This window comes from Gossypium arboreum, chromosome 10 (assembly GCF_025698485.1).
Source record: "Gossypium arboreum isolate Shixiya-1 chromosome 10, ASM2569848v2, whole genome shotgun sequence".
NCBI classification, from domain to species: Eukaryota; Viridiplantae; Streptophyta; class Magnoliopsida; order Malvales; family Malvaceae; genus Gossypium; species Gossypium arboreum.
Window position 1 is genome coordinate 128,892,708 of NC_069079.1, and position 72,089 is coordinate 128,964,796.

Below are 72,089 nucleotides of genomic sequence, written 5' to 3' on the forward strand. Positions count from 1 at the left end.
ATTCATAAATTTTTGTGGCGTTTTTACAAAAAACACCATTATAGCTCAACTTTTGCGGCGTTTTACTCAAAAACGCCACTATTTCTTAATTTTAATTTTTTTTTCATTTTAACATATTTTTTTTCTATTTTTTCTTTCAAAATTTTTATGTTGAGATTATCATTTTTTGAATTTTTTTATTTTGAATATTAAACTTTTTAACTGAAATATGGACTAAAATTTTAAATATTAAATTTTATGTTTTTATTTTTAAGTTAATCATAGACATTTTAAAAATAAATACATCAATATATTTTTATATTGAATAAATATAAATATTTATGTATGCAATATAAATATAAAATGATGTTATATCAATAATTGTGTTAATAATTTACAAGAACTAGATCAAATTAAAATTCATATATACAATTGCACCTTGATCCCCATATTTATCCCTAAACACTAAAAATTAAACCCTAAACCATACACCCTACACTATAAACCCTAAACTATAATGATAATTAATTCAATATTTTAAAATTAATATTAACATTATTAATACAATTCTTGATATAGCATCATTTTATATTTATATATTGCAAACACAAATAACTATATCACTTTTTAACATATTTTATTTGAGACATTCTATTTAATCTAAATATATTTAAACAAAAAAAGATAAAAATACACAATAGCATTATTATTTATACAAAGTTACATAACTTTAATAAAACAATTTCTCTATTGGAACACTCTAGTTATAATGTCCACTCTGTAAGATATTTCTATGTTATATAAACTTGGAAATTATACATAGTTCAACAAATGCTAATTAATATTTAAGCTTGCCACAATCAAAATCACCTTTTCTTAATAGCACATCCCAGGTAAGAATCTGGAAAGGAACTTATCTCTTAAGAAGTTAAGAATTGTCCCATTGTAAACTTCAACCCTAACCCTTAAACCCTAAATCATAATCCCTAAACCCATAATTCATCATAAACCTTCAAATACTAGTTAACTCCTAAATCTTAAACCCTAAACCATATATCTTAAACCATAGTTAACTCATAAACCTACTTAAACCCTAAACCATATATCTTAAACCATAAACCTTAAACTATAATGATAATTAATTCAATATTTTAAATTCAATACTATCTCTTTTACGATTATATAAGAAAATATTTAATATATTGTATAACCATAAATTTTAATAATTATTATTTTAGGGGTTATAGATTCGTGTTTATGATTTTTTTGGGGTTTAGGGGTTATATGACTTTTAGCAGCGTTTTACTAAAAGCACCGCTAATGCTCTGGTTTTTAGCGGCGTTTTACCTAAAGCGCCGCTAATGCTCTATTTTTAGCGGTGTTTTTTTACTAAATGCCGCTATTGCTCTATATTTTAAAATTTTTGCGGTGTTTTTTGATCAAACGCAGCTAAAAACGCCGTTAAAGCCCTATTTTCCTGTAGTGCTTTGTGCCTTTTGGTCCTTTCATCAGCATGTTGCCTGATCTGATCCACTTTTGGGTTGGCTCTGAGTGGTGCTGGTTCAATATCTGAGTTCACCACCTCCCATAGATCGAATGCCTGGAGGTAGGTCCTCATCTTGACCACCCAAATTTGATATCCTTCTCCATTGAAGACTGGAGGTGCAGCTGGGGAGAAGCCTAATGAAGCCATCATTTTGTGGTTTAACTATAACAGGTCCACTAAGACAAAAGCTCTAGATACCAATTGTTGGTGTTTGACACACTTTATCCGGATGAAATATGAACTTTAGTCTGGATCTTAAACAACAGCGTAATATATCCGGATGAAGAATGAAGAAAACTTGAGAATCAGGACTGGAGTTTTTAAGCAAAACAGAAATAGAATTGAAAAGCAAACAAAATAAGCAAAGGAAATGGAGAGGATATTGAATGAAAAAGATGATAATTGTTTCATTAATTGAACATTGGCAATCTGCCATTACATATATCAAAAATGAGATGATCATTACAAGTCAAAATGCTACCTAAACATTTACCTAACACCACTTAAAAACATTGAAAATTGTTAAACTAGCTTGCACAAGTTGCTTTGCTGAATTTTCAGTCAATCAACATCTAAAATACATCAAAAGATTTACCAACTAAGTTCTAAAAGAACTAAGTTACAAACTATGAACTTAAGGTAACCAAAATGAGTTGAAATCGGACAGCATCAGTAAGCTTTTGCTTCTATCTATTGGTCTCAAGCTGCATTGCCACCTTTTCTGGTTTAAGGTGCATACTTCACCCTGTAATAATACAACAGTTTTGATCTCTTTTCTTTACAGCTGCATGCATGGCTCGGGCTGCTTCTTGACACTTCGGATTCTTCACATGCTGCATGCAGGCTAACTTCAACAAGAAGCCATCCAAGTTCATAACCAACTTATTGAGAATGACATCAATTTGAGCCGACCAAATGATCATAATGATGTAGCACGCAAGATAAGCCCCCATTTCAATGCCAACCAAGCAAAAATGTACACGAACAAGTTCCTCAAAGCTAACGATAAGAAATTATTGATGAACTAAAAGAATGCCAACTTCTTCAATATTGACTAGGTTTAACATGCTGAATATTTCGAGCAAAATTGGAAGATCTCAAAGATCAACTTTAAAAAAGAAATATTAGGAAAAGTTGCAGCTCAAGTTCATGCAATTGAATTTCAAAAAAGAGTATTGCTTCATGCTCACTTTTTTTTTTGGTAGCAACTTGATCCTCATATTTTAATCATATTATAGGAAGGATATAATATTTGGAAATAAAAATCAATGTTTTTTTTTCTCAAAAACATTACAAGGGAAAGATGGGTATGCAATTCATAAAAGAAGAAACCATAATCCTGTGAAAGTAAATAGCAAAATAGTGAATAATAAATTTTTATTTTTATTTTCTAAATATTCTGTCAATCCTTTGATAAAAAAACTAATGTTGCATTATAAAATCTAAGGAATCTAAAAGGAAGCACTTATAAGGGTAATGTTTCATTGTATATAAGCATTTTAAATATATTAAACTAGTCCAATGGAAGGACGGCATTGTTTTGGTTTGACATTTGGTGTGGGCGTCAACCATTAATACGAATCTTTCTAAGACTTTTTCGTATTGAAGATATAAGGATAGCGCGGTTGTAACACCCCGAATTTGGGCCTATAAGTATTGGGCCTTGAGTGGGGGTCCGTAAGGAGGTTGTATATAGGGATTTAATTGTGCAATGAAATGAAACAATTAAATGTTTGCTTTAGTGGTTAATGGCTTTGAGAAGTGTTGGAGAAATCTAGGGTTTAAACTTGGGCTTTAGCAAAAATTTTGGTATTAAGTGAAAAAAAAACCTGGATGCTTGGATGAGGGCCTTTTAAATTATTGTGGTAAATAAATGACACAAGGAAGCATGTAGTCTAGTGGTTGTGGCGTCATTAAGGTTGTATGGGAGCCTGGGTTCAAGCCTTGACTCTTGCAATTTATTTTGGTTTTTTTAGGGAACCTGGACTTTGGCCTTTAGACCTTATAATTAATTGGGGATAAAATATGACACAAAAAGCCTTGTGGCTTAGTGGCAAGTAGCGTGTGGAGCATCTAAGGGGAGGCATGGGTTCGAATCCCATGGCAAGCAAGGAGCATTTATTTTGCTAACAGGGGGCGGCAAAAGTTGGTGTTGAATTTAAACTCTGATGTTGGAGGGATCCAACATCGGGAAGCTAACATAAGAGTGGATGCGAAGCTGGCTTTAAACAGAGAGAACCATGAGGAGAGTAAAGGTACCTTTCTTGGCTGATCCCTTTCGCTGTATGGCGTGCTCGTTTGGGTTGGGCGTCGGTTAAGAGTGCTCGGAGCGTGGATTAACTCCAGTCGCCAATCAGGTGTGTATTTCTCGCTACTCTAGCTGTAGGATGGCTACTTCGGGTCGCGATGGGCCGAAAGGGGTCATGTGGGCCCAATGGGCCTATGGGCCCAATTGAATAAGTTGTTTGATTGTGTAGTAAATATTAGACTAGGCTAGGTGAATCTCATATCTGTGGCTAGATTTAGGCTAAAAGGGCCACACGAGCGTGTGGGCCCATTTGGGCCGAGAATAGGCTTTAGGCCCATTCGTATTGTTATCCCTGTTTAGAATACTTTAGTTTACCAAATTATTAAAATGCCCTCAAATTGTAAAATTACCAAAGTACCCTCGATTTATAGAATTACCATTTTACTCTCGACTTACAAAATTACCATTTTACCCTCGATTTATAGAATTACCGTTTTATCCTCGATTTATAGAATTACTGTGTAACCCTTGATTTATAGAATTACTGTTTTACCCTCGATTTACAAAATTACTAAAATACCCTTGGTTTACAAAATTACCAAAATACCCTCGATCAATAAAATTAGCAAAATACCTTATTCTGTATAATTGCTAAAATACCCCTAGTTTGTAATATTACCAAAATACCCCTAATTTGTAAAATTACCAGAATACCACTGGTTTGTGAAATTACCGAAATACCCTAAATTTGTAAAATTACCAAAATACCCCTGATTTAGAAAGTTACAGAAATACCCTTGACTTTCTAAAAATTATGGAAATACCATTGGTTTACAAAATTACTGAAATACCCTTGGATTGTAGATTTACCAAAGCACCCTTGTAGGATGAAATGACTAAAATACCCCTATTAGGTAAAAAGACCGTAAAGCCCCTGTAGGGTAAAGTGACCGTAATACCCCTGTATGGTAAAATGACGAATATGCCCTTATGTTCCGTATGACTGATGTGTTTAGAATTTACATATATTGATATTGGATTAGTTAAGTTTGAGTGACAGGTGGTGGTTATTGTAGGCGATTGATTTTGGAAACGTTTCAACTTCAACCCGTAACAAGTGTGTACTAACCCTCGTAATAGCTTAGATTAATATTTGCTGAGAAGCCGAAATGCTAAAATACCGGTATTTCGGGAACTTGTAATGTTGCGTTTGGGTATAAATGCGATAAATACGATATGATCGGTGTTTGGATCGATGGAACAGGTAAGAACTCAGTTTTGTGCACGATGGTAAGTTGGGCCTCAATGGGCTAGAATCGAGCCCAATGGGCTTCGGGCCCATTTGGGTAAAACTGATAGAAAATGGAATCTGGAAAAGTTGCATGTTAACACGGTTAGTACTGTTGTAAAATTTGGATTATGTGGGCTTAATGGGCTAAATCGGCATTCATAGGGCCCATTAGAGGTTTTGGGCCCAAAAGCTCGAGTTTGATAAAGTGGGTTAAAGATCATTGTTTAAACACTCGAAAATATTGATAATTGTTGATGAAAATGAAAAACCCTGATATTTGGTAAAATTATAAAATTACCCTTATAATGTGAAAAATGACTATTTTGCCTTTGTGGGCAAGTGACTGACTTGGACTGTGTGGTTGACGGATTTGATTGTGAATATATGTTGGTGATATGAATGACTTGACTGTGATTGTTTAATTCAAATATGGGCATGACATTCTGCATACAAGACATGTTGCATGGGTTGGGTTTTATAAATGGAGGAAGTGCTAAAAGGGTTATGCCCCAGTTTTCCGAAAAGGGCTTTACCCCAGTTTACCAAAAAGGGCTTTGCCTCAGTTTATCAAAAAAGGGCTTTGCCCCAGTTATTAAAAGAGGCTAGGCCTCCAGTTATATGATAAAGCAGCTATGTTGCCAGTGGTGTGTTGGTTGGGTGGGTTGAGTCATTCCCCACATGGTGTGTTGGTTGGTGCGGGTGGAGAGTAGCGGATGGTGGGTTGAGTAGTCTCCCCAAATGGGCTTGCATACATTCATTGGTATTTCATTTGATATTGAAATGGGCTTGCATACATTCATTGATATTTCATGTGTTATTGAAATGGGCCTATGGGCCATACCGTTTACGAAAAGGCTTCGGCCCAATGATTTGATTTATGAAAAGGCTTCGGCCCAGTAACCGTTAAATGAAAGGCTTTGGCCAGTATATGTCGAGACTGAATAGGGCTTTGGCCCCATACTGATACTGTGTTTTCACTGTTTGTTTGTTATTGGGATTACACACTGAGTTTTCGTAAACTCACCCCGTTTCTAACTGTGCAGGTAATCCCTAAGCTTAGATGGTTTGGAGCTGCAAGGGACTCGGAGATGGCCACACTACTATTTCTGTTTCTTTTAATTGCAATAAGTAGCCAATTTATTTCTTTATAAGTTTTATCTTATTAATATTATTATTTGGTTTTGGGTTGTAATAGGGCCATTTTAATTATTTTTCTGGGATTATTTTATTTTATACCCTATATTTTTCTGATAACAATATGAGTTAGACCTAGGGCGCATTTCCAAAATGATAATTTTTTTCAAAATAGCGCATCGATACAATTAATCAGTTTATCAAAAATATCGACTTAAATGAATTGCAACTCGTTCTTTTTTCAAAACTAACCTAGCATCAAAGTGTGGCAATGGTTGTGGGCATGTCTAGGATTGGATCCAATCAAGAGCTTGGTACTTAAGCGACCTTCATGGCTCACCTCCTCCTTTTGGATACCTACCGGTGCATGCTTTCTATTCACTTTATTAACTTAGCAAAGACTATCTTTTTAAACACTAAGAAGGACGTTGAAAGAGGCATGGGTTTTCTTAAAAACTTCAATGTGACACATCGGATCCGGCCATAACGTCTGGGCCGGGTTTGGGGTGTTACAGCGGTAGCTGACTGTTTGGGATTTTTTGGGAGGTATAGAGATGAATGGAATGATTTCTTTATAAGAAAATTGTTGGGGAGGGAGGACTTGATGTTTAGAGAATTGAAAGATATGGAGAGAGATACGGTTTTTGTTCCATATATGAAGGATAAATTGTGTTGGGTTAATGATAAAAGTGGAGAGTTCTTGGTGAAAAAATGTTCAGAATTACTAATAATAGATGGTGGGGTGGAAATTAATCTTGCATGTGACAGATTATGGAACCTTAAGGTCCCTCATAGAGTGCGTAGCTTCTTGTGGATGTTAGTTATCGACAGAATTCCCTCTAAGAAATTTCTGGTTAAAAGAGGGGTGAATTTACAAATTTTTCGGTAAGCTGTCTATGGTGCGAAAAAGAGCCGAAGAGTGCTTCCCATTTGTTCTTCAAATGCTGATATATTGAAGGTTTTTGGTTTAAAATTTTCACTTGCTGGGAGGTGGTTTGGGAAAAAGTGGATAATTTTGAGGAATTCTTCGGGTTATGTAACAAAGTTAAATTGGCTGAAAATAGGAAGAGCTTCTGGTTGATATCGATATCGGCAGCTTGTTGGACGATTTGGATTGCAAGAAATGGGCTGGTATTTGATAGTGTTGAAGCTGATCTCCATGCAGCTGGTATGAAGCAAGTGTAGCTGGAAGTTGGCCATGCAAGCTTGTGACAAGCATGCAGCAACTTTGGTTTCTTATTGCTGTTGGATTTGAACTAATGTTTTGTTATTTTGTAATCTAGTTTGTCTCTTCAACTTAGTTGGTAATATTTTGATGTAATCCATTGATTGATTGACTGGAATTTCAGCAATACAACATGGACAATTAATTTAGCTATTTTCAATGTAATAGAGTGGGTTTAGGTATGTGATTTAGTAGTCATTTTGACTTGTACACTTCATCTTTAGTTTTTATATATGTAATGGCAATTTGCTAATAATTATGGATGAATGAAATACACATCACTTTCATCAATACTCTCAACTATTTCCATTGCTTCTTCTTCTGTTTCTCTTTTCTTCTTTTCTTTTGCTCGATTCCTTCTTGTTTGTTCAGCAAGTATCGTGACTTGCTGCTAAAGCTAAAGCTGGACCAACTGCTTGCTTGCTCATTAACACCAACAATTGGTATCTAGAGCCTTTGTCTTGGAAGACCTGTGGTGTACAAACCATAACTCAAATGGCTTCTTCAAGTTTTTTCTTACAGCTCCACCAGTCTTTAGTGGAGAAGGTTTCCATATTTGGCTGGTCAATATGAGAACATACCTTCAGACGTTCGATCTGTGGGAAGTGGTGAACTCGGATGCTGAGCCAGCTCCACTGAGGGCCAATCCCACTGTAGCTTAGATGAGGCAACATGCAGATGAGAGGACCAAGAGGCACAAGGCCATGTCCTGCATTCAAAATTGTGTTTTTGATGTGATCTTCACCAGGATCATGACCTGTGAGACCCCGAAGTAGGCTTGGGATAAGCTTAAGGAGGAGTTCCAAGGCACTGAGAGGACTAGCCAGCAGTAACTTCTAAATTTGAGAAGGGATTTTGAGAATTTGAAAATGAAAGAAGAGGAAACTGTCAAGAAATACTCTGACAGGATAATGACTGTTGTAAACAGTATAAGGCTCTTTGGTGAGCAGTTTGATGAAGTGAGGATAGTTGAGAAGGTTCTCTCTACTTTACCAGAGAGATATGAAGCAAAGATATCCTCCTTAGAGGACTCGAGGGACTTGGCAAGGATCTCCCTGACTGAGCTTATCAATGCTCTCTATGCTCAAGAGCAAAGAAGAGCCAGCAGGATAGAGGAGCATCAGGAGGGTGCATTTCAGGCCAAAGTCAAGCCTAACTCGAGTTGTAGACACTCAATTTTGCCCGGGCCCAGAAATAAGTCCAAAAATAAAAATAATAACCCCCAAAAAAAAAATGAAGTCCAAGTTCAGTCCAGAATTACAAATATAATTTGGCTCAATCGGAATGGCCCATTACTTGAAAAGATTTAAGGTCCATCTACAAGTTTGACTGATATGGAAATATAATCTTCAATGATATGCAATCTTAGATGTGATATGCAATCTTAGATATGATGCAATCTTAGATATGATTGCAATCTTAGATATAATACAATCTTAGATATGATATACAATCTTAGAAGATATGATTTTGTAATCTTGGAGATTTAACTTGTAGATATCCTTTAATCTTAACCGTTGATGTAATTGATCTGTACCGTTGGATTTGGGGAGGCTCAACTATAAATAGAGGCCTCTCCCCTCATTGTAAAACAACTTGACTACACTTGAGTTTTGGGAAGCAATAAGAATTCTTGAGAGCATTCACTCAAATTTCTCTCCCTCTTGCGTTCTTATTTTCTACAGTTTGTTCTTATTTATTCTTTATTCATCTTCGTTTTCAATCTTTTTATTTAATCCCTATCTCCTTAATTTTTTTTAATTCTCTTTTATATTTTATTTTTTAATAATTTTAGTATTTATATCAAATTATTTTTTTATTAAATTCTATATTATTTATTGTTTTAAAAAATATATTTCATTTAATTGAAAAAGTTTTTTCTTAAATAAGGCAATGTTTGGTGTTTAGAAATTCAGAAAATAGTGCCCTAACATGCTGGGTTGCAATTTTTTTTCATTTGACTAAATAACCAAATATCCTTTTAATAAATTTTCAAAATCATGAGATAATTTTAGTTACGAGGATTTAAAACATCGTGTCCTAACATGCTGGATGTGATGTTTGTATACTTTCGGAACAAAGGAATCTCAAGTTTCAACTTTAAATTGTTCAAGTTTCAAAATCTTTTCACATTTTCTGACATTAAGACAAAAAATTATTCAATTTGGTACCGATTTTGGGCGTTACGAGGGTGCTAATCCTTCCTCGTACGTAACCGACTCTCGAACCTATTTTTCTCATAATTTCGTAGACCAAAATTAATGTTTTAAAATAAAACATTTTATAAGGTGATCCAATCACACCTAAAAAAATTGGTGGCAACTCCAGTTTTCATTTTTCAAAAGTCGATCCCCATTTTTCAAACACCCCCTTTAAAAAATGGTTTCGACATGAGTAATGCTGCCTACAAAGGCAAGAAGAATTGGAGGGATAAGTCCAAAACAGATGCTCCAAGAAAATGGGATAGACCGTGCAGGCATTGCAAGAAGCCTGGTCATCCAGAGGCAAAATGCTGGTTCAAGCCAGATGCCATATGTCAACTTTGCAAGAAAAGAGGCCATGTTGAAAGGGTTTGCAAAGAAAAAGACAAACCTGAATAGAATCAACCACAACACAAGGCTGCTGAGGCTCGTGTAGCTGAACAAGGCAGTGATAGTGAAAAACAAGTGTTTTCAGTCTCATGTTTAGCTGCAAAAGGGAAGGTTACAAAAGGGTGGCTCCTTGACAGTGGCTGCACCAACCACATGTCACCAGATGCATCTATCTTCAAATCTCTAGATAGAAGCTGTAAGACTAGAGTAAAAATTGGAAATGGACACTGCATTCAGGTAGAGGGCAAAGGTAATGTGATGATATGCACTCCATCAGGTAAAAAACTCATCCCAAATGTATTGTTTGTACCTGAAATCGATAGAAATTTGTTGAGCATAGCTCAGTTGCTTGAGAAAGGATATACAGTGGTCTTTAAAGGAAATGAGTGCCAGATTGGTGACCAAAAAGGGTCCATACTCATGACAGTAGCCATGACTGACAAGAGTTTTGTTGTGGACTGGAATAAGGGCCTAGATAGTGCCTATGCTGCTTCCATAGAAGAATCCAAGCTTTGGCATCAAAGGCTTGGTCATGCCAACTTTAAATCAATGGCTCGAATGTTCAACAAGGATATGGCTGAAAATTTCATCAAATCAGTCCTAAATGAAGATGTTTGTGAAGTTTGTTAGTTGGGAAAGCAAGCCAGGCTTCCATTTCCTACAAGCACAGCTTGGAGAGCCTCAGAGAAGCTTCAATTAGTGCACACAGATGTGTGTGGCCCTATGAAGACCTAGTCACTTAATGGCAACAGGTACTTTATTCTTTTCATTGATGATAGTACTAGATACTGCTGGATTTACTTCTTAAAGAACAAGTCTGAAGTAGTTCAAGCCTTCCTAAAGTTCAAAACAACAGCTGAGACAGAGACTGGCTGTAAACTAAAGTCTATAAGATCAGACAATGGGACTGAATATATTTCAGCTCAGTTCCAAGCCATTTGTGCAAGACCTGGCATCAAACATCAATTAACAAATGTGTATACACCTCAACAAAATGGGGTAAGTGAAAGAAAAAATAGAAGCCTACTAGATATGGCCAGATGCATGATATTTGAGAAGAATTTGCCTAAAAACTTATGGGCTGAGGCAGTTAACACTGCTATTTATGTTCAAAACAGACTTCCAACCAAAGCCTTAGAGCAAAGGACTCCATTTGAGGCCTGGTCTGGATTCAAGCCATTACTGGCTCATTTAAGAATCTTTGGTTGTTTATGCTATTCACAAGTACCAGCTGTTAAAAGAAGTAAGTTAGACAAAAGAGAACAAGTAGGCATCTTGGTAGGCTATAGCTCAGAGAAAAAGGGCTATAAGATCTTGAATCCTTCAACGAACAAGGTATTTGCATGTAGAGATGTTGTGTTCAATGAAAGAGCAAGCTAGAATTGGGACAAGAATGAACCTGAGGCTATCTCTGAAGAACTTGTGGTTGATCAGACTGAGCCAGAACAAAATGGTCCAGATATGGACTTTGATGATGTACCAATCAGAGGTACCAGATCTTTGGCTGAAATCTATGAGAGGGCACATGTAGCCTTAGTAGAGCCAACCTGTTTTGAAGAGGCTGAAATGCATGAAGGCTGGAAACAGGAAATGGCAGATAAAATTGCCATGATCGAGAAGAACCAGACTTGGGAGCTGGTTGAGAAGCTTGCTAACAGGAAGATTATTGGAGTAAAATGGGTCTACAAGGCAAAGTAGAATGCTGATGGAAGTTTGAATAAACTGAAGGCTAGGCTGGTGGTAAAAGGATTCAGTCAAAAATATGGACTGGATTACTTTGAAACATATGCTTCTGTTGCCAGACTAGATACGATCAGGCTGATTGTTGGGTTTGCAGCTCAAATGAACTGGAATATACATCAGCTTGATGTAAAATCATCTTTTCTAAATGGAATCCTTGAAGAAGAGATTTATGTCGAGCAACCAGAGGGATTTAAAGTACCTGGCAAGGAAGACTTGGTTTACAAACTAAGAAAGGCCTTATATGGCCTAAAACAAGCCCCCAGAGCATGGTATGCTCAAATTGACTCTTATCTGCTCAGTTTGAAGTTCGAAAGAAGTGCTAGTGAGCCAACGTTGTATGTCAAGAAAAATAAAACTGAAACTCAGCTTGTGGTGTCATTGTATGTTGATGACTTATTGGTGACAGGAGCAGATGAAGTTGATTTGGCAGAATTTAAGACAAAGATGAAGCAAATGTTTGAAATGACTGACCTGGGCTGATGACATACTTCCTCGGAATGGAAGTAAGCCAGAAACAAGAAAGAATCTTCTTGAAACAGAAATCATTTGCCTTGAAGGTGTTGACAAAGTTTTCAATGCTGAATTGCAAGCCAACTCCTACACCTATTGTAGCTGGGTTAAAATTATCGAGCCAAGAGGGTCATGAAGAAGGTTGTGAAACTACCTATAGAAGCTTGATTGGTTGTCTCTTATACTTGACTGCAACGAGACCAGACATCATGTTTGCAGTAAGTTTACTTTCTAGATTTATGCACTGCTGCAATGTATAACATTTTCAAGCTACAAAACGAGTACTGAGATACATTAAAGGTACTCTAAGTCATGGTCTCTTGTTTAGCAAGGCTAAAGAACTGAAATTGAAAGGCTACACAGATAATGATTGGGCTGGTTCTAAAGACGATATGAAAAGTACATCGGGGTATGCCTTCATATTGGGGTCAGCAATGGTCTGTTGGAGTTTGAAAAAAGCAGCCTTTAGTGGCTCAATCGATAGTTGAGGTTGAATATGTAGCTGCTGCTAGTGCAAGAAATCAAGCCATTTAGCTAAGGAAAATCTTAGCTAATTTGAACCTATTTCAAGAAGAAGCAACAGAGATACTTTGTGACAACAAGTCTGCTATTGCAATTGCAAAGAACCCTGTCTTCCATGGTAGAACTAAGCACTTTGACATAAAGTTGCATGTGATAAGGGAGATGGAGCAAGCTTTTGAAATAAAGCTGGTTCATTGCAATTCGGAGGATCAAATCACTAACATTTTGACCAAGGGTCTTGGTACATCAAAATTTAACAAGTTAAGAAAGCTTATGGAAGTTTGCAGCATGGAGCTCAAGAAGGAGTGTTGAAGCTGATCTCCATACAGCTGGTATGAAGCAAGTGTAGCTGGAAGTTGGCCATGCAAGCTCGTGACAAGCATGCAGCAACTTTGATTTCTTGTTGCTGTTAGATTTGAACTAATGTTTTGTTATTTTGTAATCTAGTTTGACTCTTCAACTTAGTTGGTAATATTTTGATGTAATCCATTGATTGATTGACTGAAATTTCAGGAATACAACATGGACAATTAATTTAGCTATTTTAAATGTAATAGAGTGGGGTTAGGTATGTGATTTGGTAGTCATTTTGACTTGTACACTTCGTCTTCAGTTTTTATATATGTAATGGAACTTTGCTAATGATTATGGATGAATGAAATACACATCACTTTCATCAATACTCTCAACTATTTCCATTGCTTCTTCTTCTGTTTCTCTTTTCTTCTTTTCTTTTGCTCGATTCCTTCTTGTTTGTTTAGCAAGTATCGTGACTTGCTGCTAAAGCTAAAGCTTGATCAGCTGCTTGCTTGCTCATTAACACCAACAGATAGTAAGAGGGTGTCTATGGAAAATTTGGTTTTTCAAACTAAGATGAGAGCTCTGTTGTAGATCAGGTCGGTGTATTATGAAGTCAAATTGCAGGAAAGCTTTTGGTGGTTTAGTCCGAATAGGTATTGTTTTGATAATTGTAAATCCAAATCTGCAGCCGCATTTTGGAGACCTCCTCCTCTTGGATGGTTAAAGTTTAATGTGTACAAGGTGGCAAAAGAAGGTAAAGCGGGATGTGGTGGGGTATTGCAAGATAAGAAGGGTGTTGCAAGAGTTTTATTTCCGGGTTCAGTGACAGCTTATGATGTGGATGTGGCCAAGGCCAATGTGGTAAAGGTAGCTCTGGATGTTTTCGTAACTATGAATTGGAAAATTTATGATTCCTTATTTATTGAAATTGGTTCTTTGGTGCTGTTATCTTGGTGTGTTAACAAGGCAATGAGACCTTGGTCTCTTCAAGCAATGTTTGCTGACATCAATAGAGACTTGTTAAAGGATGGAAAAGTAGTATTCTCGGTGGCTGATAGAAAATGCAATGAAATGGCTCTGCTTCATTGGCTATTGCTGTCGTTAACAGGGAGAATATGTTTAAAGGTTGGTGGTGAGATTTTAGTATTGTTGTCTTTTGTTGCTTTAATGTTGGTTTACGATTTTTAAGCTGCTGAAATTCTGAATTCTGTTTGCTGTTCTATTTGTCTTTTGACAACAGCATAGTTCGATTGTTGCAGAAAAAAAAATCAGGACTTTCAATTCCACATTCACTATCAACAAAACAAAGAGTAACAAATCGTATGAATTTGTAGTCATCTGTATCAAACTCGAAAGCACCGCAGTCAAAAATAACATGGGCACAGGTAAGGCCTGGGTAAGTAGCACATTGGACTGAGGATGGAGGAAGGATTTTAAATTCTCTAGTTGATGGGTTCCGAATGGTAACCTCCGTATCATCTATGCAAGAGATATGTAAACAAAATAATCCGTAACGAGCACCAAAACATAGGGGTATCGTGCATAAAAAAAGGAAAGTGAATGTTTTGTTTTACTAAAAAGCTTTCATCTTTTTCTACTGAAAGTTGAGAGAAATAAGTAAGATTGGCGTTGCCATCAAATCATTTGATAACGGGATTAAGGCTATTTTTTTTAAGGTTGTTGTCATAATGCTTGGAAATGAAAGGAGGAGTTTGAAAAGAAGAGCACCAATACTTACAAACGCAGCTGAAACGAATAAGGGACTTAACTGGAAGCTTAGACAGTATTTCCGTCAGCAAAGCTTCTGGCACTTCAAATCTTGGCATCTGCATCTTCCTTTTTTCTCTCTCTAATTTGCGTGTAAAAAATAATATTTACTTTTCGCTCTCTAACCACCATCCAATAAACTTGGAAAAAACAAGGCAAATTAGTATTTTAGGCAAATCAGTTTCATATGATATATATAATTCATAGCAAAATCTGTAAACAAACAAGGTAAGTTAGTTTATATGGCATTGTTCCATGCTTGAAATGAAATCTAAGTGCCGACTTTTAAAAAATTCAAAAATTTTAAATGAATTCCTGAGATTTTTTAGCAATCTCTAGCTTCAAATCAATTATGTTTGAATATTTAATTTTGACTTATATATTATTTGGTACAAGAATTTGACACTTTTTTCTAAGGTGATATCTATGTTATTTTTGGTCTACTCTAGTACACCTATATTTGACAAAAAGTTATATCTATTCGTATCCAAAGATAACACTATTAGCTTTTAGTGTTTAATTTAGGTTTGAAAGTTGATTTGATGAAAGTTAATTGCTAATATTGTAACACCCCAAACCCGGCCTAGACGTTATGGCCGGATCTGACGTGCCACATTGGAGTTGAAAACCCACGTTCCGTTTTAGTGTTTCAAAAACATATATTTTGTTGAGTTAACCAAGTGTATGGAAGCTGGGCACCAGGTAGGTATCCAAGACAGAGGAGGTGAGCCATGAAGGCTGCTTAAGTACCAAGCTCTTTGATTGGATCCAATCCTAGACATGCCCACAACCATAGCCACACTTTGTTATATCGAGTTTAAATTTGTTTAAGTGAACGTCTTTGATAAATCAATTAATCGTGGCGTTGAGATATTTTTAAAAACAATTATCGTTTTGAAAACACGTCCTAAGTCTAGCCCAATTGAATAATTATCAACCAATTTTAAAGTTATTAAGAATAAAATAATCTCGAGAAGAAATAAAAGAAAAGTTAAAAATGGCCTTATTACAACCCAAAAATAAATAATAATTAAAGGAAGTTAAATGAAAACCAACGCTTATTTAAAGGTCCAAAAGCGATCACCGTGGCTACTCTGAATCCCCTCCGGCCCAAGTCCCCATATTAAGGCTCACCTGCAAGGTTAAGGAAAGGGGGTGAGTTTGGAAACTCAGTGTGCAACAAGCCCCTTTCAGAGCCCAAAACAATAACAGCCTGTTGGGTCTAAGCCCAAATCCAATCTCAAACATGTACTGGGCCATAGCCCTTTTTCATATTTCATATTTCATAACACTGGGCCGAAGCCTTTTCATATTTCATATTACTGGGCCAAAGCCTTTACTGTAAACGGTATGGCCCATAGGCCCATTTCAATATCACATGAAATACCAATGAATGTATGCAAACCCATTTGGGGAGACTACTCAACCCACCATCCGCTACTCTCCACCCGTACCAACCAGCACACCATGTGGGGATTAACTCGACCCACCCCACCATAACTCTCCACTGGCAGCATAGCTACTTTATCATATAACTGAGGCCTTGCCTCTTTTTAATAATCGGGCAAAAGCCCTTTAATAACTGGGGCGTAAGCCCTTTTGATCACTGGGGCATAAGCCCTTTAATAACTGGGGCATAAGCCCTTTTGATAACTGGGGCATAAGCCCTTTAATAACTGGGGCATTAGCCCTTTTGCACTTCCTCCATCCATATAAAAACCCAACCCAGTGCATTTATGAACATCTCATGTGCATATCATACATATCATGTGCATATCATACATGTCATGTGCATATCATTCATATCATGTTTATCAAAATCCCATACATTAAGTTCATATATAAACCCTAGGGGTATAATGGTCATTTTTACCTAGGGGCAAAATGGTCATTTTCATATTATAAGGGTAATATCGTAATTTTACCAAAAATTAGGGATTGTTCCATGTTCATCATCGATTACTAACTATTCATTTGTGTAAACCGCGCTTCTAGCCCACTTTTAACTAAACCGAAGTTATTGGGCCTAAAACCCTAATGGGCCCTACTTAGCCGATTTTTTCATCTAGGCCCATTTAGCCTATATCCATAATAGTGTTAATAGTCTTAACGGGCAATTTAATGATTTTCGTTTTCTACCAATTTTACCCAAATGGGCCCGAAAGCCTATTGGGCCCTATTGCGACCCTCGAGGCCCAACTTACCGTGAATGCCAAAATCACGTTCTTACCGCTTCCAATGTTCCCGATCATAATCTCATCGATTCTAACTAACTAGTGAGCGTCATTGCTCACAAGTCCTCGAAATGCCGAATTTCGGATTTCGGCTTTTCGGTATTCATCGCTTTAAACTATGAAAAGGGTTCGTTACACACCTGATTTGCGATATTCCTTGACGAGATCTCCTATGCGATTTCTCCTATAATCAACCACTTATAGGTTAGACCATGTTATTATTAAACCAAATCGAAAACAACCTATTATCATCACTTACACATTCGGCCACCATCCACAATGGCCATTGGGTTCATACCTTTGCCGAAGTTGATGACTAGATTTAGTCACTCCGATGATCCAAGCTTTTCACACACTCCTCGATCGGTAGCCTTTAATCCTCACTAGCACTAACAAACCAAATAACACCAAAAACCCTTTTAGCCTTAGTCGACGAGAGGGTTTTCACTTTTCTTAAACCACAAGATACAAATGGAAAGAAGGTTCGAATACTTACCAAGATATCTACTCGTTGAAGAACGTTCCAAATACCTTCCTACCCCATATCCGTTGTGAATCCAACTTAAACGTGCGTAGAAAATAGATCTAAATATTAATTCCCGAATCACTAAAATATGAAGCTTTCGGCTTTTCAGCAAATATTAATCTAAGCAATTACGAGGGTTAGTACACACCTGTTACGGGTTGAAGTTGAAACGTTTCCAAAGTCAATCGCATACGATAACCACCACCTGTCACTCAAACTTAACTAATCCAATATCAATATATGTAAATCCTAAGCACATCAGTCATACGGAACATAAGGGCATATTCGTCATTTTACCATACAGGGTATTACGGTCACTTTACCCTCTGTGGGCTTTACGGTCTTTTTACCTTTTAGGGTATTTTAGTCATTTCATCCTACAAGGGTGTTTTGGTAAATCAACAAACCAAAGGTATTTCAAGAATTTTGTAAACCAATGGTATTTCTATAATTTTAGAAAGTCAAGGGTATTTCTATAACTCTGTAAATCAGGGGTATTTTGGTAATTTTACAAATTGAGGGTATTTCGGTAATTTCACAAACCAATGGTATTTTGGTAATTTTACAAACTAGGGGTATTTTGGTAATTTTACAAACTAAGGGTATTTTAGTAATTTTGTAAATCGAGGGTAAAACAGTAATTCTATAAATCAAGGGTAAAATAGTAATTCTATAAATCAAGGGTAAAACAAGAATTCAAGAATCGAGGGTAAAACGGTAATTCTGTAAGTCGAGGGTAAAATGATAATTATGTAAATCGAGGGTAAAACGGTAATTATGTAAATTAGGGGTAAAACGATAATTTTGTAAGTCGAGGGTAAAACGATAATTATGTAAATCAGGGGTAAAACGGTAATTATGTAAATTAGGGTAAAACTAGTAATTTCAGAATCGGGGTACTTTGGTAATTTTACAAGTCGAAGGTATTTCGGTAAATTTACAAATCGAGGGTATTTCAGTATTTTTACAAACTAAGGGTATTTCGGTAATTTTAGTAAACTAAAGTATTCTAAACAGGGATAACAATACGAATGGGCCTAAAGCCTATTCTCGTAGAAATGGGCCCACACGCATGTGGCCCTTTTAGCCCAAATCTAGCCACAAATATGAGATTCACCTAGCCTAGCCCAATATTTACTACACAATCAAATAACTTATCCAATTGGGCTGTAGACCCATTAGGCCCACATGACCCCTTTCTACCCATCGCGTCCCGAAGTAGCCATCCTACAGCTAGAGTAGTAAGAAATACACACCTGATAGGAGACTGGAGTTAATCCACACTTCGGGCACCCTTAGCCGACGCCCAACCCAAACGAGCATGCCATACAATGAAAGGGATCACCAAGAAAGGTACATTTACTCTTCTCATGGTTCCTCTATTTAAAGCCGACTTCACAACCACTCTTATATTAGCTTCGATGTGGGATCCTCCAACATTAGAGTTTAAATTCAACACCAACTCTTGCCGTCCCTCGTTAGCAAAATAAATGCTCTTTGCTTGCCATGGGATTCAACCTATGCCTCCCTCAAATGCTCCACACGCTACTTGCCACTAAGCCACAAGGCTTTTTGTGTTATATTTTATCCCCAATTAATTATAAGGTCTAAAGGCCAAAGTCCGTGTTCCTTTAAAAACCCAAAATAAATTGCAAGAGCCAAGGCTTGAATCCAGGCTCCCATACAACCTTAATGACGCCACAACCACTAGACTACAAGCTTCTTTGTGTCATTTATTTAACACAATAATTTAAAACCCTCATCCAAGCATCCGTGTTTTTTTTTCACTTAATACAAAATTTTGCTAAAGCCCAAGTTTGAACCCAAGATTTCTCTAACACTTCTCAGAGCCATTAACCACTAAAGCAAACATTTAATTGTGTCCTTTCATTGCACAATTAAACACCTATATAAAACCTCCTTACAAACCCACACTCAAGGCCCAATACTTCTAGGCCCAAATTCAGGGTGTTACAAATATCATTATATTAGAAATTTTATTTATTTTGTTAATAGAATAAATTTAGTGGTGAATTTATTTAATTTGCATTTAATTTGTGAAATATAGTCTGATTAATGTGATTTAATTTTCTTTTTAGGGTTTATCTGATGAACGTTAATTGCAATATTTTTGGTTAATTATCCATTTTCATAAAATCTATTGAAAAATATGAATCTGGCTATTGAGTGTCAGGGAATCGCCTACTTCCCTAGCACTGAAGTTGTTTAATGACAGTTTCCATATTTGAGTATTGACAATTTATTGAACGATTTGAATGAGATTTACTAATTATTTGGAAGACATCTAGCCCAGCAATAAATATCATATTACTTGGGAAACTCATATTGAAGATTGGATCGAATCAATTCACCTGAGTCAATCCCTTACACCATGGATATTTCGATTGGATTGAAACTTTATGCGATTAGCTTACAATAGTCCACTTTTGTTTTATTTTTCATTATTATATTGTAAGCATATTATTGTAGTAGTGTTTTAATGGGATTGTTATAGATCTTCTATGTAAGAAAGTCTCAAGCATAAATTTATTTAATGAAGAGACTTGTATAAGTTATGATACTGAGAGTTTTTAGCACATATTGTGTTCAAGTGAGGAACTTTTCTTAGAGTGCAATTTGTTACAAAAACTGTATGTATAGTGGTTTTACTTGTTGAGTTCACAAGGGTGAACTCAGTGGTGAGAGTATTGATCTTCGAGATTTGAAAATGAAGAGAATTACCATAGGGTGTGTGATAGGTTAGATTCACTTGTTGTAACTGTTGAAGAGAATGGATATTTTTCATTAAGCTAAGCTCCGTAGACGAAGGGAAATTGAATTACATAAATAATTCTTGTGTGTTCATTTTGTTTTTCTATTTCTAGATTTAATGCCAGAGAAGTGTCTACTTTCTTGCCACTTCTTCCAAGCACTTAGTTTAATCACTGGCAATGATTTAATAATTTCAATTGGTATTAGAGCTTGAGACTTAAGGTTCTTCTATATTTCGTCCTCTTATGTTCAAAGATGGAAACTATGCTTACTAGAAAGCACAAGTGAAGGCATACATTAAGCTCATTGATGCAAAAGCATGACGCGTTGTGTTGACAGGTTGGAACCCCCAAAGATTGACGCTTAAAATGAAAGAGTATCCAAGCTTGAAGTTCAGTGGACCACTAAAGAAGAAAAATTGACCAATGCTGATAATAAAGCTTTATATGCCATCTTTTGTGTTTATATCTTTCATGTTTTGCATACATAGCAAAATTTTGACAAGCAAATATTAGCTCATTGATTGTCTAAGTTCAAGCTGATGATAAGTTACATTATAAGAACATTTACATTCCAAGAAAGATGACTTACTTCAGTAGATAATTTAAACGAGTTTGTAATCTTGTAAAAGAATCAAAATAGGCATTTGATTCAAATACATAAAAGGATTATCATGTCGTCTACAATTCTAATTAGGGAGATGGCTAGTCTTGACTATTAGAGTAGTTGATCAATGAGTAGAGACATAGATGTACTAATTGGAAGAATGATACATTGGATTGGACCTAAGCTAAATTAGTTCTAAATCCGTTTTTGAATTAATTCACTTATGATATTCATGGTGTGACTTATCTAAATCCTAATTTAACCACTAACCCTACGTATATAACTCATGTGCTTTGATATAAGTGGAGGCTTATGTTCTAAAGATGATCGAACCGATAACTGATATGTTGGGTACATGACTTGTATATGGCATGACTTACTAGCAACAGTGAAATTCATAGCTCGATTAAAGAGTTAATTATATCCTCTCATTGACATTGTGTGGATTGATAAATATGGAAAGTGGCGATGAGTAGACTTGTTCATGGGTCGGGCCACCCAACCCGGCCCGAAGGCCCGCCCGAAAAGTGGGAGGGTTTAACAATAAAAATATAAGCCTAAAAAATGGACTTGGGCAAAAACATATGGCCTATTTAGAAAATAGGTCGGGCATCGGGTAAGGCTTTTTTTCCCAAACTTGGCCTGGTCCAGCCCGAATATGCAAAAAAATTGCTATTTTTTACTGTTTTCTTGCTATTTTCTTGTTATTTTTTTCACTATTTTGCTACAATTTCACTACTATGTTACTACTATTTTGTTGTTTTTATTCGGATAACGCTTGTTTTATTGTTAATTTTGTTACTATTTTAGATGCATTTGCTTGTTAAGTTGCACCTATCTTAGTGTTAAGTATACATATTTTTTGATTTATTTTAATATTTTTTGTATTTTTAATGTATTATATATATTTAAAAATTATATAAAAATAATATAAAAAATTTACCACCAGCGGGCTCGGCCCGGGATTAACATTTTTTTCGGGTCAGGCTTGGGAAAATTTTTAGGCCTATGTCGGGCCTAACTAGAGCATAGCAATGGGCCTAAAATTTTGGTTGGACTCAACTCGAACCCGACCCAACCCATGAACACTTCTAGCCACAAGTTTCTTATTCTCGAACAAGCAATTTATCACCCATGCCCACTCCTTTGTCACTACTTCAAGAACATAACTTATTTCTTAGCAACTGTTTCATTTTAACAATTGGTATAAAAGTCTATCACTTAGCATAGCTGGTGGAGATCCTTGGTGTTGCTAGATTCGAGCTCCGGGAAGTCCTTTTACATCTTGTACTCCTACGCTAGAGGTTGGCAATTATGCTTACTCGAAAACACATATGAAATCTAATTGCTAACTTTAAAATTTTTCAAAAATTTCAAATGAATACTTGAGAATTTTAGCAATCTCTATCTTCAAATAAATCGTGTTTGAATATTTAATTTTCACTTGATATATCACTTGGAACCAGAATTTGACACTTTTTTCCGACGTGTACCTATGTTATTTTTGGTCTAATCTGGTACATCTATATTTAACAAAAGTTTTATATTTTGGTACTCAAAAATAACAATGTTAACTTTTAGTATTTAATTCTGGTTTAATAAAAAATTACTATTATTATTTTTAAATATTTTGTGATGTATATGCAACTAGAAGTCTTGCAGAAATTGAAGGGCAATTGTTAGAATAATTAATTGATAAGAAACTAATTGTTGCATTATCAAATGTAAAAGGAAGCACTTATAAAGGTAATGTTTACTTGTATATGAGCATTTTAAATATATTAAACTAATTTCAATAAAACTTATCATCAAATGGATTTTTCAATTAACTACATCAGTCAATCCTTTGATAAAAAAAGCAAGAGTGCTTGGAAAGTTGTAAAATCATTATGATAATTATGTATATAAAATAGGAAAGATTACAGTCAGTATTTATTTGATGCATCTTTAATTAGTTGACGTATTATATGACTCTTATGCTCTTGTATTCCATTGATTGGAATCAGGCTCTCAACATAAAAAAAGAGAGACGTACTCTCGATGATGATCCAGGTAAGTATTGATTCCAAGCACCTTAAGTTCTTGGGTGGAGGGATCAAACAAGACTACTTCATAATTTGTGTTTAAAAGAAACATTTCACCATTTTTCCAAAACCCTAATTGTCTGACAACTCCAGGAATAGGTTCAATACTGAATTGTTTAGTCCATACTTCTCCATTCATAACCCATAAATCAAAAGATGTGTCAGTTCTTTCCACTGTGTAAGCAATAACACCAAGAGATCCATTAAACACCAATACCTCGAGGATATCATTTTGTGGGTAAAACCCGACAAATTCTGGGATAGGTGAAACCCAAAACTTCTCATTAGCCATGTCAAATGAAAGAATCAATTTTTTTTCATAAGGAGTGTTCCCTATAGTTGTTTGCCAAAAAAAATTCCAAGTAATTATTACTCAAATATATATCAAATGGTCTATAATTAGGAGATGGAATTTCCTTCCAAGAATCGCATTTAAGAGAATACAACTCAACTTGGGACATACCATTACCACTTGGAGTTTCACATTCACTATCAACAAAAGAAAGAGTAACAAATCGTATGAATTTGTAGCCATCAGTTTTAGAATCAAACTCGAAAGCACCGCAGTCAAAATTAACAAAGTCACAAGTAAGGCCTGAGTAAGTAGGGCGTTGGACTGAAGATGGAGGAAGGATTTTAAATTCTCTAGTTGATGGGTTCCAAATGGCAACCTCAAACTCAATCGAGCAAGAACTATGTAAACAAAATGGAATTCTGTGAACATTGTGTTCTGGTCAAGCAGAAGAGGGTAAAATTTGGTCCAGCAATTCACAATACGAAAGGAATTCTGGACTACGTTCACAGTGATGTGTGGGGACCTACCAAAGTGGCTTCTTTGGGAGGTATGTACTATTTTGTTAATTTTGTTGATGATTATTCAAGAAAAGTATGGGTGTATCTAATGAAAAGAAAAAGTGAAGTTTTGGATGCATTTCTGAAATGGAAGAAGATGGTGGAGACTCAGATTGGTCGAAAGGTCAAACGACTTCGATCAGATAATGGTACTGAGTACAAAAATGATCCATTTCTACAAGTATGTCAAGATGAGAGCATTATGCGACACTTCACTGTTCGGGATACACCACAGCAGAATGGGGTGGCTGAACGCATGAATCGGACTATACTGGAGAAAGTTCGGTGTATGTTGTCCAATACTGGATTGGGCAAGGAATTTTGGGCTGAGGCAGTCACATATGCGTGCCATCTAATTAACCGTTTGCCATCAGCTGCAATAAATGGAAAAACTCCTATGGAGATTTGGACCGTAAATCACTCTCGATTATGATTCTTTACATGTATTTGGTTCCACCGCATATTATCATGTAAAGAATCTAAGTTAGACCCAAGAGCAAAGAAAGCATTATTCTTGGGTATAACGATGGAGTAAAAGGATACCGTCTCGGTGTCTGATACAAGGAAGATTGTTTTCGTAGAGATGTGACTTTTGATGAATCAACCATGTTGAAGTACAAGGATTCACAAAAGGATGACAAAACCAGTAGTACTTTGCAGCAGGTGGAGCTTGAAAAGGTTAATGATGATCCAGCTAATATTGAATGGACAAATGATGAAGAGGTTCCTACCCAAGAACCTCTACAGCAACAAGATTCAATTGCATATAGGAGGCCAAGAAGAGAGATTCGTAAGCCTGCTCGCTTTGATGATATAGTGGCCTATGCACTTCCAATTGCAGATGATGATGTTCCTTCTACTTACACAGAAGCAATAAGTAACCTTGATAGTGTAAAGTGGAAGCAAGCAATGAATGAAGAAATGCAGTCGCTTCATAAAAATAGGACCTGGGAGTTGGTGACACTACCCAAGGGAAAGAAGGCAATTGGATGCAAATGGGCATATGCAAAGAAGGAAGGATTTCCTAGTAAAATTGAAATTCGATACAAGGCTAGATTGGTAGCAAAGGGTTATGCTCAGAAAGAAGGAATAGACTACAGTGAAGTGTTTTCTCCAGTTGTGAAGCATTCGTCTATTCGGATTTTGCTAGCCTTGGTTGCGCAGTATGATCTTGAACTAGTTCAGCTTGATGTGAAGACCGCGTTTTACACGATGATTTGGAAGAGGAAATCTATATGACTCACCAGATGGATTCAAGGTTGCTGGAAAAGAAAATTGATTTGCAAACCGACAAAGTCGCTTTATGGATTGAAGCAATCTCCGAGGCGATGGTACAAGCGATTTGATCGATTCAGAAAGGGAAAGGTACACAAGAAGTAAATTTGATCATTGCGTGTATTTTCGAAGCTACAAGAAGGAACTTTCATATACTTGCTCTTATATGTTGATGATATGCTAATAGCATCTAAGAGCAAAGTTGAGATTGAAAGATTGAAGACTCAACTGAATCTCGAGTTTGAGATGAAAGATCTAGGAGAAGCTAAAAAGATTCTTGGCATGGAAATATGGAGAGATAGAGCTCATGATAAAGTTAGCTTGTCTCAGAAGCAGTATTTGAAGAAGGTACTACAGCAGTTTGGCATGAACGAGCAAACAAAACCTGTTAGTACCCCGTTGGCTTCTCATTTCAAGCTTTCTACACAACTATCTCCTTCGACGAATATGGAACGAGAATACATGTTGCAAGTTCTGTATTCTAATGTAGTGGGTAGCTTGATGTATGCAATGGTGTGTACAAGACCCGACATTTCACAGGCAATTAGTATAGTGAGCAGGTATATGCATAATCCTGGAAAAGGACATTGGCAAGCTGTGAAATGGATTCTAGGGTATATTTAGAAGACCGTAGATGTTAGATTACTGGTCAAGTAGGATAATACACTTGGTAAAAGTGTTATTGGGTACGTTGATTCTGACTATGCCGGTGATTTGGACAAGCGAAGATCAACCACCAGTTATGTGTTTACACTTGCTGGAGGACCAATAAGTTGGAAGTCTACATTACGATCTACGATTGCGTTGTCAACCACGTAGCCGAGTACATGGTCATAACAGAGGTCGTAAAGGAGGCTATTTGGTTACAAGGTATGGCTAAAACCTTGGGGTTGGTTCAGAGCATATTAACGTGTATTGTGATAGTCAAAGTGCTATTCATTTAGCAAAGAATCAAGTCTATCATGCACGTACAAAAAGCATATCGACGTCGATTCCATTTTGTGCGGGAAATTATTGAAGAGGGAAAATTTGTCTTCAAGATGATCAAGACTACGATAATCCCGCAGATATGATGACCAAGGTGGTAACAGCAACCAAGTTCGAACATTGTTTGAACTTGATCAATATCCTGAAAGTTTAACAGTTGAAGAAGGCACTATCAAGTATTGCCGTCAAATGTAGAATGAATTGTGTGAAGATAAGATTATCCTAATCAAATCTTCAAGGTAGAGATTATTAGAATATACCCCATACCTTGCCCATACCTTTCCCATACCTACCCATACCTTGGAAAGGTCAAAGTTATGGGCACCAAATATTTATTTAGTGTTGGGCATGGGATAATAGCAATTTTTGGTCCCTAAGTGAATAGGGACTTTGCAAGGTGGCCCTTGAACCTCAACTATAAATAGGCCAACCATTGCTCATTCTCATCATCCCACATTTGCCATTCTCTACTTAAGGCATTGTTCTCTCTCCCTATTTGTAAAGTTTCACTTGTGTTTTGGAGTGAAATATATTTGGTAGTGCCCGAGGACGTAAGCAAGATTTGCTGAACCTCGTTAAAATTCTGGTGTTCTTTACTATTTATTGTTCATATTTTGTGAGTGTGATTATAGTGATTTATTGTGCTATTAAATTACGATAGAGGGATATTCTGGCTAGGAAAGACTTGGTACTTAAGTGATCCTCGTGATCCACCTCTCTTTCCTGGGAATTGAACTTACTGTGATTTTTTAGTCCAATAATTTTACTCTTTCACACGCTTCCGCACAACAGTATGAAACCGCATATCTTTGGAATGAGAGATTTTCGATCACCAATTTGAGCTATTTAAAAATTTTTTATAAATTTCGGAATATTTTCTTTTAAAACTTTTTAAAGACAGCATCAAATCAATTTCGTACCAGTTTTTGGGCGTAATGAGGGTGCTAACCCTTCCTCATGCGTAACCGACTCCCGAACCCGTTTTTTTATTTTTACCTAAACCAAATTTATTTTCCATTCAATAAAGCATTTTAATAGGTGGTCCAATCACACCTAAATCAAAAGATTAGTGGCGACTCCACACTCGTTTTTTAAAAGTCGATTCCCATTGTTTTCAAAATAAAAAGGGTTTCGACAACTATCATCTTTTGCACATGAAATATCTAAAAAACATGCTTTTGAGCTACGAAAAAAAGTTTAATGTTAGGAGATCGAGAGTGAAAAACTAAAATTGAATCAGGTGCAACTTTCAGAAGAGAACAATGTGTTATGTTTTAAAAATAAAAAAATTGACTGAAGAAGTTTCATATGCAAAAGAATTGACATTTGTAACTACTGTTGAGTTTAAGAATTTAGTTGGTGAGATAATCAGACTTTCAGCTCAAAATGCCAAGTTGGAAAAGGAATTATTGGTAGCGAGAAGATCTATTATTCAAATCATAAATGATGTTAATCGATGTGTAGTGACAACACAAGACCTCGGAGTAGGGGGTGGTAATTTGGCCACTCCCATGACTTTTCTAGAGTTGTTGGTGATGTTTTTGAATTGTGGAATTTTGATTTAGATGTACTAAAGATGGAATTGCATGTCAGGAAGCAATTAGAGGCAGCTCTTGAAGCTGTACTAGTCGAGAAGGAATTCATAAAAAGCAAATATTGAAGAAACTATTTTATTTTAGATCAGAGGATCAGATGTTAGATATTTTTACAAAAGAAATTTATGTTAGTTGATTTATGTTTCTTAGGCATCTGCAGCACTTAAGTCAGGAGAGAATGTTTGTGTCTCAAGAGTTGTAAAGTTTGTTATTAATAAGACTAAGTCCTAGGGAGAATTGTTAGCTTCTTAGTAGTAGTAGGAGTTTAAATTTTGGTTGAGGTTGTTACTTAAGGCATGTATATAAGAGCTGCTTGGTTAATGAATTCAATCATACCTTTCATTCCTATTTTTCTTTGCTTCTGTTAGTTCTCTGCAAAAGCCAATAACAACATATCCAAATTTATGTTATGGTGATAAACCAAAACACTTGAAATTTGAAAGTATCAGTTTTACAAAAAAGTTACGTAAATCAGATCAGTGGCACACCAAAATCAGGAAAAATACAAAGGATGATTTTGATGGACTAAGATATAAGATATTATAAGATAATTTTTGAAAATATGATATCAAATATCAGCAGTATTGTTTATTGAAGCAATATTAAAGTTCAAAGCTACTTTCTTTAAGAACAAGATCACTTATATTGTATCAAATGCTAAAGTTCAAGGAATAAATCCAACAAAACGATAAGAAACTAATTGTTGCATTATCAAATGTAATGTTTCGTTGTATTTAAGCATTTTAAATACATTAAACTAATTTCAATAAAAATTATCATCAAAAGGGTTTTTCAATTGACTACCTCAGTCAATCCTTTGATAAAGAAAGCAAGAGAGCTTGAAAAGTTGAAAACGATAACATCTCAAACATATAATCCAAACAATAACAGAAATATTAAGAATTCACAAGTGACTATAGTCTACATAAAGTGCATATCAAGAGAAAAATGCTCATTAGGTCTTACACATTTATGTTCAAGTTTCCTATCCATCATCATATTTAGTATCTACTTGATATATATTGTTATTTATATTTAATATTTATTTGATGCATTTCCAACTAGTTGACGTATTATATGATCTTTATGCTCTTGTATTCCATTGATTGGAACCAGGCTCTCCACATAAAAAAAGAGGGAGACGTACTCGCGATGATGATCCAGGTAAGTGTTGATCCCAAGCACCTTAAGCTCTTAGGTGGAGGGATCAAACAAGACTACTTCATAATTTGTGTTTAAAAGAAACAATTCATCATTTTTCCAAAACCCCAATGGGTTGACAACTCCAGGAATAGATTCAATACTGAATTGTTTAGTCCATACTCCTCCATTAATAACCCATAAATCAAAAGACTTGTCAATTCCTTCCACCGGGTAAACAAGAACACCAACTGATCCATTAAACACCAATACTTCAATATTGGTTTTTAAGAAAAACCCGACAAATTCAAGGATAGGTGAAACCGAAAACTTCTCATTAGCCATGTCCAATGAAAGAATCATTACTTTTTCATAAGGAGAGTTCCCTATTATTATTTTCCAAGAGCAAATTCCATCTAAGCAATTATTACTCAAATCTGAATCAAATGGTCTATAATTAGGAGATGGAATTTCCTTCCAAGAATTACATTTAAGAGAATACAACTCAACTTGGGACACATCATCAGGACTTTCAATTCCACATTCACTATTAACAAAACAAAGAGTAACAAATCGTATGAATTTGTAGTCATCAGTTTTAAAATCAAACTCGAAAGCACCACAGTCAAACATAACAAGGTCACAGGTAAGGCCTGGGTAAGTAGGTCGTTGGACTGAGGATGGAGGAAGGATTTTAAATTCTCTAGTTGATGGGTTCCAAATGGCAACCTCTTCACCATTCATGCAAGAACTATGTAAACAAAATAATCCATGACGAGCACTCCAAACAAAAGGGGAATCGTGCATGAAAAAAGGAAGGCTAATGTTTTGTTTTACTAAAAAGTTTTCATCTTTTTCTACTGAAAGTTGAGAGAAATAAGCGAGATTAGAGTTGCCATCAAATCGTTTGAGAACGGGATTAAGGTTATTGCTTTTAAGGTTGTTGTGATAATGCTTGGAAATGAAACGAGGAGTTTGAAAAGAAGAACACCAATACTTACAAATGCAGTTGAAACAAATAAGGGACTGAACAGGAAGCTTAGACAGGATTTCCGTCACCAAAGCTTCTGGTACTGCAAATCCTGGCATCTGCATCTACATCTTCCTTTTTTTTTCTTTTTCTCTAATTTGCGTGTAAAAGATAATATTTACTCTTCGCTCTCTAACCACCATCCAATAAACTTGGAAATAAACAAGGAAAATTAGAATTTTAGGAAAATCAGTTTCATATGATATATATAATTCATAGCAAAATTTGTAAACAAATAAGGTAAGTTAGTTTATATGGCATAGTTCACTACAAAATTTAGGGGTTTTGGGACGATTAAAAACATAATTAGGGATTTGGAGACAATTTAAATTGTCCCCATTTTGCCTTTTTGTAATGTGAGTAGATATGCTTTCAACTTGGACCATGGTGCTTAACACAGTTCCATGCTTGAAATGAAATCTAAGTGCCGACTTTAAAAAAATTCAAAAATTTTAAATGAACTTTTGAGATTGTTTTAGCAATCATTAGCTTCAAATCAATTATGTTTGAATACTTAATTTTGACTTATATATCATTAGGTACAAGAATTTGACACTTTTTTCTAGGGTGATATCTATGTTATTTTGGTTTACTCTAGTACACCTATATTTAACAAAAAGTTATATTTATTCATATCCAAAGATAACATTATTAACTTTTAATGTTTAATTTAAGTTTGGAAGATAATTTGATGAAAGTTACTTGCTAATATTATTATATTAGAATTTTTTTATTTTGTTAATAGAATAAATTTAGTGGTGAATTTATTTAATTTGAATTTAATTTATCAAATATAGTATGATGAATGTGATTTAATTTTCCTTTTAGGGTTTATCTAATGAGCGTTAATTGCTAATATTATTGGTTAATTATCAATTTTCATCAAATCTATTAAAAAAATGAATCTGGCCATTGAGTGTCAGGAACCGCCCACTTCCCTAGCACTCAAGTTGTTTAATGACAATTTCCATATTTGAGTATGGACAATTTATTGAACGATTTGAATGAGATGTATTGATTATTTGGAAGACATCTAGCCCAACAATGAATATCATATTACTTGGGAAACTCATATTGAAGATTGGATCGAATCAATTCACCCGAGTCAATCCTTTGCACCATGGACATTTGGATTGGATTGAAACTTTATGTGATTAGCTTACAAGAGTCCACTTTTGTTTTATTTATTATTATTATATTGTAAACATATTATTCTAGTAGTGTTTTGATGGGATTTTTATAGATCTTCTAAGTAAGAAAGTCTCGAGCATAAATTTATTTGAGGAAGAGACTTGTATAAGTTATGATACTGAGAGATTTTAACACATATTGTGTTCAAGTGGGGAACTTTTCTTAGAGTGCAATTTGTTACTAAAACTGTATGTATAGTGGTTTTACTTGCTGAGTTCATAGGGGCGAACTCAGTGGTGAGAGTATTGATCTTTAAGGTTTGAAAATGAAGAGAATTACCATAGGGTGTGTGATAGGTTAGATTCACTTGTTGTAACTGTTGAAGAGAGTGGATATTTTTCATTAAGCTAAGCTCCGTAGACAAAGGCAAATTGAATTGCATAAACAATCCTTATGTGTTCATTTTGTTTTTCTATATCCAGATTTAATGCCAAAGAAGTGCTAACTTTCTTATCACTTCTTTTAAGCACTTAGTTTAATCACCGGCAATGGTTTAATAATTTCAATTGGTATTAGAGCTTGTGAATTAAGGTTCTTCTATATCTCATCCTACTATGTTCAAAGATGGAAGCTATGCTTACTAGAAAGCACATGTGAAGGCACACTAAGTTCATTAATGAAAAAAGCATGACGCACTATGTTGACATGTTGGAACCTCCAAAGATTGACACTTAAAATGAAAGAGTATTCAAGCTTGAAGTTCAATCGACCATTAAGGAAGAAAAATTGACCAATGCTAATAACAAAACTCTATATGCCTTCTTTTGTGTTTATATCTTTCATGTTTTGCATAAATAGTGAAATTTTACATTAGCTCATTGATTGTCTAAGTTCAAGCTGATGATAAATGGCATTGTAAGAACGTTTACTTTGCTAGAAAGGTAACTTACTTCAGTAGATAATCTAAACAAGTTTGTAATCTTGTAAAAGAATCATAGTGAGCATTTGATTCAAATACATAGAAGGATTATCATGTCGTCTACAATTCTAATTAAAGAGATTTCTAGGCTTGGCTATTAGAGTAGTTGATCAATGAGTAGAGACATAGATGTTCTAATTGGAAGAATGATACATTGGGCTGGACCTAAGTTGAATTAGTTCTGAATCCATTTTTGAATTAATTCACTTGTGACGTTCATGGTGTGACTTACCTAAATCCTAATTCAATTACTAACCATGAGTATATAACTCATGTGCTTTGATATAAGTGGAGGCTTATATTCCAAAAATGACTGAGCCGATAACTTTTATGTTGGGTACATGACTTATGTATGGCATGACTTTACTAGCAACAATGAAATTCATATTTTGATTAAAGAATTAATGATATCATCTCATTGGCATTATGTCGATTAATAAATATGGAAAGTGGCCACAAGTAGACCTGTTTATGGTGGCCTATCCGAAAGGCCTGCCCGAAAAGTGGAAGGGTTTAAGGTAAAAATATAGGTCAGAAAAATGGGCTTGGGAAAAAAATAAGGCCCGTTTAAAAAATGGGTCGAGCCTCAGCGAAGCCTTTTTTCCCAAACCTAGCATGGGTCAACTGAATATGCAAAAAAAAACTGTTATTTTTTACTGTTTTCTTGTTTTTTTTCACTATTTTGCTACCATTTCACTATTACATTGCTACTATTTTGTTGTTATTGTTTAGATAATACTTGATTTATTGTTAATTTTGTTACTATTTTAGAGGCATTTATTGTTACTTTTGTTACTATTAAGTTGCACTTATCTTAGTGTTATTTAAGTATACATATTTTTTAAATTTGTTGGGAAATGTTTGTTTTAATATTTTTAGTATTTTTGATGTATTATATATTTCCTAAACATTTATATAAAATAATATAAAAAATTAATACGAGCAGGTTGGGCTCGAGTTTTAGCATTTTTATCCGAGCTGGGGTTGGGAAAAATTTTGGTTGAACCCGAGCATAGCAACGGGCCTAAAATTTTGGTTGGGCCCAACTCGAACCCAACCTGACCCATGATCACCTCTAGCCACAAGTTTCTTGTTTTCGAACGAGCAATTTATCATAATCATTAATTGACAGTGATCATATTAATCATTAAGAAGACACAATTGTGACAATGAGATAAAATAGGATTGTATTGAGTGGACGAATTTAATTCAGAGAAATCAAGGATATTATTAGCAATCAACTATACTTTGGAAAGTCAAAGATTACAAAGATATGGGTATCAAAATGTTGGCACTAGAAATCTGAGATTTAAGGCACCAAAAGTGGGATTGAGATTTGGCATGAGATATTTGCAAGATTTTTGGTCCCTAATTGTATATTGACTTTGCAAGTTGACCCCTAAACCTCAACTATAAATAGGCCTAACCATTTCTCATTTGAATCATCCCACATTTGTTATTCTCTACCTAAGGCATTGTTCTCTCTCCCTATTTGTAAATTTTCACTTGTATTTTTGAGTGAAATATATTTGGTAAAGTCCGAGAACGTAGGAAAAATTTGCTGAACCTCGTTAAAATTTTGGTGTTCTTTGTTGTTTATTTTGTATATTTTGTGAGTGTGATTGTAGTGATTTATTGTGCTATTAAATTACGATATAAGGATATTTTGGCTAGGAAAGACCTGGTACTTAAGCGATCTTTGTGATCCACCTCTCTTTCCTAGGAATTGAACTTAGTGTGATTTTTTAGTACAATAATTTTACTCTTTTACATGCTTCCGCACAACAATTGGTATCGGAGCTAGATTCGTACTTGGGGAATACGACTATTTACAGTACTGTTCACGTATACAATAGTTGAGATTGAGGAGAAAAATGACAGTGGCATTGCCATCAGCAAAGACTATTGTGACCAATGCAAAATTTGAAGTAGAGAAATTTGGTGGTACGATAATTTTGGTATGTGGCAATGTGAATCTTGGGTGTCTTATGTCAGCAAGAGCTGGATATAGCCCTTGAAGAAAAACCTGACAAGATGGATGACAAGGAGTGGGCCAAGATCAATAGACAAGCGTGTGGTATAATCCGCCTATGTTTGGCCAAAGAGCAGAAGTACTCTGTCATGAGGGAGACATCAGCAAAGAAGTTGTGGGATACATTGGAGGAAAATTTTCTAACGAAAAGTCTTGAAAATAGTTTTTATATGAAAAAGAAGCTTTGTCGCTTCACGTATGCACCCGGTATGTCGATGAATGACCATGTGAACTCATTTAATAAAATTTTAGCAGAATTGCTAAATTTGGATGAGAAATATGAAGATGAAGACAAGGCATTATTTTTGTTGAATTCTCTCCTAATGAATATGATCATCTTACCACCATATTGTTTCATGGGAAGGATACGATCACATTTGATGCAGTCTGCAGTGCATTGTATAGATTTGAGACTCGAAAGAAAGATAAAAGAGATCACAGAGAGACAACTACAGAAGTCTTAACAGTAAGAGGTCGTTCGCACAGCAACAAACTTGGTAGAAGGAGTAAGTCCAAAGGGAGACCTGCCAAACATGAATGTGCTTTTTGTCGTGAGAAAGGGCACTGGAAAAAGAATTGCCCTAAGTTAAAAAAGGGCAAGGCTATTTCTAATGCATGTGTAGTGGAGCATGATGAGGAGTCAAACTTTAGCTTGGTTGGTATGGCAATGGCATGTTGTACAGATGAGTCGATTTTGGATTCGGGATGTAATTACCATATGTGTCCTAATAGGGACTGGTTTTCTAGTCTTAAAGAACTAAAAGGTGGAGTTGTTTTTATGGATAATGACAGTGCTTGTAAGACAATGGGAGTAGGTACAATCTAATTGAAGAATCACGATGGCTCAATCCAAGTCTTGACAGATGTTCGCTACGTACCTAGCTTGAAGAAAAATCTCATCTCCTATAATCTAAAGGGCTCACAATCACTTTGAGAGATGGACTACTAAAGGTAGTAGCTGAGGTATTGAAGGTGATGAAAGGCACAAGAAGGAATAACCTATACTATTTAAATAGAAGTACAGTTATTGGATCAACATCAACAGTTTCTATGAAAGATGCAGATTCAGAGGCTACTAGGTTATGGCATATGCGATTGGGACATGCTGGTGAAAAAGCTTTGTAGAATTTGGTAAAGCAAGGCTTGTTGAAAGGTGCAAATTCTTGCAAATTGGAATTCTATGAACATTGTGTTCTGGGCAAGCAGACAAGGGTAAAATTTTGCTCAGCAATTCACAATACAAAAGAAATTCTGGATTACGTTCACAGTGATGTGTGAAGGCCTACCAAGGTGGCTTCTTTGGGAGGTATGCATTATTTTGTTACTTTTGTTGATGATTATTCAGGAAAAGTATGAGTGTATCTAATGAAAAGAAAAAAATGAAGTATTGAATGCATTTCTAAAATGGAAGAAGATGCTGGAAACTCAGACTGGTCTAAATGTCAAACGACTTCGATCAGATAATGGTACGAAGTACAAGAATGATCCATTTCTACAAGTACGTCAAGATAAGGGCATTGTGTGACACTTCACTGTTCGGGATACACCACAGCAGAATGGGGTGGCAGAACATATGAATCAGACTATACTAGAGAAAGTTCGATGTATGTTGTCCAATGCTAGATTGGGCATGGAATTTTGGGCTGAGGTAGTTACATATGCGTTCCATCTAATTAACCATTTGCCATCAGCTGCAATAAATGGAAAAACTCCTATAGAGATGTGGACTGGTAAACCTACTACTAATTGTGATTCTTTACATGTTTTTGGTTCCACTGCATATTATCATGTAAAAGAAACTAAGTTAGACCCAGGAGCAAAAAAAACATTATTCTTGGGTATAACTGGTGGAGTAAAAGGATACCGTCTCTGGTGTGACGAGATGTGATTTTTGATGAATCAATCAACCATGATAAAGAACAATGATTCACAAAAGGATGACGAAACCAGTAGTACTCTGCAGTAGGTAAAGCTTGAAAAGGTTAATGATGATCCAGCTAATATTGGAAGGACAAATAATGAAGAAGTTCCAACCCAAGAACTTCTACAACAACAAGTTTCAATTCCATATAAGAGGCTAAGAAGAAAGATTCGTAAGCCTGCTCGCTTTGATGATATGGTGGCCCATGCACTTTTAATTGCAGATGATGATGTTCCTTCTACTTACACAGAAATAAGAAGTAACTCTGATGGTGTAAAGTGGAAGCAAGCTATGAATGAAGCAATGCAGTCTCTTCATAAAAATAAGACTTGGGAGTTGGTGACACTGCCCAAAGGAAAGAAGGCAAATTGGATGCAAATGGGTATATGCAAAGAAGGAATGATTTCCTAGTAAAAACGAAATTCGATACAAGGCTAGATTGGAAGCAAAGGGTTACGCTCAGAAAGAAGGAATAGACTACAATGAAGTGTTTTCCCCAGTTGTGAAGCATTCGTCTATTTGGATTTTGCTAGCTTTGGTTGCGCAATATGATCTTGAACTAGTTCAGCTCGATGTGAAGACTGCATTTTTACACGGTGATTTGGAAGAGGAAATCTATATGACTTAGCCAGATGGATTCAAGGTTGCTGATAAAGAAAATTGGGTTTGCAAACTGACAAAGTTATTTTATGGATTGAAACAATCTCCGAGGTAGTGGTACAAGCGATTTGATTAGTTCATGAAAGGGCAAAGGTACATAAGAAGTAAATTTGATCATTGCGTGTATTTTCAGAAGCTACAAGAAGGAATTTTCATATACTTGCTTTTATATGTTGATGATATGTTGATAGCATCTAAGAGCAAAGTTGAAATTGAGAGATTGAAGACTCAACTCAACCTTGAGTTTGAGATGAAAGATCTAAGTGAAGCTAAGAAGATTCTTGGCATGGAAATATGTAGAGAAAGAGCTCATGGCAGAGTTAGCTTGTCTCAGAAGCAATATTTGAATAAGGTACTTGATGTGTCATTGAAAGCACCAAAAATATCCTATTCCCTGTAAAATAGTAAAAATAACAGTAAAGGGGAAGTAGGGTCGAATCCTCAGGGACCGGATTGTACGAATGCTCGTTTCTTGAAATCCTGGACATTTCTTAGCCAAGAAAACTTGCGTTCCTGAAAAATAAAAAAAAGAATTAAGAATATGGAAAAATAAAAATAGAATTTAAAGTGAATTGAAATTGCAAAATTAAATAAATTACAGAAATTAAAAAGAGGAATATAAAAATAAATAGAGTTGGGAAAAGAGAAAGTTTCTTATGTGACGAGATTCCAACCTCCGGTTGTCTCGTTCTGCTTTGGGTTCAATCTTTGGCTTTTAAGTAACCATTTTCAAGCAAGATAAGCTAGTTATACTGGAAAAGGACGCCTACGACCACCAGCTCCAAGGATTTGGACTTATAATTTGGCGGAGCCTGACTCTAGCAAATAATTGCTTTTGTGGGACTATCTTCTGCTAGATCACCTCTTCCCAATGACGAATACCACGCCGTTTTGTCTCTTGGATTCGCCAACCTCTGACGCAGAAAGCCAACGAACCGGCTGTACAACCTTTCCAAAACGTACAAAGCGGTCGTTCCTTGCACAAGTTGAAAATGTCACCTATTAAGGGACATGGATAGAAGCGTTAGCCCCGTAATGCAGAGAAGCGATGAATACCCTGTTGAGAATGCTAAGCGTGGATTCTAAGCCTCAAGAACCTTTTTTGGGGAATTTTAACAACCTTCGACTAGATTAGTTTAGTGGCTCATGATTTTTGGGAAAGAAATAAATATAATATAAATAGGATTTTTATTGAAGAAAATATAGAGAGAACAAAAAGATAGAGTTTTTGGAGAGGGAGTGTTTACAGAAAAAAAAAGTCAAATATGTGCCACTCCATCCCCTATTTATAGCACTAGAAAACCGAGTCTATTCCTAATGAAATTCTAAAAGATAAATAATAAATAATTAAAGATAAATAAAGATAAATGAAAATAAATCCTAAAATTAAATCTAAATAAAATCCTTAATAATTATCCTAATATAATTGAAATAAAAATAGAGTCTTGTGCTATAAAATCTCTTCTTTTGCATTTCAGTCCTTGGGTCTTCCATGTTTGCATTTTTGGCACCACTTCTCTCCCTCTTTGCATGTTGGCCTATTATATCTTCAAATTGACACTTTTTACCCTTAAACTTCCTCTTTCCTCCAATTTAGTCCCTAAAAGATAAAAAACCATAAATAGCCCAAATTAGTTGCATCATACTCAAAATAAATATATAATTAGCACATAAAAATATGACGTTCTAGAGTATTATCAGTACTACAGCTGCTTGGCATGAACGAGCAGACAAAACCTGTTAGTACCCCGTTGGCTTCTTATTTCAAGCTTTCTGCACAACTATCTCCTTCGACGAATACGGAACAAGAATACATGTTGCAAGTTCCGTATTCTAATGCAGTGGGTAGCTTGATGTATGCAATGGTGTGTACAAGACCCGACATTTCACGAGCAATTAGTATAGTGGCGGTATATGCATAATCACGGAAAAGGACATTGGCAAGTCGTGAAATGGATTCTAGGGTATATTCAGAAGACCGTAGATGTTAGATTACTGGTCAAGCAGGATAATACACTTGGTAAAAGTGTTATTGGGTACGTTGATTCTGACTATACCGGTGATTTGGACAAACGAAGATCAACCGCCGGTTATGTGTTTACACTTGCTGGAGGACCAATAAGTTGGAATTTTAGACTGTAGTCTACAGTTGCATTGTCAACCACAGAAGTCAAATACATGGATGTAATAGAGGCTGAAAAGGAAGCTATTTGGTTACAAGGTATGGTTAAAACCTTGGATTGGTTCAGGAGCATATTAACGTGTATTGTGATAGTCAAAATGCTATTCATTTAGCAAAGAATCAAGTCTATCATACACGTATAAAGCATATCGACGTACAATTCCATTTTGTGTGGGAAATTATTGATGAGGGGAAAATTCATCTTCAAAAGATTAAGGCTGCAGATAATCTCGCAGATATGATGACCAAGGTGTAAGAACAACCAAGTTCAAACATTGTTTGAACTTGATCAATATCCTGCAAGTTTAACAGTTGAAGAAGGCATTATCAAGTATTGTTAACAAAATCAAAAAGAACTGAGTGAAGATAAGATTATCCTAATCAAATCTCCAAGATTATTGATAATCATCCATTCTTTGTAAAGTCAAAGATTACAAAGATATGGATATCAAAATGTTGGCACTAGAAATCTGAGGTTTAAGGCACCGAAAGTGGGATTGAGATTTGGCGTGAGATATTTGCAAGATTTTTGGTCCCTAATTGTATAGTGACTTTGCAAGTTGATCCCTGAACCTCAACTATAAATAGGCCTAACCATTTCTCATTTGAATCTGTAACACCCCCTACCCGTATCCATGCCGGAATAGGTACGAGGCATTACCGGAGTTTACTGAACATTTTCAGATAATTCTAAGTCATTTATTATTCATATTTTGAAAATAATCATAACGTCTCTCTATTGGGCCCTCGAAGCCCCAAACATACATTAAAAACCAACCGAAATTAAATAGAGATCATAAAAAAATTTCGCAAAATCTTAAATTTTATTTTCATCTAAGTACTTACCATTTCAATGCTTCTTATAATTAAACATGTTACCATTCAATCAATAGCTTGACACTTGTCTAAACGTCAAACAACATCATTGTTAGTATACTTGCACATATTTAATATAAATTCAATATTGATATACTTATTTTCTCGACATGTCACACTTGAGTTTAATAATTGTCTTTACTTACATAATTTCCTTGTATCAACATATCAAAGATAATCATATATGTACATGTCATGAAACATATGATTCTCTTATCGTTTCTTCATAAGTATATATCAATCATTTCATTATATCAATATTTCATGCTTCATCATTTTCATATATTTTATGTATATTTATTCCTAGTAAAGTTTATATCAAACTTAACATAAATTATATTCCATGTACTTATTCTTATTTCGTTTATCTATCTTCATAATTATTTCATACAACTCTTTTATACTTATATTTTCATATGACCAGTTTTTGTAAACATTTCACACAACTATTTTATATAACCATTAGTCATCTGATACATATTACCTGAATATCAATTGTTCAATAGATGTCATCGCGTCTCCCATCCACGGTCTTATTTATCTTTGACACGATGCCATAGTGTCTTTCAACTATGGTCTTACTCATTTTCTATCATATTGCCATGGTATCTTTCAACCATGGTCTTGTTCATTTCATATCACGTTGCCATGGTATCTTTCAACCATGGTCTTATTCATTTCCCGTCATGTTGCCATGGTATCTTTCAACCATGGTCTTACACATTTCATATCAGGTTGCCATGGTATCTTTCAACTATGGTCTTACACATTTCATATTAGAGAGCACACTCCTACGAACCTCATCCTTACAGTGGGATTACCAGTCCGGGCTAAATCCCTTGTAATATAAACTCATAGAGTATTATCGGGATTACCAGTCCAGGCTAAATTTAGACCCTAATTTGGATTACCCGTCCGAGCTAAATCTATTTTCCACATATTCTTCAGGAGGGCTATATCAGGATAGGATCACCCGTCCGGGCTAGATCCTTTTTACCGTCAATTCCTTTTCAGAGATCCATCAAATTTTCCTTTCATTCAATCGGGATTTCTTCCCCTTTTTTATCAAATATGTTAATGTTTCATCAATTTTCATACAATGAACATTCAAATAATATTCACATAAATAACATACATTACAAGCATTTAAGAATATGATTCAAGTTATACGAACTTACCTAGCGAAATTGCAAAAATATCAAGATTCAGGGACATTTTGGTAATTTACCATTTTCCCAATTTTCACCCAATCTTAAATTGAAAATTTCATTCAATTTATTAATTTAGATAATAAAATAATTCATTCCCTTCAATTTGGTCATTTTGACATTTTTACAAAATTTTCCCTGAAGTTTTACTTTTATTCAATTTAGTCCTTAAGCCTAAAACATGCAAATTAGCCATGCTAGCTGAATATTCATAAATATTTTCCTCCTCCTCCTCTCCATTCCACATCCTTAAAGTATATAACACACTTGTAAGTAATATCATCTGTAATTTTATTATTTACTTTTTATGAATATTCAAGCTGTCCATCTGTGTCATAGTCACTAAATTATTTATATCTACAGCTATAGAACTCCAAATTAATATCTGATAATTTTTCCTGAAACTAGACTCATATATATTCTTACCATAAAATTTTCAAAATTTTTGATTTATCCAATAAGTTCAGTTTATTCTTTAAAATTACCCCTATTCTGCTGTCTGAAAGTTCTGACCCTTCTTCACTAAAAAATATTTATCTCCTTGTATAGAATTGAAATGATATTCCCGTTTATTTTTTTTGAAACTAGACTCATTCATGATTATAAACATATAAATTTAGGCCCATAATTATTTTTATCCAATTTTTATGATTTTCCAAATTCAGAACAGGGGAACCCGAATTCATTCTAAACTTATCTCACAAAATTCATTATATCTCATGATTTACAAATTCATTGTTTACACCGTTTCTTCTATGAGAAACTATATTCAATAAGCTTTAATTTCATATTTTTTCATCTTCTAATTCAATTTCTAAAATTTATGGTGATTTTTCAAAGTTAGTCTACTGCTGCTGTCCAATATTATTTTAGTGCAAGCTGTTTATTACCATTCTTCCCCCGAACTTTAATAAATAACAATTTCGTCCCTACTCAATTAGCCTCTCAATTGAGCTGATTTTTCTCAATTAACACTTTATTATATCACTTTAAACTACTTTAAAACTTTTAGAAATCATAATTTCAGCATTAGACTTTACTTCCAAATATTTTCACAATTAGGTCCTAAAATCAATTTCCATTAATTTTACTTGATAAAATTATCATATATCAAAATTAAAGCTTCAATTCTATGTTTATTCATCATATGTTTCCATCACTCATCCATAATAACTTTAAAAATTAGCCCTTCAACATAAAACTTATGAATTACTTTACAATTCAATCCTTATTTCATTTCTAACTTGAAATTTCTATCAATTAAACCCTTATTTCACCATTTTACTAAACATGAACATTATCTAGAAATCTAATAACTTTCAAAATATCAACTTAATTTCATCAAAGTCTTGTTCCAAAGCTTCTAAAACATCAAAATTTAGTAAAAAGGGCTAAATTGACTTACCTATTAAACTTCCAAGCTTCATACCTTGGATTTTCCCTTTTCTCCTTTCTTTTTTCTTTTTCTTTCTTTCCTTCCCTGCTCTCTGTTTTGTTTGCTTTGTTTCTTTCCTTTCTATTCTCTCTCTCTTTTTTCCCTTTTCATATATATATATATATATATATATATATATATATACACATGTATTTATACTTAAATAGTAAGTATTATTTATTTATTCATGTGTATATTATTAGTACATTTGTATTCATTTATGACCATATATTTGTCATTATTTAATATATTTATCATATAAAATATTATCATCTAATTATTTAATTAATAAATATCTTTTATAAAATAATAAATATCTATTTAATATCTAATACATGTTTTACAAATGTATGTATTTTTACACTTGTATATTTTATTTACTATAAATTTGTCTTTGTACTAATTTATTTATCATATAAATATTTTATAATATAATTATAATAAATTAATTTAATATCATTTATTACTAATAAATATATATATTTTATAATTTGAAACCTAAGTAAAAATATTAGATTTTTACTTTATATGCCGCCTCATTTATGCTAAATGGCATAATTGCCATTTTGGTACTTTTATTTTCTTTTAATTTGTAATTAAACTTTCACACTTTATTCAATTTAAGCCTTGTATCAATTATCCTTAATTAAGCTAAATTCACTTAATTAAACTCTAATTAACCACTTGATTAACTTTTAAATATTTTTGTTAATTATTTACGGATCTATTTTTTAATAACGGAGACTCGAAAATACATTTTTTTTATAACCGTAAAATTTGGATTATTACAGAATCATCTCACATTTGTTATTCTCTACCTAAGGCATTGTTCTTTCTCCCTATTTGTAAATTTTCACTTGTATTTTGGAGTGAAATATATTTGGTAGTGTCCAAGGACGTAGGCAAAATTTGCTGAACCTCATTAAAATTCTGATGTTCTTTATTGTTTATATTTGCATATTTTGTGATTGTGATTGTAGTGATTTATTGTGCTATTAAATTATGATAGAGGGATATTCTGGCTAGGAAAGACCTGGTATTTAAGCGATCTTTGTGATCCACCTCTCTTTCCTGGGAATTGAACTTAGTGTGATTTTTTAGTACAATAATTTTACTCTTTCACATGCTTCCGCACAACAGATATCATATGAGGATAACAAATACATAACGAGGTCATTGAACAAATCAGTTGGATGAATTGCTTTCATAAATAGTATGCAATAAAGAGTTTTCAATCATGGTACTTCTTGTGGACTGACTCCACGATTAAGTAAATTGTGAATTGTTAGAAAGATGCTTCTATACATAATTGTGATTACTCAAGCCTAATTGTATACGCATGATTAGTCCTTCCGCTAGCTTAACAAAAGCCCAATCGGACTACATTTGTATCAAAAGAAAATTCTATGATTATGGAAATAATTTGATTGAGTCGATTTATTTGATGTGGAATTAAATTAGGTAGTTGTGAGAATTATTCAAGTAGAGAATTTGATTAAATAATTTTCTTAAAAATTAATTTGAAAATTTTAGTGATTTTTTGAAAAATTAATTTTGATCAAGTAAAATTAGAATAATCAAATTAATTAAAATAAATATGATATTTTTTAAAATTAATTTTCAAGTCATACAATTGGCCCAAGGGTAATTGAACTTGAAAATTCTATCCAAGAACCAAAACTCGAGACTGAAACCAAAAACTAGTTGAATCGTGCCCTGTGTGTGAAACAGGTTCGACGGTCCAACTGGTTGATACGTGATATTCGTGACAGGTTTTAAAAATTTATAATTAATCATTCTTGGAACTAACTATTATCACGATGAAGGCAAGTGTACCTATCGAACAGTAGTATAGCTTTAGCAAGACAGGATTGTCGAACCCAAAGGAACCAAGAGTACTAGTAATTACTTTCTTTTTATTATCTAACCTAAAAATTAATGGATTTGTTTATCTAGACTAATTAACTAAACTAAGGGAGCACAGAGAGAAAATTGGGAAAAAGCTTTTGGGAAAACTCGATTGATTAAGACAATACCTAAGGAAAAACCCACCTAGACTTCACTTATTATTTGACTCAGAATCAGACGATTTATTCATTTGACTTGATCCGTAGAAATCCCTAAGTTATATTATTATCTCTCTCGAGACTAATAATGTTTAACCCTAGGTTGATTAATTGAAATCTCTTTCTAATTAACGCACTAGTGTTGCATTAACTCAATCTATGGATCCCCTTATTAGGTTTTACCCTAATTCGGCGAAATCTTATCACCTATCTCTAGGCGTGCAATCAATTCCGCTTAATTACGACAAATTTACTCTTAGACAGGGTCTATTCCTCCTCTGAATAAAAGCATTAACTTGAATCAATATCCTGGAATATTAAAACAAGAATTAAGAACACATAATTAAGAACAAGTCAAATATTTATCATACAATTCAGATAATAATAACAAGATCCGTCTTAGGTTTCATTCCCCTTAGATATTTAGGGGGTTTAGTTCATAATTATAAAAGAAAACATCTCAAAAGAAAAATGAATACAAAACATAAAGAAAACCCAAAACCCCTGAATAGAAATTGAAGGGAGATCTTCAGTCTTGACGATGAATTCGACTTTTGAGATGGACCAATCGAATTCCCTTGAGTAATTCTTTGCCTCTTACTTCGTGTGTCTCTTCTAGGTGCCTCCTCAGGTGTTTAAATAGGTTTTAGAATGCCTAAGAGCCCTCAAAAGTGGCCTTTTTCCGAATAGGACTATACTTGGGCTTGATAGGGACAGGCCTGTGTGACACGCCCGTGTGGGATTGCTTCAGCCCGTGGTCAAGGTTGTTGAATAGGCATGGCTGTGTAGTTTATCCGTGTAAGTCGTGCTTCGATCCTGCCAAATAGACATGGTCGTGTGACACGCCCGTGTGAGGAAGTTCAAGTCGTGTTGATTTCCCATGTGGGTTCATTTTCTTCATTTTCGGCCTGTTTCTCACTCTTTTTATTCTTCTATGCTCACCTAAGTATAAAATCATGAAATTAAAGAATTAGGAGCATTGAATTCACCAAATCTAAGGAGAATTCATCCATAAATGTGCTAAGCATGGGATAAAAATATGTATAAATTACGGTTTATCAAATACCCCCACACTTAAGCGTTTGCTTGTCCTCAAGCAAAATCCTCAACTCAAAATCAAAATAAATTCTTCTCAAGTTATAATCCCTATCAATAATATCTCAAAATAATCCATAAGTAATCATACATTGAAAATTCAACTAAAAGTACATCAAAGTTTCAAACATTCCAAGTTGAGCATTTTATCATGAAAACATAGGTGTCCCCCATCATCTTAAGTAATCACCTTTGATCAAAATATCATAGAGTTTAATATCCTCACTAAAGGTTCACTCAAATCACTTGAGGTGTTTAAGGACATCAAATAAAGCACTCATTAGTCAATATGAAAAGTTATTACCATAGGCTTGCTTGAAAATCAAATCTCCACCACTATATATTAAGATGATACATCAATCAAAAAAGCCTTTAGAGGGTTGTAATGTGGCTTTGGTTAGGGGGTGTGGTCACAAGCTAAAGAAAATGTTAGAATCAAGATTGAATTGAAAAATTACCTAGCTAGAAAAATAACTAGTCATCAGTTGAATACAAGTGAGCTTCTTCTCAGAACATGGGATTAACACTTAAGCTCAAAAATGATGAATTACTACTAATATGTATGTAAGTATTGTATATATATATATATATATATAAGAACAAGTCAAATAACATAGAACTTAATTATTGCAACAAAGAATAAAACATAACTAAGCAATTAATTCAATTCAAATCTCGACAAAAATAGGGATCAAATTAGGGGATTTCAACAATAATAGGTTATGGGTTAATATTGAGGGTAAATCAATTAATGGCTTTTTAGGCTCAAAGGGGTTCACTAAGTGTTAATTATGAAGGTAGGCTTTTGTGGAGTGAGTGGGTTAAACCTAAGTGCCTTTATCATCTCAACATATCAAGTCAAATGGTGTGGTCTTGACATGCATAATCAAGCAAGTTTTAGAATAACAAATCAATACTGATGCACTCATAATAAAGGTGAGCATAAAAGAAATAACAAATGATCTAAAGGCTCAATATTTCACAAAAATTATGGCTTTTTGATGTTTAAATTAGTGAATTTCAATTCAAGATAATACCTAAACTTAGGGAAGTAACCTAAAAGTTTTTAATTATTCAAAAATCAACTTATCATGCTTGATTCCCTAATGTCTTAAAGTTTAAACAATTAATGCATAAATACCTATGTTTTAATTCAAGACATATCAATAAAAATCATAAATTAATTAAAATTCATTCTAATAGTGATATGAGAAAATCACATGAGAACAAGACCAAATTCAAGGATTTCTGATAATGATATAAAGGACCCCCCACACTTAATATGTACATCGCCCTCAATGTACAAAGATAGATTTATTGAAAAATATAGATATAAGATCATAAGATAGGGAGAGAAGTGAAACTTCCTGAATGATGAATGAACTCCTTGAATTGGAGTTATGGAGAATAATCGGCCAAGGCAATGATGAGAGTGGAGGAGGATACTTCAGTGGTGGTAGAGGTTCATTAGTCCATGAGTCCTACGCCAAAAGAATATTATATCTGGTAGTAGCTATAGTCATGGTCGAGCAGGACATGGCAGTCGTGGAGAACCTTTGCCAGCGGAGTTTTTAATTCCTATTTGATGATAAGCTTTGGAGCTCTTTATAACTGTGATAGAATCAGGAACTTTTTAAGAAGTATGGAGAAACATAACTACTCGTAAAGAAATAGCCGAAAAAATTATAAAATCTCAATATAAAATAGTATTAAAAGGAAATAAAAGTAATTTCAAAATATAAGGATAAAAATAAACTAAATAGTAGGTGTTCATAAAGAAATTAGGGCACACGGCCGTAGGGCACGCCTGTGTGCCCTCAGTTCAGCTCGTGCGTTTCGTGGTTTTCAAAATTGGGCACATTAGTGTACACATCCATGTTTCACGACCGTGTCAATCTTTGTTTGCTTCTCCACACCCATGTATGCAAGCACACGCCCGTGTTGTTTTGACACGCTCGACCACGGTCGGAGGGCATGGTCGTGTCGCACGCCCGTGTTAATTTGATAGGATTACCCATGACCATGTCGCACGGCCGTGGCAACTTATCGGATCTCGTGTTGGGGAAACATTTTTGCTCTATTTTCACACGACCGTATCGTACGGCCGTGTTGCCTCCCGTGGTGTGTCCACGGCCTACGGCATACCCATGTGCCTGGTCGTGTGGTTCTGGAAATCCTGTGTTCAGTGACTCAGCTAGTGAATTAAATGTTGAAGACTAAAATTTAAAGAAGTTAACATCGTTAGTGCTCGGGTTGCCTCTCGAGAAGCGCTTATTTATAGTCTAAGCTTGACTCTATCTTGTGGGTATATTTAGGTAACTTCGTGGAGCCGTAGCTCCTCTTTATCGTCTTTGAAATTCTCACCATTATTAATTTTGAGATGATGTCCATTTACCTTAAAAGTGCCTTGTGATGGATGACTTACCTCTACTGTGCCATATGGAAGCACAATTTGAACTATGAAATGACCTAACCATCGTGATTTGAGCTTTCCAGGAAACAATTTGAACCTCGAGTTATATAACAGGACAAGATCTCCGACTTCAAATTGCCTTTGTAGCTTCAAACGGGAGTCGCGGCGGCTCTTCGTCACTTCCTTGTAAAGGTGCAAATTTTCATATGCATTGGCTCGCCACTCATCTTAGTCATTTAATTGCATCAACCTATTTTCACTTGCAAGTTTGGGGTCAAGGTTTAGAAATTTTATAGCCCAGAATGCCTTGTATTCTAACTCAAACAGTAGATGAAAACTTTTCCCATAAACAAGTCTGTAAGGTGATGTTCCTATGGGAGTCTTAAAAGTAGTTCTATAAGCTCATAAAGTGTTATCTACTTTCATCACCCAATCCTTCTTGTTCAATTCTACTATCTTTTCTAGGATACGTTTACTATCTCGGTTCGTTACTTTGACTTGGCCACTAGTTTGAGGGTGATAAGGGGTAGCTGTTCTGTGATGAACTCCATATTTCTTAAGGGTCTTGTCAAATTGGGCGTTAAAAAATGAGTATCCCTACACTGATAATTGCTCTAGGTGTACCAAATTGAGAGAAAATTTTCTTAAGGAACCGTACTACTACTCTAGCATCATTAGTAGGTAAAGCTTGTGCTTCAACCCATTTGGACATATAATCAACAGCTACTAAGATGTATTTATTCCCGAATAAACTAGGGAATGAGACCCATGAAGTTGATACCCCAAACGTCAAATATTTCACATGAGATCATATATGTCTGAGGCATTTCATCACGGTTGAATATATTACCTGTCCTCTGACATTTGTCACAAGAAGTAACATACCTGTTGGCGTCTTTGAATAAAGTGGGCCAATAAAAACCTGATTCGAGGACTTTATGTGCGGTCTTATTTCTATCGTAATGTCCTCAAGTCGGTCTTGGGTGGCAATGTTCTAAGATTTTCAATGCTTCTGTCCTTGTAACACATATCCTAATGATTTGATCTGCATATTTACGGAAAAGAAAAGGGTCTTCCCAGAAGTAGTTTTTCACATCAATGAAGAATCGCTTCTTTTGCTGATGTGTCAACCCTTTTGGGATAATGTTAGCGGCTAAAAAATTTGAAATATCTGCAAACTAAGGTACCTCATAATCAGATATAGCAAAAAATTATTCTTCAGGGAATGAATCATTTATTTCAATGTCATCTGGCTCTTTGGTACTTAAGTTTTCAAGCCTGGAGAGATGGTCAGCCACAGGATTTTCAGCTCCTTTCTTATCCTTAATCTCCAAGTCAAATTCCTGCAATAATAAGATCCATCGAATGAGTCGAGGTTTTGCATCTGTTTTAGTCAAAAGGTGGCGAAGAGCGGAATGATCAGTATAAACAACAACTTTAGACAATATTAAATATGGCCTAAATTTATCGAATGCAAAAACCACAGCTAGCAGCTCTTTCTCCATGGTAGTATGGTTTTCTTGTGTGGCTGTCAAAGTTCTACTAGTATAATAGATAGGTTGAAAATGTTTATCTCTTTGCTGTCCCAAAACTACACCTACTGCAAAATCGCTCGCATCGCGCATTATTTCAAAATGTGAATTCCAATCAGGTGTAATTATAATTGGAGCTTTAGTCAGTTTATCCTTTAAAGTATTAAATGCTTCTAAACACTCCTGATCGAAATTGAAAGGCACATCTTTTTCTAATAATTTAGTCCAAGACTTAGCTATTTTAGAAAAGTCTTTAATAAATCTTCTATAAAACCCAGCATGTCCTAAAAAGCTTCTAATAGCCTTAACCGAATTAGAGGGAGGTAGTTTTTCAATGGTTTCAATTTTAGATTTATCAACCTCATTCCCTCTGCTAGAAATTTTATGTCCTAACACAATACCTTCTTGAACTATAAATTGACATTTTTCTCAGTTAAGCATAACGTTTGTTTCCTCACATCTTATTAACACTCGTTTTAAATTTTTGAGGCAAAAATGGAAAGAGTTACCGAAAACTGAGAAATCATCCATGAATACCTCCATGATGTCTTCTGTGAGTTCGTCAAAAATGGCCATCATGCAGCGCTGAAAAGTAGCAGGAGCATTACATAATCCAAAAGGCATTCTATGATAAGCAAACGTACTGTATGGACATGTAAATGTCATTTTTTCTTGATCTTCATGAGCTATTGGGATTTAGAAATAGCCAGAGAGTCTGTCTAAAAAGTAGTTGTACATGTGCCCTGACAATCTTTCCAACATTTGGTCAATGAATAGAAGGAGGAAGTGATCTTTTCTCGTGGCATCATTTAGCTTCCTATAATCAATGCACACCCTCCAACCTGTGACTGTCCTTGTTGGGATTAATTCGTTCTTCTCATTGGTTACAACAGTCATGCCTCCTTTCTTAAGAACAACCTGCACTGGACTTACCCAAGAACTATCAAAAATAGGATAAATAATTCCAGAATCTAGGAGTTTAATTACCTCAGCTTTAACAACTTCCTTCATGTTGGGGTTCAGTCATCTTTGGGCTTGTACGCATGGTTTATATTCATCTTCCATTAAAATTTTATGGGTGCAAAAATAAGGGTTGATCCCTTTAATGTTAGAAATTTTCCAAGCTATGGCCCTTTTATGCTTTCTTAATACTTAGAGTAATTCCTCTTTCTCCTTGGATTGCAAGTTGGATGCAATAATTACCGGTAATGTAAAATTATTTCCAAGGAATACATATTCCAAGTGTTTTGGCAACTGTTTAAGTTCCAGTTTTGGAGGTTCTTCAATAGAGGATTTTTTGTTTAAGTTCATCTTTTACCTTAATTCCCTTATATTCTGCTAGTTTTGGGAGGTTTTATTGGAGTTTAGTTCGGTTCCTATCTCAGAATCATCATCCACGCCCTCCTTGGGCGAGACACAGTTCCATCGTATCCTTATGTACGATTTCCTGAAAAGAATCTTGAGATAAAATAACATGAGTCATCCTGTTCCCTAAAAAATCTCATGGCATCATAAATTTTAAAAATAATCTCTTCGTCACCTACTCTAAGTACCAATTTACCATCACCCACATCAATTACAGCCCTAGCAGTGGCTAAAAATGGCCGACCTAAGATTAAAGGTACCTTGACATCTTTATCCATGTCAAGCACAACGAAATCAACAGGGAATATAAATTTATCTACTTTTACAAGTACGTCCTCTATAATTCCCCTAGGATATTTAACAGATCTATCAGCTAATTGAATACTCATCCTAGTAGGTTTAGGTTCCCCAAGACCAAGTTGTTTAAACATTTTATATGGCATCAAATTAATGCTAGCACCTAAATCAGCTAGTGCTTTATCAACATTCAAACTACCAATTAAGCAGGGAATAGTAAAACTTCCTAGATCTTTCAGTTTGGTTGGTAGTTTATTTTAGAGTATTGCTGAGCACTCCTCATTAAGTTCCACTGTAGATAAGTCTTCAAACTTCCTTTTGTTCATTAGAAGCTCCTTTAAAAATTTTGCATATGTAGGTATCTGCGATATAGCTTCAACAAAAGGTAAGTTAATATGCAGTTGTTTAAAAAGTTCAAGAAATTTACCGAATTGTATATCCATGCGGTCTTTCTTCAACTTTTCTGGGTATGGGATTGGTGGTTTGTATTCTTTTGGCATTAGATTGTCATTATTTTCAGGTTCGACCTCCTTTCTGACAGCTTCTTGTGGTGGCTTCTTTTCAGATTCAGCTAACACTTTCCCACTCCTTATTGTAACTGCTTTCACGTGCTCTTTTGGGTTAGATTCAGTGTTACTAGGTAGACTTCCTTGTGGTCTTTCAGAAATTAATTTAGCGAGTTGACCTATTTGAGTTTCGAGCCCTTAGATCGATGCTTGTTGATTTTTAAGTGTTGTCTCGGTATTCTGGAAACGAGTTTCTAATATCGAGATGAATTTTGTTAACATCTCCTCAAGGTTCAGCTTTTTCTCTTGTTGGTAGGGTGGTTGTTGGAAGCTTGGAGGTAGTGGTAGTCTCTGATTCCCATGGCCTCCCCATGAGAAATTTGGGTGGTTCCTCCAACCTGCATTGTAAGTATTACTATAAGGATTATTTTGAGATCGAGGATTATTACCCATGTAATTTAACTGCTCGTTCTCCATGTTGTGGCCATAGTGTGGGTATTCTGAATTGCTTGATCCACCTCCACTTGCTTCGCACTGTATTACTAGGTGAACATGTGAAGAACCAAGAAAACCGTCAATAATTATGTTCAAAAGTTCTACCTAATTAGAGAGCACGGTGACTGAATTGACGTTAAAAATGCCGGCTATTTTCGTTAGTTTGTCCTCATGTCTTGCCACTGATAATTATTCAGTGACATCTCTTCTATAAATTCATAAGCATCCTCAGGTGTCTTATTATTGACAGTTCGACCAGCGGTTGCATCAATCATCTGTGGAGTCAAAGGATTCAGGCCATTATGAAACGTTTGAACTTGTAGCTAGAGTGGTAACCCATGGTGAGGGCATCTTCGCAAAAGGTCCTTGTATCTCTCTCATGCATCGTAGAGTGTTTATAAATCCATCTGCACAAAAGAGGAGATATCATTATGTAATTTAGCTGTTTTAGCCGGCAGAAAATATTTTAATAAAAACTTTTCGATCATTTGTTCCCAAGTAGTGATTGACCCTCATGGTAACGAGTTCAACCACTGTTTAGCTTTATTCCTCAATGAAAAAGGAAATAACCGAAGGCGAATGGCATCACCAGAAACGCCATTGATTTTAATAGTGTCGCAAAACTCTAAGAAATTTGCCAAGTGAGCTTTGGGATCCTCGTCCTGCAAACCATCAAACTGAACAAACTGTTAGATCATTTGAATGGTGTTAGGTTTTAGTTCAAAATTATTTGCAGCAACAACAGGCCTAACTATGCTCAATTCAGTTCCTGTTAAAGAAGGTTTAGCATAATTATACATAGTACGTGGAGCAGGATTCTAATTAGCAGCAATTGCACTAGGTAGCGGAATGTCTTGGTTTTCAACCATCTCCTCGGTTGTGGTTGAAATATTGTCCTCTTGCTCTTCCTCTATGTATCTTAAGCTTTGCCTTATTTCTCTTCGGTTTCTGCAAACTGTGTGATCAATCTCACTATCAAACAGTAATGGTCCCGACGAGTTTATTCTAATCATACACTATAAAAACCTGCCAGGAATGAATAAAAGAAAAATTAGAAAAGAAAATAAAAAATTAAATTGCAAATAAAGTAAAATGGCTAAAGTAATAAAAACTGAGTGTTCCTAATATCTTAGTTCCCAGGCAATGGCGCCAAAAACTTGATACGTGATATTCGTGACAGGTTTTAAAAATTTATAATTAATCATTCTTGGAACTAACTATTATCACGACGAAGGCAAGTGCACCTATCGAACAATAGTATAGCTTTAGCAAGACCGGGTTCTCAAACCCAAAGGAACTAAGAGAACTAGTAATCAAAGAGTACTAGTAATTACTTTCTTTTTATTATCTAACCTAAAAATTAATGGATTTGTTTATCTAGACTAATTAACTAAACTAAGGGTGCACAGAGAGAAAATTGGGAAAAAGCTTTTGGGAAAACTCGATTGATTAAGACAATACCCAAGGAAAAATCCACCTAAACTTCACTTATTATTTGACTCTGAATCAGATGATTTATTCATTTAACTTGATTCGTAAAAATCCCTAAGTTATATTATTATCTCTCTCGAGACTAATAACGTCTAACCCTAGGTTGATTAATTGAAATCTCTTTCTAATTAATGCCCTAGTGTTGCATTAACTCGATCTATGGATCCCCTTATTAGGTTTCACCCTAATCCGGCAAAATCTTATCACCCTATCTCTAGGCGTGCAATTAACTCCGCTTAATTACGACAAATTTACTCTTAGAAAGGGTCTATTCCTCCTCTGAATAAGAGCATTAACTTGAATCAATATCCTGGAATATTAAAAAAAGAATTAAGAACACATAATTAAGAACAAGTCAAATATTTATCATACAATTCAGATAATAATAACAAGATCCGTCTTAGGTTTCATTCCCCTTAGGTATTTAGGGGGCTTAGTTCATAATTATAAAAGAAAACATCTTAGAAGAATAATGAATACAAAACATAAAGAAAACCTAAAACCCCTGAATGGAAATTGAAGGGAGATCTTCAGTCTTGACGATGAATCCGGCTTCTGAGATGGACCAATCGGCTTCCCTTGAGTAATTTCTTACCTCCAACTCCGTGTGTCTCTTCTAGGTGCCTCCTCAGGTGTTTAAATAGGCTTTAGAATTCCTAAGAGCCCTCAAAAGTGGCCTTTTTCGAATAGGACTATGCTTAGGCTCAGCAGGGACACACCCGTGTGCGGTTGCTCCAGCCCTTGGTCAAGGCTGTTGAATAGGCACGAGCGTGTAGTTTACCTGTGTAAGTCGTGCTTCGATCCTGCCAAATGGACATGCTCGTGTGAGGAAGCCCAGGCCGTGTTGATTTCCCATGTGGGTTCATTTTCTCCATTTTTCGGGATGTTTCTCGCTCTTTTTACTCTCCTATGCTCACCTAAGTATAAAAACATGAAATTAAAGAATTAGGAGCATCGAATTCACCAAATCTAAGGAGAATTCATTTATAAATGTGCTAAGCATGGGATAAAAATATATATAAATTACGGTTTATCACTGGTACCTAGACCAGATAAGACGGGTCATCGTTAACCTGGACCTTATTAACCGCTGCTACAGCAAGGCATGTGAATATCTGGTCAATGGTGCCTCGGCCATGGTAGCAAGCTATTCGAACAACACGCTAGGGGTTTCGGCCAAATCTATCGGCAGGATCGGGCCTAGCGTAAGGACGCCAAGCCAAGGGATGTTGCACGACGTGTGGTTGGTTGTGTGAACAACCAACCTAGGCAAGCACCTATCGATCGGGGAATAGGGGAGGCTGAGCATAGGGTTAGTCATTCGATTGGCCAACACCGGCCCAACCATAACACGGGTAGTCTCGCAAGGAGCTATCAAACTAGTCAGGCCCATTCAGGTAAAACGGTGACAGTTCAGGGTGTCAAGGGAAGTGGCGTTGTGATGGTATCGTCGGGAACAGTGGCTACAACAATGGTGATCTGCAGCCAATAGATAGTCGGTGGCAGTGGTTCTTCGATGGTAAAGAAGTGGAAAAATTAGACTCCTAATGGGACTCTACTAGGTAACTTGATTTTAAATTAACTTTTTTAAAGATAACATTGTTTTAATTTCATATTTATCTAAAGAATATTTTATTAATTTAATATTAATATGATATATTAATTTAATTTAATATTTATATAGATAATACTTTATTGATTTAATATTAATGTGAGATATTAAATTTATTTAATATTTATCTTGATAATAATTTATTAATTTAATATTAACGTGATTAATTCTAATCATAGTTACACGCTCTCTAAACTCTCCTCGTATAAAATAATCTAGGTTATTATCCTCATACAATTAATTTCATGAAAAGTTGTAGAGACAAAATTTTCTAAAGAAATTATTTTAAAAATTTCTAGAAATATTTTTTGTATTTAAAATTGACCCCAAAAGTTTAGAGATATATGAAGTTGTCCCACTAGTAATTTTGTAAAAAAAAATTTATTCGAAGCAAGCCCACAATCAGCAGACATGAGCTTGAGGATAGCGGAGAAAAATACTCGATCGAAGCGTTCATCCTAGACGAATCATAAATGTAATATTTTGATTAAGTGTTTATTACTTTAGATAACACAACCAAAATCTTGTTTTGAATTTTTTTTCAAACTCTAATTTTTTTTTTAAACCTATTTTCCGTTGCGTTTTCCAAACATGATCTTCCAACAATTGGTATCAAAGTCAGGTTGTACTCTATATATAAGTATAAACAAGTAATCAAAATAGATTTCTCTTCTTATTGAATGATTAGATAAAATAGAATGTGACATTCTTTAGATCTTATGCATGTTTGGAGTTATTTTTGGGGATAGATGCAATATTATGTATTTGTTATTTTTGCCAAGGTTGTGGTTCTTAGGAAATAGACCGTGAACTATCATCTCCATATAGGACTATTTGTTTTTTTTTTTAAAATTCATATATTCCTTGTGAGTTCGAAACGAACATAGGACTTAAATGTATTTTTTTCAAATGGAGTCCATGACAAGGAGAAGATGGAGAGATGACGGTTGAAGACCCAAGGAATGTCTTATGGTGAACAACTATGAAATTTTGTTATTCATTTTCTTTTTATAAATAGAACCATGGAAACCTTGACTGACAATTTTATTTTAATTATCCATTTCTTTACATATATATGTTTTATAATTGTTTATTATATTATGTTATATACATATGAAATGATTCACAGTTGATCAATTAAAAATAAGAAGTATGGTAATGAGAATGTGCATGTCTAGGATAGGCTCTTGCAAGGAAAGACTTGGTTTTTAAGTGATCAAATAAGACTCACTCTCCTTCTTAAGGCTCTATTTGGTGCACAGTTCACATTCACTTCTTCGATTTTTCCCTTAAAAGAAAAAGTGTGGAGAATGAAAATTATTTGTTTTTATGATTGATTGATTCTTCTTCTAAATGAATGTGAATATTATAAAATTATCATAACATGTCATGTATATATTGGAAGTATTTCATATAAATTGGGTAAGAATGCCACTATGACTATTATATCATCATTTTTTAAATATGGGATAAAACTTTAGATTTTTTTTTTAAATGTTGAGTGGGAAAAGGTCCTTGAACAAGACCTACGACCTCCATTGATGGTCCGTAAGTGATACCATGATAAAGTTTCGAGCTGGTTCCTACCTTAGCCGCACCCCAAGGTAAACTTTATCATGTAGGTTCATTGGATGAGATTTCCTTGTAAGGACAAATGGTGATACATGCATGGAAGATGTGAAAATTATTAAAGTCCATTCACCGAAGTTGTCAATTTTCAAGTTTAGGAAATTAGCAGACTTGCGACAACTTTTTGGATGGGATCCAAGAATTTCAAGGTTGAGATGCTTTGATGACTTTCGAAGATGTATCTCTTAGCTTTTAAATAAGCTTTGAATCACTTGATTTTGAGTTTGAAAGATCAAGTTATGATCATTTTAATAGAAATTGGCCGAGCAAAAATTTTGGACATAATTATGACGGGAATTACGAGTTTTGGGCTTAATTTTTATTATATATGAGCCCAATATTGTATTTATCAACTTTTATTATTTTATTATTATTATTTCATTTTTTATAATTATTAAGTATTTTAAATTATTTAGGAGTTTTATGTCAATAAAAAAGTTTCGTTTAAAACTACTTAGGAGTTTTATTTAGATTTTATTTAGCTAGCCTATATAAAGGCATTTGCATTACACACAAATCATTCAATTCATTATTATTCAACTTCTCTTTTGTGTTAGTAAATTCTCTTTGAGCTTTTCTTTCAAGAATTTCTCTTGAGTTTTCTTTTAGAAGAGTTTTAACAATTTTTTCAGATTATAGGGATCATATTCAAACTTTTTCTTGCCAAGTTTTTTTTTTCTTAGGGGGGAAATTAGAGCCACGTGAAGAGAGTTGTGGATTTTTTTTGTTTCTAAGGCTTCTTAGGACTTTTACATGCCACGTTGTGACAAAATCTCAGTTTCTTTTCAAATGTCTAGAGCCATAAGTCAAATCCGCGACTTGAACAACTTTACGATCCTCTTTCATATGATTCACTCTCGTTCTTTATCATTTGGCATCAGATTTGAGAGTTTTAGGTGTTCTTAAAAATAATTTTTTTTACCCTGACAATTTTTGGAAAAAAATATTTTTCAGTGGGTAAACATTTTTCAAATGATCTAAAATTTTACATACTGTTTCTTAGCACTATTTTAGAATATAAAAAAATATTTCCAACCAAAAAATGATCGAAAAAGTGAAAAAAAAAGTAGAAAAATAAGAAAGAAAAGAAAAAGAAAAAAATATTATGTGGGTTGAGTCTCAAATGAAAGCATGTTAATGATGAATATTGAGTCAATGGTTACACACTCAAAATCATCTCTTATTAAATATTTTCTCAAGAATCGATATTTAAGTTAGAGATGATGACCAAAAGTTAAACGGTCGTTGGTTCATGTGGAGTCTTGAGAATAAAGATTCAAGAACTAGTTGGATGTAATCCATGTTCTTGCTAGTTAATCATGGAACCCCAATGAGACATGATTGATGGGTGTGAGAATGATTATAGCAATAGAAAAATGTTTTTTCAAGGTTTCAATACAAGACGCATGCATCATACTACATTCTAGATATGTACCCAACATATCGGCTATTGGTTCGATCATCTTTAGAGCACAAGCCTCCACTTATATAAAATCACATAAGTTACAAATGCATAGTCAGTGACTAACTAATGATTTAGGTAAATCACATCATGAACACCACAAGTGAATTAATTCACAAACAGATTTAGAACTAGTTCATTTTAGGTCCAGTCCCATGTATCGCTCTTCCATTGAATACATCTATATCTCTACCCGTGAAGTCAACACTCCAGTAGCCAAGACTAGCAATCGCCCCAATTGAAATTGTAGACGACATAATAATCTTCTAAGTATTTGAATCAAATGCTCACTTTGATTCTTTCACGAGATTACAAATTCGTTTAGATTATCTACTAAAGTAAGTTGTCTTTCTCGCAATGTAAACATTCTTCTAGTGTCACTTATCATCAATTTGAACTTAGAAAATCAATAAGCTAATATTTGTTTGTCATAATTTTGCTATACATGCAAAATATGATAGACAAAAACATAAAAGACATAACAGTGAAATGTGAAATTAACTTCTTTTATTCATTGCTCAAATACATAGAAAATAGTTACATGTTTACTATAATATGAGCACACTTCCCAACAATTTTAAGAAGAATTTAATTTCTATAGTATATTTATTTAATGGCGGTTATTCCGTTATATTCAATAAGGGATTGCTATTCATAAAAATCTTTTTTTTAATCTATAATGGATGGATGAAAAACAATCTCTATTTTATCAAACAAAATAACTATTCAATGCTTCAAATTGGAATGGTGAATAAAAAGTTTAAAACTTCTTACTCTAATGAGGGGTGCCCATCGCACTTAATATTTGGTTAGATTAACCAAGAAAGAATCACTAAACTCGTGAAAGATGATCTCTCAAGTATGCTTAAGGAAATTATTCTTCCAAAATATAACTTTTACTTGAAAGGTAAAATGACTAAGAGACCTTTTAATTTGAAAGGAACAAGAGCTAACCGATAAGTGAACCTAGCCAGAATATAGAAGATCAATGGTTGAAGACAAGCCATTATTGTTTAAGTGGTAGCTTTTGCACAATACTGAACCTCCATGCCACGAGAAACAATCAAGGGTTTGTTTACAATTGTTTTAATTCCAGGTTAGTTTTCCTTTAAAAAAAAAACATAAAAGGCAAGCATTTAGTACATTAATTACATTCTTTTGGTTACGGCTACCTATAATGTTTTGAAGTTACAAATTTTCCTTATTTGTCCGTGTGAAGAGGCAAGCTAGCACTCTATGTGTTTATATTGATTTTTGGAACGATTTTTCCCACCCCCACACTCAGATCAAGTCGAAAGAATATTTACAATCCGCTAATGGAAAAAGTATTATAATTAAAATTAAAGAAATTCCAACTAATATATTAATAGATTCTTTCATAATTACATTTATGCACATAAAAACTCGAGGTTTAAAAATAATAACATGTGTGTTATTATAAATAAAAATTTCATATAGCAAATTACATGGGATTTTTATTTTTATTTTGTTTTAAATGTTTTATTGTTATTTATGTCAATTTTTTCTATTACTAATGTGCTACAAGAGAGATGTACAAGAATATAATATGTAAGAAGGTGGAGATGATCAAATCTTTCACCAGGGATGACGTCAAGGAGGCTAGTAGGAGTTTTGGCTCTCTAATGGTAAAATCTTTAAAAATGAATGGTACGTTCTTCAAAGTTGTATTTGTCCGCTCGGATACATGAAAACCAATATAATGTGGTGGAGTTTATTGGAGCAACTCGTCATGCTATATTTGGATAATTCCATATTTGTATATGTCACCTTTTCCTTTTATTTTTCCATGTAAAGAACAAAAGAAAAGAAAGCACTCCCTTCTTATTAATAACATTTTATATTTCTTACTAAATACATTGGACAATCGTGGCAAAGCTAATTAGCAGGGAAACTTATGATATCCGATAGGCTATTACATTGGCCATGATATAAATGGGAACAGTTTTTAGGTGTTCCAAGGAGATTAGATGATGTCGGTCTTTCATAACATACAAATATCTCCGAGAGTAATAATTGTCTATTGTTTGTTCTATTTCTATTACACGAAATTTGGGGATATGATTGTATAAGCTGAAAAACTGCATTCACAGCTTGTTGGACCGTATAGGTTGAACCAGGTGTGAGTCCCATATCTAGATCACAGAATTCATTAAAACAAATAAGAGACAATAAAGTATATTAAACACAAATAGAAATGTGAAGGGAAAATAAAAACAAATTAGTTGATATACCTGGAGATAATTTTTTCTTAAGTTGTATGGCGGATTGAAAGTATGACAGAGGTCGTTGTGCAAAGTCGGAACATGTGCCATGTTTTATCCATTCTTCGTACCAAAAGCTAAAGTACTTCTTTCCCAATTTCAAGTTTGACCATAGTCGGGGCAAGTCTACCCAAAGACCTTGATCACTTTGCAGCAAACCCTTTTAAATTAAAAACAAAAAATCTAGTTAGATGACAGATAATTTACTTAATAGTTTTAGGCGAAGAATGTACGTATGCATACTTTGAGTGTCCATCGATCTAGCATAGGTTTCGGATGGGTGCAACGATTCCCTGGACCATACTGGGGCACCGACCTGTCATGAGCGTCTTGCACCCAGATTCCATGTATTTTAAACTCTGGTGGGATTGGCTTTTTACAGTTGAGAGTAGATTTGCACACTGAGGGAGCCCATTGAAGTGCCAGTTTGTAGAAGCCTACCACTGGAATTGGTGGCGGCTAGGGTACTGCAAATGCTATCTGTTAGAATTAAGTGACCCAAATTCTTATTTAAATAAAATACGATGGAAAATAAAATAAAAGTAAAATCCATATAGAACTAGACTTCTTTTATTTTATTTTAGAATAAGGTTTTTTAAACTTTATTAAACTCCATCTATTTTATATTGATTAGGATAAGGTGTTTCAATCCTACTAGAATATGGCTTTACAAGCCTATAAATAGACATAGTCTATTCCTCTTGTATTGATTCAAATTTTCGACATAGTGAATTTTCTTTTCCTCTGCCCGTGGTTTTTTTCCCGAAAGGGTTTCCACGTAAAATTTGTGTGTTTTTTATTTTATTTATTTTATTTTATTTTATTTTATTTTATTTTATTTTTCACAAATTGGTATCCGAGCTTTCGGGTTATTCATCTCGATCACGGTAATGGCGTCTTTGAAGTATGAAATTCATTGTTGGATCGCAACACCGATTTGCGTTGTGGCAAATTAAGATGCAAGCAGTTCTTGCAGATGGATCTGGGGATGCCACGCTAGGATAGATAAGATGCCTTCGACATTAACAGATGAAGAGAAGAAGCGTAAGGATCGAAGGCATTAACACAATTACATACGCATTTGTCCAATGAAATTTTACGAGGATGTGATGAAAGAGAAAAGCGCCATTGCATTATGGAAGAGGCTAGAACAAATATGTATGTCGAAAACTCTAACAAGCAAGTTGCATATGAAGCGGCGTCTTTATGCTCATCGTTTAGAGGAAGGTGTGTTCAGTACACGAACACTTAATGATGTTTAAAGAAATTCTCTCAAACTTGGAGGCCATGGAGGTTCGGTATGATAAGGAAGATCTAGGGTTGATTCTACTTTGTTCGTTGCCCGTCTTATTCAACCTTTAGAGACACGATTTTATATAGCCATGAGTCTCTCACAGTTGATGAGGTTTATGATTCTTTAACCTCGTATGATAAGATGAAGCATCTTGTGGTTAAACCCGACTCTCAGGGAGAGCGTCTCATTGTTCGTGGGAGACAAGATCGAAATGCTGATGATGATTATGGTAGGACACAGGAACGGAATTCTCGTGGTAAATCTAAGGGTAGATCGAAGTCACTACAGGAAAATAGACTTTTAGCGGCGTTTTTTTTACCTTTAGCGGCGTTTCTAAGCGCCGCTAATACTTTTAGCGGCGCTTTCCCAAGCGCCGCAAAAAACGTCGCTAAAAGTTGACGGCATTTTTTAGAAAAAAGCGCCGCTAAAGACCAGGACCTTTAGCGGTGTAAAAAAACACCGCTACAGGTCTGGTCTTTGGCGGCGTTTTTTACAAAAGCGCCGCTATAGACCAAGAACTTTAGCTGCGCTTTAGTAAAAAAACGCCGCTATAGACCAAGAACATTAGCGGCGCTTTTTTAAAAAAACGCCGCTAATTTACCCAGTTTTGCAATATATATTTTTACACCTATATCCAACCCTCCTGCAAGAAATTCAATAAAAAACAGCAAATCTACCATAAAATCCAACCCAACCAAAACACGCAAATTTAAATAATACAAAATTATACAAAAAATATATTATATAAATTGGAAATGAATATTCAAAATATTCTTAAAATAATGTTAAAAGTTACAAGAAAACATGTCTATGATGGCGGATTTTGAAATTGGTGGAACATAGTCATCATAGACTGAAGCTGCTGCTGGAGTTCATTGTATTTCATGTTCTGCTTCGCCTCCCTCATTGCTTGCCTCCACCTCCTCATTCTTGCCTCTGCTCTAAGTTGAGAAATTTGTTCATCTGTGCTAGCTTGTATCTGAACTATCTGATCTTTTAACCTCTGAACTTGACTTGACTTTGACTCCGGAAGGCATGTATTGGTGCGAGGTGGATCCAAAATATTGGGTCGGGTTAACACGGATCCTTGAAATCTAACCCACCACACCTTTCAAGACCCAAAACTTCATTAATAATTACATTATCAATATCCTCAAAATTAACAGAACTATCGATCGAGCGATCGCTTCATACTCTGCCTTCTTATCTTTTAATTTCTCCTAATAAATCGGTTAAAGAGTTAGAAACGAAATATACAATAAAAAGAATACAACATAACATTATTTAAATTACACTAATAAAAACGCATTTAATTAAAACATTATAATTAAATATTATAAATATTTATAATGAATCAATTTTATTTGCTAAATATACCATAATTTCTGCAATTTCGGATGACATCGGAGTTCCATCTTTTTTCACATGTGTAATGTCAAAAGTTGAAGGCGTCCAACTTTTTTACAGACGAGGCTTCCTACAATATAGTAGTAAAAATATTATTTAATAGTAAAAAGTTATTAATACTTGATAGATGTAATAAATCCATAGTACCTCATTTGAGCAACACAAGCAAAACTTTTCGACCTGCTGGTAAAGCGTAAATTTTTGTTTTTGCTCACGCTTGTTCCAACTCGCTCACGGTCCTACATAATGAAATTATTATTACGTATATAGTAAATACTATAAACCGAAAAATTTCTAAGAGTTTGCAAGTACATAATACCTCTCCTTTCTTCGAATTCCAAAATCGAACTACATCTTCCCATTGGTACCTCAGCATTCCCGGTAGGACGTTTTGCAATTTTTCTTTGAGGCTTATGGGTTTTTCAAAATATTCTTTTTTCAAAATGCTTTTATTGTCTCTCCATTTTTTACCCAATTGATATAGGCATCAGAGACCTCTAAAGCAAACCTATCCTAAAAAACACAAGTTTAGGAAGTAAATATAAATGAAACTTAAACAAAAGTATTATAATTACATTAACGTTTTGTTACCTTAATATTAGAGAGAGCTTGATTTTATTGCTATCGGGCATGTTATGCCATGATTAAGTAGTTGATGGGCAGCAGATTGGCATTTCGTGCTATAATGCCCAAATAGCCTGCTAAAAGTCGAGCTTCTTGTCCAACAGTGACCATGGTCATTTCTAGTTACTTTGACACGCTCGATGAATTTAAGTTATATAAATCATTAGGAGCGTCGTCCTCGACCTCTCTGCGTCCCACCATTTTCAATTGAAAATAATAAATTATTACTATATTGAAATTTAAAAATAAATCAAGTAATAAAATTTAATACAATTTCTAAAATAAACTTAACATTACTTTGAATTTCCACAGACTCGTCAAGTGTCTCCGGCACGCTTGAAGATCCAACAACTATCTGTTGTTCAGTACTTACTTCTTCCGAATTGTTAGTATTCTGTACAATACTAAGATCTCTTAATCTTCTTCTAGGCATTTTCACCGCAACACATAAAATAGATAAAATTTTAGTAAGAAATAACAATAATAGTAAATATAAAATAGTTAAATTATATAACATGACCAATGTTAATATTGTAACAATACATATAAATAAAAATCATAAAATCTTACTACATCATAAATTGTAAATATCTTCGTCTACATCCCGACGAACCCATTGAAATTCAGTACTAGTACTAGGGATATTTTATCTAAGTCTTGTTCGGAAAAGTCAAAGTTTCGATCTTTCACCGATGTCATCTCTACTTCCATTCCCCATGTCAAACAAGTCTCTAGGGGTGTTTGAGTACAACGTACCAACCCTCATCAATTGGATCTTTCGAGTAAAAACTTGTTTAACTTGAGAAGAAAATACATACGGCTCGTCTATCAAATGTTCTCCAGGTGAATTAATCGAGAGAAATTCACCATTGTAAAACCAAACGATCATTTTAATTACGTGAGCGATATTAGCATCAGCCCAATCACATCGAAATAAGACAACTTTCCATTTTCCATAATAATCCAACTCAATAATGTCGGTTAGAAGTCCATAATACTCCACATTTCCTCAACAGATTATCATCCCTAGCACTAGCGTAACTTGTAATTAAAGAATTAACAACTACTCCACAATTTTGAGTTCTCCTCAATCTCTCGCGATATTTGGTATGAAATCTGAATCCATTCATGATGAAGCCACTATATCTTTTACTACTCGATTCGGACCTTGGGAAAGCCATTTAACCGTCATTAACGATATTCCCACTCCAAACCTATTGAATCAAAAGTAAATTGAGTAATTATAAATGTTATGAGAAAACATTATTATTTGTCAACAAAATGTTGAGTTGCATACCGTTTGGCTTAACCATTCATGAAAAGATTCTGCGAATAACCTATTAATCTCGCGATGTTGTAATCTTCGTGAGCGTGGACGAGATCTTAAGATTTGTTTGTACTCACTATGTTAAACAGATGTTTAATTCGTTAAAAAATAAACAAATCAAAAAAAAGAAGAATATTTATCATATTCTAGAACTTACTTGCGTAATTGTTCAAGTGCATCGTGGTGGAAAAGAACATATCTATGTGCTTGTATCCAAGATCGGTCATCTAATTCTAAAATTTCAACTTTGCCAATTGGTTCTCCATAACTTTGAAATAAATAAGTTTTGTCCAAGTTAGGATCATTGAGTCCGGCATTTCTACTTGGTCTATTCAATCTTGTTTCAACATCTAAATATCTAGAACGAATGTCATACACTCCTCGCCAAGTAGCCTTCAGCAATTGATCCTTCCGGATAACGCTTGTTACGGCAATAAGACTTCAATTTGCTTAGGAACCTAAACACCATATACAACATTATCAAAACTAGTAACTATAGGTATAAAGGTGAATGCCTTTGAAATAAATTAGCACCTTTCAATTGGATACATCCAACGATAGAAAACCGGCCCACCAATTATTGCTTCACGAGGGAGATGAATGACAAGGTGCACCATAATAGTGAAGAAGGAAGGTGGAAAGATCTTTTCCAAATTGCATAATGTCAAAGCGGCTCGATCTTGTACTTTTTCAAGTTCTTCAACATTCAGAACTTTGCCACAAATTGCTTTCATTATATTGGACAGCTCAATTATACAGGACGTTACCTTCTTTGACATACAGCACCGTAAAGCAACTGGAAGTAGATCTTGAATCAGGATGTGATAGTCATGTGATTTTAATGAATATAGTATTCAATCTTTAAGACTTACACATCGAGATATATTTGATGAATACGCATCCGGAACCTTTATATCCTTCAACACCGTACAAAACATTTCTCTCTCTTCTTTTGACATTGCAAAAATTGTAGGCGGCAACCAATATTTTCCATTAGGAAGTACTTGAGGATGAAGATCACGCCTAATTCCCATGTGAACTAAATCAAGTCGACTTTAAAGATTATCTTTTGATTTACCATTGACGTTCAAAATTTTCCGGATGATGTTCTCGCAGACATTCTTCTCAATATGCATCACATCAAGATTGTGGCGTAATATGTGATGCTCCCAATAAGGCAACTAAAAAAAAATACTTCTTCCACAAGTCCGCCTCATTAGGGTCATCCTCCTCGTCGGATTCATCATCAGATTCATCCTTCGATCGTCTATTTGTTTGCCTATTAGATGGTTGATTCAGCTTCCCGTAACTGAAATCCATATCTTTTAACATGAATAAGATTTCAGATCCAATGGTCTGCTCAGGAGCTTTTTCAACTCTTGATCATCAAATAAAGCCTTCTGAAATCTATATCTATGATTTTCATCTAACCACCGACGATGCCCCATATAGCAGAACTTCTTCCCATTATATAACCACTGTGAACACGTTTGAGCAGCACAATAAGGACAAGCATAACGTCCTTTGGTACTCCAACCCGATAAATTTGCATATGCCGGGAAATCATTAATTGTCCACATCAAAGCAGCACGTAGGTAAAAGTTTTCCTTTCTCAATACATCATACGTCTCAACACCCGCCCATAATTGTTTTAACTCTTCAATAAGTGGCTGCAGATATATGTCAATATCATTTCTGGGGCCTTTCTCTCCGGGGATAATCATAGATAATATCAAAGAAGATTGCTTCATGCAGAGCCATGGAGGCAAATTATAAGGAACAATGACCACAAGCCAAGTATTGTACGAGGTGCTCATGATTTTAAAAGGATTAAATCTGTCAGATGCTAACCCGAGCCTTACACTCCGAGGATCACTTGCAAAGCTTGGAAATTTATTGTCAAATGATTTCCATGCAAAAGAATTTACTGGATGCCTTAATAATCCATCATCCGTTCATTGATCATGATGCCACGTTATAAACTCAGCTGTCTTTGACGACATGAATAGCCTTTGAAGCCTTGGGATTAGCGGGAAATATCGCAAAATCTTGTTCGGCTTCCTTCTTGACTGTGGCCCATATTCATCCTCATTAACATCTTCTGCATCTCTATTCATCCAACGAGATTTACCGCAAACATGACAAGACTGTTGATTTCTCCGATCACCCCAATACAACATGCAATCATTTGAGCAACTATGAATTTTGTTGTACCCAAGGCCCAAATCTTTTATCACTTTCTTCATGTCTTTACATGATTGAGGGATTTTTGCAAATGGGAACATTTCTCTCAAAAGCTCTAACAGCATTGTCAAAGAGTTTCCGGTCCACCCTCCAAAACATTTTAAGTGGAAAAGGCGAATATAGAATGACATTTTCGAAAATTTTGATCCCTCATAAAGTTCTTCATTCATTTCACCAAGTAACGTGTAGAACTTCACCGCTTCTTCATTCGGTTGTTCATCTGGTACACTTCTTCTCGTTTCCATAAAAGTATTCCCATCGATATTGACATCATCAGATGCAACATAGTTTGGTGGAAATGATTGGAAACTTTCACTCCGCATATTAAATGCGTCCCGCATTATACCTTCCATGTCATCTTCTCTAACATGCTGACGGTAACCACTATAAGGATAACCCGGATTAATCGTCGAAGAGGCTCCACTAGTTGTACACTCTCCATGGAAATTCCATTTTTTATACCCCCGAATGAAGCCATCAACAATTAGATGTTCGTAGACAACTTCACGATAATGCCAATAGATATTGCCACACTTCTTACACGGGCAAAGAATCATATTCTCTTGGCTTGAATTGTGAAATGCAAAATCTAAAAAAGATTGCACTCCATTTTGATACTCGTTGCTTGCCCTTGAGAAATTCATCCAAGTCCTATCCATTTCGTAATTGTTGAAGTCTAAAGTTGGCAATAAGTTTCACGGGTAAGTTGTTTATTATGTAAGTCTTGATATGATATATATTTATGTTTTATGTAAGTTATGTAGATTATGTAAGTTATGAAATTTGAACTTTTAAACTATATGCTTTTAAGGAAATTATTAGATTAAACTACATGTATTAGTTAAGTTATGTAAGTTGTTATGTACGTTATGTGAGTTATGTAATTTATTTAAGTAATGATCAATATTAATACTATTTTGATAAAAATTAGTTATAATATATTTAAACAATGATCAATAATGTTATGTTGATAAATGAAATTTATAATTGGCCATTCAATCGTTGAAATTTTTATTTCTTTTTAAGGTCAATAGAATTATTTATAAGCTCTGTAGAAATTTTTGGAAATCTTATTAATATAACAAAATTTTAAAGACATTTAAAAATAATAAATATTAAAATCAAACATGTTTAATATAACAAAATAGTAATTTGAATATAATAATATCAAGAAAGAATCGTAGTTTAATTTTTATAAGTAAAGTGGAAATAAATTAAGGTTATATAAATATTCAATAGCGATAGAACTTTTTCAATTCTTTTGAATTTTTAAGATTCATCATACGTGGCGTTGTTACACCTAGGGAGGATCCATTATATCTTGCATTCGATATAAGGTAACCCGTCAGGTTTCCATCTATATACTTTGAATCTTTAAAATATTTAAAATAAGGAATGGACAAGCAAGCTACATATATGGTAATAAAATTAATTCATACTTAAGTTGAATCAAATAATACTTAAGTTGAACCAAAATATAAAAACTTATTCATACTTCAAATAATAATTAATAATACTATTTTGATAAAATTAGTTATAAATTTTAAAGACATTTAAAATAATAAATATTAAAATCAAACATGTTTAATATAACAAAATAGTAATTTGAATATAATAATATCAAGAAAGAATCGTAGTTTAATTTTTATAAGTAAAGTGGAAATAAATTAAGGTTATATAAATATTCAATAGTGATAGAACTTTTTCAATCCTTTTGAATTTTTAAGATTCATCATACGTGGCGTTGTTACACCTAGGAGGATCCATTATATCTTGCACTCGATATAAGGCAACCCGTCGGGTTTCCAACCTATATACTTTGAATCTTTAAAATATTTAAAATAAGGAATAGACAAGCAAGCTACATATATGGTAATAAAATTAATTCATACTTAAGTTGAATCAAATAATACTTAAGTTGAACCAAAATATAAAAACTTATTCATACTTCAAGTAATAATTAATAATACTATTTTGATAAAAATTAGTTATAAATTTTAAAGACATTTAAAAATAATAAATATTAAAATCAAACATGTTTAATATAACAAAATAGTAATTTGAATATAATAATATCAAGAAAGAATCGTAGTTTAATTTTTATAAGTAAAGTGGAAATAATTAAGGTTATATAAATATTCAATAGCGATAGAACTTTTTCAATCTTTTTGAATTTTTAAGATTCATCATACGTGGCGTTGTTACACCTAGGAGGATCCATTATATCTTGCAGCTCGATATAAGGCAACCCGTCAGGTTTCCAGCCTATATACTTTGAATCTTTAAAATATTTAAAATAAGGAATGGACAAGCAAGCTACATATATGGTAATAAAATTAATTCATACTTATTCATACTTCAAATAATTAATACTATAAGGTCAAGTTTCCAGCCTATATACTTTGAATCTTTAAAATATTTAAAAGTACCTTAATAAAACGTACCTGGTCTACTCCACTCTCACCAGCAAACAGAGGCTGGAGTCCAAAAAGTAATATTTGTTAAGTAATTTAAAGTGAAAATGCATAGAAATAAGGAAAAAAAATTAGCAACTAAACGGCCTGTACGTACCTAGAACAAATGTCAATGGTTGTGGTGTATTTAGTTGCATCAAATATTATTTCAGGTGCTCAATAGTACCTAGAACAGATGTAAGATTATAAGAGTAGCACCAAATATATTTCAGTTTAAGAAAATATAAAAACTTTATCTATATCAGTACCAAATTTTAATTCGAAGAATAAATGACAGCTTCAGTTGAACCAATACTTGCAGGAGGAGCAGGAAGCAATAATTGAAGTTGTACCCCTCAGCAAAATCTGGCAAAACTGCACATCTTTTCAAACCATTTCTGCAAAAAAATACAAAATCTTTTATGAGCATACAAATGACTTCCATCTCTGCAAAAAAATTGTAAATACAAGGCACATAACACAATTAGCAAATCCAGTCAGCTGTTTCTTCAAACCTTGACTTTCCTAAAGTGCCCAAATCGAACACATTATCCTACATCCGAAAGCAGGTTTCGAATAAGTACAAGCAAATACTAGCATGCTCATTCCCACTCACACATGAATCAGAGCATCATAGGAAACAATATCAATATTCTAAAGGCAGAAAGCAAAAGAAAAAACTCCAATACTAACAATTTCGTTTAAGGACAACAGCCACCTCTTGTTCTCTTGACTCTCATCAAGAATTTTCAGCATGGCAGGCAATTCTCTTCTTTTTTGGTTCATTACCAACATTTCAGGAACATTATTTATAAAATTTCACAACCATCATTTTTATTAAGTTCTAGGTTTGGTGAACAAAAACTATATAATGAAAAAAATATCTTAGAACTTTTGACTTTGTCTCACAGAGCACTTCCTTTTTGGTAGTATGGAGGGTATGAAACTAAAAAGAATCCAACAGGAAACAAGTGAGGATAAAATGATTCACACAGAACTAGACATGAATAGGTTAACAACCCAATGTGTAGGTTCCCAAAAGACCATGAAAAATTACTCTCGCAAGCAAGTAAATTGTCTTTTTCTTGCATGCTAAAATAAAACTGTCAATAAAACTGTAAATTCATATAAACCTGGTTTTACTGCAGAGATTGAAAAACCAAACAACAGCCCAGTAAGCTCAAAACTCAAAAGGTCCCTTTCCAGGACGCAGAACAGTAAATGCAGTTTTTAACATTCAGTACCAGGCAAATAAATGCAGAACTACCCTAGGACAATTCCAATTCAAACAATAAAAAATAATAAACAAATGGATAAGAAAGCAGTCAAAGCACAGCCAATTTCTTCACATAACTGAAAGAAAATGAATAGAGGAATTCAACAATATAAAACGTGAGCAACAAGACAGCAATAAACTCTTAAATCAATCTAAGTCCACACTAAAACATAAATTGGATAGAAACATGAAAACAGACCAAAAGAACATCTAAATAACCAAAATGGAATCACCATTATTATGTAAACATGAAAATACACAGATTGAAACAAACCAACTTTGCATGTGCAGAATCATACTCCACAAAACTCATAAACATTAACTTCTCCTAACTAGAATACCAACTTTATGTTTACAGAGGCCTTGATGGAAACTAACATAATCATTGATATATAACTTATCTAATAAGAATCACGAATATGCGAAAGTACACGAGTATTTAGTATCAAGAGAACCATGTATTCAAAGGAAAAGAGCCAGAATTGATCAATGTATGCAAAACTTGGTCTATATTTCAAAACTGAATAAAGCTTTCATCTAGTACCAAATACATACATATATAGAGACACAAACACACGGCATACATCTTCCATTACCTAAATCATTTCTTGAAAATAAAAGATAAGTAAGCTTCTACAGAAACTTAACGAAGGAAGCCAAATCGAGACAAAACACAAAAAAGGAGTGGATGAAATAAGCTTAAAAATTTAGGAATGTAATTAAAATGTTAATTAAATGTTAGGAAAAACATTAAAAATTTAGGAATGTAATTAAATGTTAATTAAACATTGAAAACATAAAAGGAAAAACATGTTGAAAGAAACATAAATGTTAGGAA

The 72,089-nt window shown here is 34.4% G+C and overlaps 1 protein-coding gene, 1 long non-coding RNA gene and 1 other non-coding gene across 3 annotated transcripts; 1 reads left to right on the forward strand and 2 right to left on the reverse strand.

Annotated features, from left to right (window-relative positions):
• Positions 1 to 15,786: 15,786 nt before the first annotated feature.
• Positions 15,787 to 17,470, reverse strand: LOC128281478 (uncharacterized). Its single transcript, XR_008271691.1, has 3 exons — positions 17,389 to 17,470; positions 17,231 to 17,274; positions 15,787 to 15,990 (listed from the first exon to the last, which is right to left on the reverse strand). It is a non-coding gene; the product is annotated as an uncharacterized LOC128281478 (long non-coding RNA).
• An 11,511-nt stretch (positions 17,471 to 28,981) lies between these two features.
• On the reverse strand, positions 28,982 to 30,022 carry LOC108451601 (F-box protein CPR1-like). The gene has a single exon (XM_017749277.1). The coding sequence runs from the start codon at positions 30,020 to 30,022 to the stop codon at positions 28,982 to 28,984; it is 1,041 nt and encodes a 346-aa protein (XP_017604766.1).
• A 22,461-nt stretch (positions 30,023 to 52,483) lies between these two features.
• Positions 52,484 to 52,589, forward strand: LOC128282736 (small nucleolar RNA R71). Its single transcript, XR_008273091.1, has one exon. It is a non-coding gene; the product is annotated as a small nucleolar RNA R71 (small nucleolar RNA).
• The last annotated feature ends 19,500 nt before the right edge of the window (positions 52,590 to 72,089 follow it).

What these genes read in the sequence shown, in the direction of transcription:
- LOC108451601 (XM_017749277.1), bottom strand. Translation starts at nt 30,022, where the DNA reads ATGCAGATGCCAGGATTTGCAGTACCAGAAGCTTTGGTGACGGAAATC.